At 38.5% G+C, this 60,947-nt stretch overlaps 6 protein-coding genes and 1 long non-coding RNA gene across 8 annotated transcripts; 2 read left to right on the forward strand and 5 right to left on the reverse strand.

The window, feature by feature from the left end:
* Positions 1–4,684: 4,684 nt before the first annotated feature.
* Positions 4,685–8,328, reverse strand: LOC104094817 (uncharacterized). Of its 2 annotated transcripts, XR_685990.4 has the most exons (5): positions 8,200–8,328; positions 7,972–8,096; positions 7,526–7,620; positions 6,277–6,395; positions 4,685–5,015 (listed from the first exon to the last, which is right to left on the reverse strand). It is a non-coding gene; the product is annotated as an uncharacterized lncRNA (long non-coding RNA). The 2 variants fall into 2 exon arrangements; XR_011415852.1 differs by lacking the exon at positions 7,526–7,620.
* A 3,567-nt stretch (positions 8,329–11,895) lies between these two features.
* Positions 11,896–16,149, forward strand: LOC104110966 (NADH dehydrogenase [ubiquinone] 1 beta subcomplex subunit 2). Its single transcript, XM_009620542.4, has 4 exons — positions 11,896–12,095; positions 15,206–15,251; positions 15,341–15,388; positions 15,951–16,149. The coding sequence occupies exons 1-3, from the start codon at positions 11,992–11,994 to the stop codon at positions 15,386–15,388; spliced, it is 198 nt and encodes a 65-aa protein (XP_009618837.1). The 5' UTR covers positions 11,896–11,991; the 3' UTR covers positions 15,951–16,149.
* Positions 16,150–17,411: 1,262 nt separating this feature from the next.
* On the reverse strand, positions 17,412–17,747 carry LOC104110967 (uncharacterized). The gene has a single exon (XM_009620543.3). It carries the CDS (start codon positions 17,745–17,747, stop codon positions 17,412–17,414), a length of 336 nt encoding a protein of 111 aa, XP_009618838.1.
* Positions 17,748–19,203: 1,456 nt separating this feature from the next.
* LOC104110972 (uncharacterized) lies at positions 19,204–20,068 on the reverse strand. The gene has a single exon (XM_009620547.3). It carries the CDS (start codon positions 20,001–20,003, stop codon positions 19,239–19,241), a length of 765 nt encoding a protein of 254 aa, XP_009618842.1. The 5' UTR covers positions 20,004–20,068; the 3' UTR covers positions 19,204–19,238.
* Positions 20,069–21,293: 1,225 nt separating this feature from the next.
* LOC104110973 (uncharacterized) lies at positions 21,294–22,151 on the reverse strand. Its single transcript, XM_009620548.4, has one exon. It carries the CDS (start codon positions 22,149–22,151, stop codon positions 21,294–21,296), a length of 858 nt encoding a protein of 285 aa, XP_009618843.3.
* Positions 22,152–26,992: 4,841 nt separating this feature from the next.
* On the forward strand, positions 26,993–30,515 carry LOC104110969 (ATP-dependent zinc metalloprotease FTSH, chloroplastic). Its single transcript, XM_009620545.4, has 5 exons — positions 26,993–28,538; positions 29,140–29,386; positions 29,466–29,649; positions 29,935–30,106; positions 30,194–30,515. Exons 1-5 carry the CDS (start codon positions 27,240–27,242, stop codon positions 30,413–30,415), a joined length of 2,124 nt encoding a protein of 707 aa, XP_009618840.1. The 5' UTR covers positions 26,993–27,239; the 3' UTR covers positions 30,416–30,515.
* Positions 30,496–35,869, reverse strand: LOC104110968 (serine/threonine-protein kinase BSK1-like). The gene is made up of 9 exons (XM_009620544.4): positions 35,214–35,869; positions 34,863–34,998; positions 34,169–34,302; positions 33,912–34,017; positions 33,164–33,249; positions 32,515–32,703; positions 31,983–32,147; positions 31,784–31,897; positions 30,496–30,921 (listed from the first exon to the last, which is right to left on the reverse strand). The coding sequence occupies exons 1-9, from the start codon at positions 35,523–35,525 to the stop codon at positions 30,670–30,672; spliced, it is 1,494 nt and encodes a 497-aa protein (XP_009618839.1). The 5' UTR covers positions 35,526–35,869; the 3' UTR covers positions 30,496–30,669.
* Between the last annotated feature and the right edge of the window lie 25,078 nt (positions 35,870–60,947).

The raw sequence follows: 60,947 nt of genomic DNA on the forward strand, positions 1-60,947 counted from the left end.
ATGGAGAATTAGAGGAAGAGATTTACATGGAACAACCTGAGGGTTTTGTGATAACTGGAAAAGAAAAGAAAGTGTGCAAACTTGTTAAGTTACTTTATGGACTTAAACAAGCACCCAAACAATGGCATGCCAAATTTGACCAAACAATGTTGGCAAGTGGGTTTAAAATCAACGAGTGCGACAAATGTGTTTACATTAAAAACACTCCAGATCATGAAGTCATTGTTTGTTTATATGTTGATGACATGTTGATAATGAGCAAAAACATGGCAGATATAAATTCTACTAAGCGCATGTTGGCTAGCAAATTCGATATGAAAGACTTAGGAGTTGCTGATGTGATCTTAGGAATCAGAATTCACAAGACTCCACAAGGTCTAGCATTATCACAGTCTCACTACATTGAAAAGGTACTTGACAAGTTCAAGTATTTGGATTTCAAAATTGCCAAGACTCCAATTGACGTGAGTTATGCACTTCAAAAGAATGAAGGTGAAAGTGACTCACAATTGGATTATGCAAGAGTATTGGGAAGTTTGATGTATATCATGAATTGTACACGACCAGATATAGCATGTGCTATTAGTAAACTGAGTCGGTTTACAAGTAATCCCAATCACATATATTGGATGGCAATGAAACGAGTTTTGGGGTATCTCAAACATACCCAAAATTATGCTTTGCATTATAACAAATATCCCTCCATGATCGAGGGATATAGTGATGCAAATTGGATCACTGGATCATTTGAAGTTAAATCCACGAGTGGATATGTTTTCACAATTGGGGGTAGAGCAGTGTCTTGGAAATCATCCAAACAAACGTGCATCGCCCGTTCTACAATGGAATCTGAATTCATAGCTTTAGATAAGGCCGGTGAAGAAGCTGAATGGCTCCGGAATTTCTTGGAAGATATTCCATTTTGGCCCAAACCTTTGGCACCTATTTGTATATATTGTGATAGTCAAGCGGCAATAGGCAGGGTAGGGAGCGTTATGTATAACGGAAAATCTCGTCATATACGACGGAGACACAATACTGTTAGACAACTACTCTCTAGTGGTGTTATCACAATTGACTACATAAAGTCAAGAGATAACGTGTCGGATCCACTTACAAAAGGCCTATCTAGAGAGGCAGTTAAAAGATCATCAAAGGGAATGGGGTTAAGGTCTAGGATAAGTCATCATGACGGTAACTCTACCTAGCAGACTGGAGATCCCACGAGCTAGGTTCAAAGAGATCAAACAAAGTTATGAATGACGGTTCAACATTGTCAAGTAACTCAACCCATTCTCGTGATGAAGACAATGTTCAGAAATCGAGGTAAAGCATTAAGGCTTTTTGATGAGTCAACAAAGCTTAAAGATTTTTTAATGATTTGCTAAGTCTGGCAGGATATGACCAGATAGTGTGTCTATAGGATTACACGTTTAGAAATCACCTATGTGAGTGTGAAGTGTAAGCCGCTTCAAGAGGAATGAAAGTAAAGGCCCATTCTCTAAGCACTCATGAAACCAGGCGGTGTTCATGGCTGAAAGGAACACAACCGTGAGAACCATAGATGGTTAAGGATTGATTGTGTGACTTATGTTGTCTAGGTATACAACAAAGCTCGACGGTTCAAAGATATCAAATCTACCGATTGACCGAGTATATCTGATATAAGTTCACTACGGAAAGTTCAAAGGGAAACCTACTTATCCAGATGCAATTAATTCTTGCATGTAAAACACACACGCGTCCGTACATTCCTTTATTTTATAGCCATTCCCCATTCATGTGGGGGATTGTTGGGATTTTAAGCTTGTATAGCTTAAAGAGGATGAATGAGAAATGGAGGAAAAATAAAATATTTGAGTTTCCCTTGGGAAAGGGACATTGTCCCATATCGGAGGAAGAAAAGGCTTTTGATGGGTATATATATAATTGCTCTTCTTCTAACTCTTAAAGAGTTAAGAAAAAGGCAAGCCTCGCGCCGTCGTCGCTTGCTCGGCTACGGCTACGGCTTCGGATTCGGATTCGGATTCGGATTCGGTCAAAGATCGATTGATTGATTAATTTTTTTGGACAAAATTCCTTTCAATTATTTAATTAATTAATTAAATAATTAACGAAAAATTCAATCCGGAATAACCCATGACCCGCGACCCGGTTCGGTCAGGCCCGTTTTCTTTCCCGGATTATTTTAAATATATTTTTCTCGCAATATTTTAAACACCCCTTTTCAACAGCCATGGCTGTTTCTGAAAGGTTGCAAACCTTTTCAGAAACATTGCCATCAACTCTATAAATAGAGTTTGAATCCCAGAATCTTTCCTTACGAAATTTTCTGAGCTTCTTCTTCTTCTTCTTCTTCTTCTTCTTCTTCTTCTGCACAATATTTTCCAGTGTGTTTTACGACCATTGAGTGGTTCGCAGTTCATCAGAGTTTTGGTACCAATACACTGGTGAATTAAATCGTTCTATCCTGGGAGGATATATTTCAGCACTTCGGGTACTTGAGGGGAATAATTTTCTTAAGGACACACTGTGTATTCAGTGGGCTCGATTTATTCCTATACTGTTTTTGTTTTTCAGAATCTATTTCGTTAAACAAGTATTACTAACTTTCTGTTTTGTTTTTCCAAAAAATTTAATTGTTTATTACAGCAATACAGAATAATAACACTATCTTGTTTTCTTAGTCAGATAGCATAAAAGTATCAAGTAAACATGTACCTTTCCATCTTTCTCTAATTCTCCATAATCCCTATTTTAAGAGAAAATTCAGTCTTTCTATTAGTTTTGGTTGTAGAGTTCAGAGTAGGACACAAGCCAAGCAGTTTGGATAGATTAAGATTTACTGGTGGAAACACTTTCAGTGAACAGGACCAAGCATTTTGCTAATATAATTAGACTGCAAAAATAATCCTGAGCTCCTATTTGTATCATCTCCCTGTTTTTAACTTCTCAAACCTTTCTTATAGCATTACCTTTTCTTAATAAATTTTAAAAAGTTTCGTTCTTTTATCATGGGACGCTAGGCATCGGAATTCAAAAGGTTCACTTTTTTTTGTCTCACGTAAATAGGTTCATATCACACTTAATGTTATAGAAACAGTTACAGAAATATATATCGGGAACAGAAAAGAAAAAAACAACAACAAAGTCTGACCTTCTTTTAAGTACTTGCTTATCTGCTAGCCACATAAATTGAAGCAGCAGATAAAGAAAGAGAAAAACATAAGAACTGATAGGATTATATATGTAAAGTAACAATATCTCTGAAGATTTTTCCTATTAGAAAGAATGGATCTCAAAGTTAGCCAGCAGTTCTTAACATATAGAATTATTTGTTTTTTTGGAGGAAATGCAAAATCCCTAAACATCTTACACACGAATAAAGTAACCAGCATCGCCTAATCATTTTGTTCTATGAGCTTTAGGCAATAAATTGTGGAAGCGATCACAGTATAGCATTATTGGATATTCTTTAGCAGAATCGCCAGCGAGAATGGCCTGCAATGATTAATTTACTTTAAATATCCTAACCTTTGTTTACAAAAGTAATATACTAATATAATATTTCAACTATAGGATGTGAGTAGAGTTCAATGTTATCTTGCCTAGATACACCCATAAAGAAATCCAACAGAGAGGAAATAACAGAAAAAATATAAGGGAGAGGAAGAGGGAGCAAATGACTAAATGAAATGAAATTAGAAAAGCAAAGAATCAAAGTTTATTGATGGATTCCTCTTGAGAATGAAGGAGAAGAGCACCATTTAACCGGTTCTTTACAACTGGGTCAATGGTGATAATTATGCCCCTAAGTATCAATTTCGAACCATGCGTGAGTAAATCAAACCACATGCAAGTAGAGAATCCGACAATAAATTACCAACAAAAAAGAAATCTAACATATACACACCAAAAAACCGAAAATAGTAAATACCCAACAAATTGTGACTACAAAAATGTGAAATAAATAAAGAAAGAAAATGCGAAAATCTGCTTTCCTGGGATCGAACTTTTAGCTTCATAAACAAAAATCACAATATGTAAGCCCAAAAGGTAAAGAGAAATCAGACCACCATCACATACCATCAAAGAATCTGACATTGAAAGGGTGAAGAAGAAAATAGAATTTGTACCACATCAATAGAAACACCATAAAGATCAATACTGAAGAGTAAAAAAGAAGGTGGAGAAACTCACCGGAAGAGAACTTTCACAGAAGAAAGAGCGGCTGCTATTCCAGAAGAGACTCCAATTGTTTTCTTTGTATTTTATACTAGATAATTTGTTCGCGCGATCGTAAAATACCTTTTTAAATTTCTAAATATATCATTTAGCTTTAACAGTAGAGATTGGAGATATAAATTTTTCAGCAGAATGATAAGACAACTATCATTAAACCAATTGAACATTCACTTGAAACTACAACTAAAATTGTGACTTTAAGAATTAAATAAGTCACTAACATATCATCTGAGGAAGTACATACTGAAGAATCAAATGTAGCATAAAAGATATCTTAGTGCTTTAGAAGGTTTACTAAATGCTTTGATCTCTCAACATCTTTGTAATAAAAGTGACAATTGGAGGTAATGCATTTGAAATGAATATAAGAGCAACAAAATTCACCTTTTGCCATATGAGTTTAATGTTTAGTGTATATAGAAATCATGAAAACTGCATATTCTTTTTGGGCGTGTTAACTGAAGAATAATATACAATTACTGATCAAAAAAATAATGATACATATTTGTTTGGATTATGTGATGATTATAAGCTTTTCTCGCAACATCTTCCTCACTTTAGTACTAACTTGATAATTTGAGTTTGTTTCAACGGTAATATATGCATTTTCTTTCAACAAAAGTTACAAGACTTCATTATTTCTTGTCAGACATTTTGTAAGCTGTTTATGGTCTTTGTAATATTTACTACATGACTATTTCCCATTTCTCGGGTGTCTCACAGTTTGTTGTTGCTTTGGAGGGTAATTATTTGAATGTTCAGTTGTAGCCCTGCATAAAAAAGTACTTATTTCGTTACTAAGTTGCAGTAACATCATCCAAGTAAGACTGCACTATAAATATGCTCTATGTTACGAAACATCAAGCAAAAAACCAAGAGATCCTCTATACTTTAATACTAAGTGCAGAACATTCAACTTCAAGATTAATAAGATATGGAGAAGGTAACAGGAAGAGTTCTCGATCAGCACATCTAATTTAGGGAAAACCTTGTCAGAATATTAAAGGTTTACCTTTTGTACTTGAATAATATTAATTATCAAGCATTGTACAATATCGAACAAAAAAAAGATCAAGGAATCATGAAGCTATAAGGTACTCGAGCTTTTTGATCCCTTGAAATCCTTTAAACCTTTGGATTCAACTCTCATTTTTAACATGGAAGCAATATAAGTCTGAACTCCAACCCATTAGACGGGCATCAATTAAATGATCATTTGAACTTCTAGACCTTAAACATGAAATGGAGCTACTAATAATTTTTTTCGCTCACTGCGAATAGAGCAGAGAGCTATATAAATGACAGAGGTCTAAAAGTATGTTTGAGGAAACTAACATGCAACCCATGAGATCTATGATTAGAAAGAAAGCTTACATGCTATTAAATTAATAGGCTAAAAATAGAGATATCAACACTGTCCCCGCTACTGCCAAAATAAGCTCGAAACACCAAGTGAGGAAACACACACAGAGATGAGAATAAAATCATATATAATGCAAATCCAAAAGAGATAATAAATAAATTATTGGTTATTTGATGATAGTGAAATATTTTGAGAAATAGACTGAGAAAATGTGTTTTGCTACGTTTCTATCAAGGCTTATGTACTACTGCTGAACATCATAAGAAACCTACGTATTTTCCCACTTTAAGTATCCGATCTATTATCTTTGAAACTCTATTTGGATCTTTTTGCACCCACCACCTCTCCCCTCCCCGCCACTTCATATCTTTCTTTCATTTTTTCTTTCTTCATCCATTTTTTTTTTTATAGTTAGTCACTATTTAGATTATTACCTTAAGAAGGAAAGGTGAAGAGAGTGATAATTCTTATTGATTGTGCTTTCTATCTTTTCAACAATCATACAACGTAACATAATTATCTTAGTTTTCTTTTTTTTCAATCTTTGTCTCTTGCAAATCACTCTCAAAAAAATATTGTGACATCCAAATGGTAAGGAGGAGGAGGAGGAAGAAGAAGAAGAAGAAGATATAAAAGTTTCACCCAAATCCATATGCTTAAACTCATACCTTGCCAAAATCGAATATCAATTTGAAGACGAACACTATGAAATTCAAATGGAATGGAAAATGACAAAGAGTAAAGAATTTTACCGGAGTACCCCTAGCGACTCATACTCTCTCAAAACCTGATATAAAAAGTGAAAAAGAAGAAATTTAATACATAGACACATGAGATAAAACACCATTTGAAGTGCAAAAAATTTGTACCAAATTTGAATAGCATAATGATGAATGTATCCAATTCTAACATGCATAAAACACACATTCCTACACAATTACGTAATTTAAACTATAAATACAAAAAATAAACAACCAAAAAGAAAATCTAATAAACGCAAAGTCATACCAAAGATGGAATCTAGAATATTGTTTAACATCAAAACATAAACTCATAATTAGGATAACTAAAGAGCAAGAAACTCTGTGTAGAGATCTTATGAAATATCCATTCTCAAATTTGTAATGATTGACTGGTGTAAACTAACAAAGAAATGCAGGAAGCAGCAAAATATATATATATATATACCAACCAATAAGGAAAATAAAAGGTTGTATCAATTAAACCTTACGAGACTCTCATGGGCTCATGGCCCTTTGATCATGTTGAAAAGTGATGAAAAAGTGAAACTTCTAAATCCATATCAATGAATGCAGCAATGTCAATCCAAAAAATTAATCTTTTGAAATGCGGGTATGAGAACCAAAACCTCAAAAGTCAAGCAGTAGACTTGAACAACAAAGGAACATATTAGAAGCGAATCAAAATAATGAGCAATCTAAACGGATGAATATGGAAGTAATTAAGTTATGAAATAATAAGTTTAAATGGAGGAAGGATCACAGGTAGAGGTTACTTATTTAAATTGGACGCATATTTAGAAGAGATATATCAAATTAGTTTTTTTCTTTTAAATAATAAATCAATATATCTAGAAAATAGAACAAAGGCAAAATATTTAAGAAGAAAGATAAATAGATCCTTGAAAGACTTTAAATGATGATAAATAAGTGGAGAATGTATTTCCATTTGAGTAGCACATAATGTATCTTCATTTGGGTCCAAAATTTGTATATACAAATGACATATCAACCGTAAGAAAGAGATTATCAAATTTACTGCACTTAAAGTAAAGTTTCAGGCTTAAAGTAAAACATGATCCTTATACAATCCAACCAAAAAGTATAAACCAATAAATTCAAGAAAAGTAAAAAATACAGAAATATCATTTTTTATGGAATTACCCAAAGGACAAACCTCAATGGAAGAAGTAGGGGTAGAGCCACCATCACTACCACCAGTCTACCTTGTGCTTCCGATGTTAAATTTTGTCACAAATCAACACTATTTGTCTGTCACAAAATCAACACCATTTGTCATTTATCACAAAAATTAAATAAAATAAGATCGGCAAAAGAATCAGCAAAATTAATATGCATTTGTCTACTTTCCATCTAAAAATTCATATTGATCGAATATAAGTAAGTGCTAACAGATTATGTAAAGAAACATATTAGATGTTCTCTGAGTTGATGTAAACATCGGGTGGGAATGATAAAATATGTATCATTAAAACTATTACTCGCAAGTTTATGTTAGTGTCTAAGTGAAGCAAATTCGGGCAGTAGACACAGTAATTAAGTAAAAATAGATCTTGGTGCAAAAATTAACTTAGAAGAGAAAGGGGAGAAGAAAAACATTACCAAGTAATGATAATAGTGGTTGATCTTTTACTGGAAAAAAAATACTTCTCTTCTCCTTTGTGATTGAAGCACCAAAAAAGTGAGGTCAAGTGACGAAAAGCTTGAAATTGTTGTGACAACTTCTACTGAAATCACAATCAAAAATTATTTTTCCAATTAAAAAAAATCAAGAGAGAAAAAAATAAAGAACAATCTGCAAAATATACTTTCAGTTTTTCATTTACCGACCCTTTTTGTCGCTTAAGTTACCAACTTGAATGGCAACTATTGGATTTCAATTCAGATCACCACATGTGATGCAATTTTGACATTGGCTAGGGTTGTCCAAATTGCAAAGAAAGGAAAGAGTAACAACTTAGAATAAAGGGCTTGTTAGAAATGGTTGGAAACCATTATAAGAGGAAACGTTTGGGTTTCCCAAATAATTTAACCGTTTACTTTTTACAGCACTATTTTTTTTTGGCAAGCAAAATTTTTAATTTACAAACCAAAGAGAGATATCACGAGTCAAAAAACAAAGGAATTTTTTCTTCATATACAATATTTGAAGCTTATTTATTAAAATTATCCAAATTTTGTATATTACCCCCCTAAACAAGATTTGGTTACAAATTATATACAATCTCTTAAACTAGCATCCTTCCAGCTGTGGGTTTCCTTAATTAAACTTGTGATTCAAGTAACAAAATTATTTTCAGTTACAAAATAGAGATACGCTACTATCTACAAACAATAAAAGACGCAATGGACACCGAATTTTCTGCCGTATCCATCTCTACCAAATATTTGCTATGCTTTTACAGCAAAACTCAACAAATTCAAAATAAAATTCTTATAGAAAAACACCGATTGCAGATGAATGTGGAGCGTAATTAATCAGCTTCGAAGATATAGCAGATTTTTATACAATTTGAAGATAAGAAATTATTTTTTCAAGTTTGAAATTGCTTCAACAAGTGAATTTCAATGGCAATACTTGCGATAATGCTTCAACACAGTGGTCGCTGGGATAGATTCGGGAGATATGTTGAATGTAAAAGGGAAAATATAGGAGGAAGCACAAAAAAATTGAGAGAAAAGAAAAAGGCAATCCCCGTGCATTGAGGCATGCCACGTAACTGGACTTAAGTCTCTCAAATATATATATATAGATATTATATTGATGTATGTCATAATCTACTAATAATCCAAATACTTTTATGCTTCAAAATACTACATCTCTCTTTATATATATATATATATATATATATATATATATATATATATATATATATATATATATATATTGAATATGATTTAAGAAATGTTTAAAGTGAAATAGAACCCAAGGGTGTAGTGTAGTTATCAATGAGCTTGGTTGAGAACCATGCAATCTAAGATTCAAATGTTATCCGACGCTGTCACACCTCCTTTTTACCCCCAAAAAGATATATGTATTATGGATTGTTGTGGGTTAAAGAGTTTTTCCAATTAAAGTGACAAATTTGAGTAAAGATTATTTTATTTACAGAGTCGCCACTTGGAATTGATTTTTTGGGTGTTCCAAGTCACCATTTATTTGAATCCCTAGTCAAAGGAAGGTTTGACTCTATTATTATTGGTCTACGAAAACAAAATCCGGGTAAGAAATTATGTTGACCGGAAAGAAGGTGTAAGGCATTCTCCGAGTCCCGTGGTTCTAGCACAGTCGCTTTATTGACTACATTTGGCTTATATTATTTTTGGATAACTTGTGTTTTATTGGTTCTCATATTTTACCTATGTACGCTTTTATTGCTTAATTAGATTTATAAAAATTATCTTGAAATAAGGCACGCGTACGTGTACTCATTTTTGTTTGGCATCAAGAATCATGTCACGCGTACGTGTACACAATCAATAACACATTTATTATTATTCGAAGTTGATTGGTCAAGTCATGTGAATGCGCACTTGTATTATTTTCCTAAACTAATTTGAAATTATTATAAGACCAAGAGTTTATGGATAGGAAATTATTTGAAAGTAGGAAAATATATTAATTATTTAAAGTATTAAAAAGTCATCCACACTTAGAAATATTTATAACTTACTACTCTATCTTTTAAATTAGGAGACATTTATCCATTATGGAAGAATGAGCTAATTAGTCTAGTGACAAAATTATTGGGCCTGACAGATTTATACTCAATCCAACCCATGTCTAATTCTTTTCTTTCCTATTAAATGTGGTAACTCATTTCTGGTTCACTTACTTGAACTCCAATGCATGGCCTATTAATATGACAAGATCTTCATTCTTTATTCTAAATATCAAATCTCATTAAGATGAAATCCTATTCAAATAATATGTTGACAAATCGTTTGAAACATGTAAAAAAAAAACTACAACATGATAATGTGTATAAATAAAACAACACAAAAAATTATCACATGAACCTCTATAAGAACATCACACAAAACAATGAAATAATTAACAAATGGAGGATAAGCAATGAACCTTTAAGCAAAAAATTTCCTTCAGAACTTGATTAATGCAAAAACAATTCTGAGCCGAGCATATACACCAAACCAAGGGCAAATCGGCAGATGAGCAGAAAATCTAGCGACGAACCTTCTAAAATTCGAGCCCGGACCGAAACTCGACTGTACCTCGTGAGGCTGCTGGTTTTTAGCATGAGAGAGGTGACTATCAATGAAGTTTCACAAGGTGTTTTTAGGCTTGAATATGAGGCATTTTTAGGTCTTAAACACGGTGATGAATTGCTTGAATTTTCAAAAGAAATAATGAAACGAGTAGAAATTCACTTAGCGCAGAAGAAGATTTTTTTTTTCAATTCTCTCCTCTATTTTTTCCTTCCTTCTCCCATTTTCTCCTTATTTCTCTTCTATTTATAGGAAAAACAAAATTCAAAATTTTTTCAGATTTATTTATTTATTATTTTATTATTTTTTAATTAAAAAAAATTTCCACTTCCCATTTTTCTTCTTTTTAAAAAAAATATAATTTTTCACTTTCCTTTACTTTTATTTTTTAATTTTCCACTTTTTTTACTTTAATTCTTTTAATTTTTCACTTATTTTACTTTTCTTTTTTAAATTTTCACTTTTTTTTTTTTTTTTTAAATTTCCACTTTCTTTTACTTTTTTTAAAAAACATTTCAGCTACCTTTACTTTTATTTTTTAATTTATCTTTATTTTACTTTTTATTTTTTTTAATTTTCATATTCTTTTACTTTTATTTTTTTAATTTTCCACATTCTTTTACTTTTATTTTTTTAATTTTTCACTTTCTTTTACTTTTAAAAAAAAAATTAATTTCCACCTACTTTTATTTTTAATTTTTTATTCCATACTTTTAATTTTACTATTATTTTATTCCCATCCGAAATTTTAAAAAAAGAATTGAGGTTTTTTATTTATTTATTTTATTTTAAAATAAAGATAAAAAATAAAAATAATACTAAAAATAATAATTTGACCTTTTAAATTATTTTTAATTCTTACCCTATATTAAAAAATATATAACAAAGATAAAAAAATATATATTAAATTTCTAAAAATATTTACATAGTAGAAGGTGGTAAAAATTCAAATAGTCAAAAATTAGGTGCTCACAGAGACAAAATCACTAGGTGATAAAAAACGCAAGCTAGTCCGGATACCATAATTATATGAAAAAGTTTTTCAAATAAAAAAATTATTCCAACTAACAAATCGTTAATTTTGACATACTTTTTCAAATGAAGTTTACGTCCGAACATTCGTAAATTAACTAATTTAATTCAAATAGGTATTTTTTAACATCAACCAAATATTATCCAAGTTAAGAGGGGTATCAAAAGTAATATAATCAAAAGCGATGGATTAAATTGACTTCTTAAAATATTTCAGGGACTTGTGGTTCATTTCTCTCTTTTGGAAGAGAAAACAGGCCCATAACCCGAATAGCTCTTCTAACAGTTTATTCGGAAAGCTCTAGAAGTCACCGATTCAGCCATTGCGGGAACTGAAGCATTTTCGAGAAAGGAAGAGAAGAAATGGGAGGGGGACACGGACATGGCGTAACATATAAAGGAATTACTATTCATCAACCTAAGCGTTGGCACTCTGTCACCGGAAAGGGATTGTGTGCCGTTATGTGGTAATTTCCCAAACCCTAGCCCCATTTCTCTTCTCATTTCATTTCCTCTTCTCGACTGAATTTACGAGCTATGAATTTGATATTGTAGTGTTTTTGGATCATAGATCTATGAATTGGATTAGACTGCTTGGAATTGAAATTGGGGAACCTTATGGAATGGGATAAAAATGAGTAGTAGGTTTTTACCTTAGATACATATGATTTCTCGTTGTTGAAATGAAATGTATATAAAGGATTTATTTAGCTGGTGCCAGCTAATTTGAGATTGAGGTGTAGTTAGGTTGGTTGATTGATGTTGGATTTGTTGTTAATCAATCTGATTTGTCTTTGGTATTGAGTAAGAATTGAATCTTTCTTTGTGGGGTTCATTGTTCTTCTCTGCATTGAACTATATATGTCTAAGTGTGTAGCAACATGTGTTGATGGTTGACATTTTGGGGTTTGATTGGCTAAGATATGATGCTGCTTGTTTTGCATTCATGTGCTATTGAGTGAAGAATCCTTTTTGCTCTTTAATCATCTCTTGCTTCCTTGATGTGGGTGAAATTGTAATTTAGCTCCCAAGGTTTGAGATAACGGCATATTGGGTTGCTTTTCAAAGTAAAGAAATTGTCGGTTTTATCAGGTCAAGGGGCATAACGATCTATTGTTGGATGAGCGAGTTAGAAGAAAAACTAGATTATAGCTTAAAGTTATTTGTTTTGAAGTATTACAAGTTGCTATCACAAGGACGAGCGGGGCGTGATTCGGTTATCTCAGAGTGTAGTTTACATGTTCTACTTATCAAAAAAAGAGTATAGTTTACTTTGTTAATTATAGGTTTCATGCCCCCTTTTCTTCTCCCTGATCTGATTTATGCCCTATTTTAATTCGTCGAATTGTTTATGTTCTAAAATTGAACCCTGGGATATTACATAACTCTATAAACAAAACTGTCTTCAATTATAGTGATGGTATTGCGAGAGAAGTCGCTCTACATATCCAAACTTCGCTAGTTCTGAAGAAAATTTATATTCTATCTAATTTTTTTTCTTGATCATGCATGATTAAGAAATGCAGTGCATGATGAAGTGATTACCTCTTTTTCTTATATAAAATACATGTCTAAAAGGAAAGTTTGTATTTTGAAAAGTGTTTTTTTCAGTGTTGAGGATGACATTTACTCTGAACGAAGTTCAACTGATTTATCTATTCAACTGGTTAAGACCTGTTAAATGTATTAAACTTAAGACAATTACAAGGCTCGTATAGTGAGTGCATATGTTTAGCATTATATTGTCTGTAATGTGGCACACATAAGTGTACGTAAGTAGCATTGAGCATAAGTCTTCCTCATGAAAAAATGTCTGGGAAAAAAGGATCAATTACAATACAACAATAACAATAACATCCCAAGCTAGTTAGGGTCGGCTATATGAATACTCTATCTGTTTTGCTTCATTTGGACAACCTGTATTCTGAGTGTCTATTGAATTAACACTTCTTTATGAGTTGGATATTGAAGTGATATTGTCTCTACATGGCCATGTGATGAACTTGGAATTATATTGAAGTGATATTGTTCGCTGTTCCAGCTTGTGTTCAGTGGGCTTTAAAGATGGATAGGAATTGAAGATTCCTCAAGGGGATAGCTCTGCCTATACGTAGACTGAATTTTATATGCTTACAGAAACTAGTTTTTTGCTGTAAACAAAAATATATATGAGACAGATGATATGATTGGATTTGTAAGTACTCTATATGCTTAGCGTGTTTGCTGTGCATTTGTATATCAGTACTTCCTGTGTGCTGCTTTGTAGTAATGAAATATTTATCTTACCTATCAAAAGAAAAAGATTCATCAAGAATGGACTATTTTCACACTGGCCCTCAACCTACTACAACCCTCCTTTGTCGGGGGTTGAGATTGGCAATATGGCCAAGTTCACCCCATGCGGAGTTATACCAATTGCAATAAATAAATAAAAAATAACAAATCCAGTGTAATCCCACATGTGGGGTGTGCGGAGGGTAGTGTGTACGCAGACTTTACTCCTACCTTGTGAAGGTAGAGAGGTTGTTTCTGATAGACCCTTGGCTTAAGAAACAGTGAATAAGAAGCAACCAATAATGACAACAGCATGAAATAAACAAAAACACTACGTGTGATAACAAAGATCTAGAAATAAGAAATACATGTATAGTACTAATATTGAAGGGGAGCCTTGGCGGAGGTCACGGGTTCGAGCCGTGGAAACAGCCTCTTGCAGAAATGCAGGGTAAGACTGCGTACGATAGACCCGTGTGATTAGGCCCTTCCCCGGGGGTTGCTCCTTTTTTTTTTAAGTATAGAACTAATACTATTGGTTAGAATAACATTATGTGGAATAACAAAGATCTGGTACTTATACCAATTGCAATATGATTTCAAAATTAATGTTCCTGCTGCAATATGATGAGAGGCTTATACCAATTGGATTGGGGATTAACTTGTGAAATATGGCTTTACCTGACATTATCTGAACTGCTAATTTTGAAACTTTTGAAGCACTGAAAATTTTAATTAGAGAAATAGCTGCTGATTTTAATTAGTGCTGCCTTTCCCTAAAGTTTTGCATTTTTGGTTTACGTTCATCTAGTAAGCAAGAGTGGGTTGCTCTAGTGGTGAGCACCCTCCACTTCCAACCAAGAGGTTGTGAGTTCGAGTCACCCCAAGAGCAAGGTGGGGAGTTCTTGGAGGGAGGGAGCCGAGGGTCTATCAGAAACAGCCTCTCTACCCCAGGGTAGGGGTAAGGTCTGCGTACACACTACCCTCACAGACCCCACTAGTGTGATTATACTGTATTGTTGTTGTTGTTGTTGTTCATTTGGTAAGCAATAGCCAGAAGGTATGCAGCAGGACAGATATCTTAAATGCTATATCCCTTAAGTATAAACTAATGTGCTAAAATGCTCTGTAAATATTGGTAGGAAAACTCATTACTAGTATATAGAGAACGGTGTATGAACTGTAGTCTGCTTTTTTTGTGGTATAATAATGGGAGAGCTTATATATTGGTATACTTGCTTACAAGGTTTGTATTGAATTACTTGGTATAATCCTTAACACCATAATCTTTTTGTTGTTTCAGGTTTTGGGTTCTCTACCGGGCCAAGCAAGATGGTCCTGTAGTGTTGGTGAGCCTCAATATTGTTTCATCATTTCCGACCTTTTCGTTTGGTTATATAACATTTAGGTAATTGTTAATATGATTTTTGCTGTTTAGGGCTGGAGGCATCCCTGGGATGGCCATGGCCATGGTCATGACCATTAGGTAATGTTTTTGCTACTTCTAATGTTATAATGGAATGTGATCGCGTTTTCTCACATTATGCTGGCTGGTTAGATCCATCGTAATTCTTTTGTGCTAAATGATGCTTCTCATCCAAAACCTTTTGTATAGTCAATAACATAACATTTAAAATATCAAAGAAAGTCAATAACATAACATTTGTCTTCATCTAAACGACATTAGGAAGAAGTTTGCAAAGCAGCAACTAGTTGGGAAATGGTAACTATATAAGCAGAGAGATTATTCCTTATTTTATCAAAAAATAACCATAATCATAGGGAGATACATGTCAAAATTGTTTTCTTCAGAAGAATGACTGGTACATCTGATGTGTTTGATTGCTGCCAGATCATATCACCACCAGCCAGCATATTCCCACCTTTTGCACAATCTCTACTTTATTTGCATATGATCAGATCTTCACTGCTAGTATTGAGATGTTGATTATCTTCAAGTAGGATGCTATTAACCATCAAAGTCTTGAGCTATCATCCTCTTTGTTTAACTAAGCCGTTCTGCTGAATCATGCTAATTGATTTTGCAGATGTGCTGGGGAAGCTGTGGCAGGATTATAAACCGAAACTGTGGCAGGATTATAAACCAATATGCTCAATATCGATGTATTTTCTTGGAAAACTCTAATGAATTTCTTTCAAAACAGTTGTATTTTGTGTTCAATAAATCCTATGAACTGGAGAACTTTTTATGGATGTCACTTGATTCATAAGATGCTTAGTTTAATCTACTCTTGAATCATATTTTGCATTATGATTGAACTGCTTTGCTTCTCTTGCACTGTTCAGTTCTCTTTGTTGATTTAACTTCAGAATGGTGCATCGTTGGGCGCCTTAACAGGGGTGATGGTGTATGCCTTTTGAGGGATATAGAGAATGTGCATCGAAAATTCTAAGCGTAATTTCATGGATTAGTTTAAATAGAACTAGTTGACGCTTTCTAGTATTTTATATTTGTAGCGTCAATTGACTCAATTCTAAAGAAGCCTTCTATCAAACATTAACAGTAGCAGATGATGTTAATATGAAGATTTAATTTTTATACATTACCAGTGCTCTGTACTAGTAGGTTAAAAGTTAAATTTAAGCGTGTGCGAGTATATAACTAGAATTTGTATCAAAATGGATAAGAATTAAGAACCATGTAACCTTAAAAAAAAAAAAAGTAGCACGGTGCAAAAAGCATTCCGCATTTAGGGTCCGAGGAATGGTTGCACCACAAGGGTATGATATAGATAGTCTATTTCAATGCATGCATTAGTGACTAGTTTCAAATCCGTGACTTGTAGGTCATACGTAAATATTACTGTTATTCCAAAGCTCCTCTCGCAACCTAAATTTGAATTGTCCACTAAAAAGTTAAAGCCATTTTGGGACAACATCAAAGGTTCCTAAAGTAGTGATGCTTAATAAGAAATGAACGACAGGAGAGTTAAGTTATAGTATCCTGAAGTTTAGAATTAAGAAGACACAGGAAGGCGTTTAATATATGTAAAAGGGATTGGCTATATTTTATTGAGAAACAAATAAAAGAATTGAGTGATACAATTAGCTACAAGTCTAATAAGTTACAATTAGTTTTATCTAAACTCTCAATATCAATCCAGTATTAGATTCACCATCTGCAGTCATTGCTTCAATTGAGCTCTGCAGTGATCTTATACTGGCATTTCTAATATGTGAGTATATTGAGAAGCGACACTCTAATTCTCCTTCAAGATATTCAATGCCAATTTCCACTGCTTCCAATCTTTTATTCGCACATTGCAGCGTCATTTCATCACATTTTTCCCATGAACTAAAGCTGTTCACTCTCATTAACTTTGATCCAAAATACCCTTTATTTGATTTCTTATTATTCGGACTTGGCATTGACATAAGTGACATCAATGACTCCGCAATAGACATAGTAGCAACTCTCACTTCCCTTAGCACAATCACAACTACCACTAAATTATTTTCATTGTCTTTCACTCATCTCTGGTTCGAGCCTAATGATTTTTCATTCCCTTTAAGGAATGCAAACGCTTCAAGATTTCTTTCTTCAACTTCTTTCGTTGACAATGGTAAGCTGCAAACTTGTTTTCGCCAAAGATAATTCTTCTGAATGTGGACTTGAGGTTGTAGAGATGATCTTTGATGAGCAAAATTACATCTTTTGTGGTGCTACAAACATCGAGCATTCTTAGCGATGTCTCAGAAACTTCGAGGACCCATTTTTCTTGTCCGTGATGCGCGATTTCTCGTTTGATCAGTGGTGAATGAAGCAATAAGTCATTGGCTGAGTTGTGCATGTCTCTTAGAGCATCAAAATTTGGTAGTGCCATTGTATTTCTTTTCGTGCAATTTCTTGAAATAGACTAGAAAATGGCTAGGTTTAAACTTCAAACTTTTGAATTGGGATGAGACTGGGTAGAGTAATGCTTTGCACTTGTACCCTTTTTATAGTTTATGTAGAAATGGATTAGAACGTGATTTCTAAGGGAAAAGGACAGGATTCTTTGTACGGATACTACTTGGCTTCTAATTGGCAACAGCTAAGGAGCTAAATGTATTGTCCCCAAGGAAATTTCCTCCCAAAAGGGGAAGACAAAAGAAGGAAGAAATATATAAATATGATTGATTAGTTGATAGTATATTTTTGTAAGATATTGTTGTTCAAAAATTAAGTTAGAACAGTTATTTAATAAGATGCATGCACGAGGAGGAAGAGCAACGCCAGTCTGGTGCTTAATTAAATTGTTTTTTCCCAAAAATATCTTGTACTTTGGGGTCCCGATTAATTTGAATTCGCTTTACGTAGGACTCACCAAAGAAGAAAGCATTCCTTATTAATTTTCAATTTCAGGACTCGAACCCGAAACCATTGATTAAGGATAAAGGGATCCTATCCATCCACCACTCTTAATAATTAAACAACATGATTTAGCGAACTTCAACATGGTTTTAGAGTACTTACAACTGTTTATGTTTTTGTTTTCTCTGTTAATTAAGACATGAAATCTTCCATTAAGATTATATTCTGACCATGCATAAGAAAATTCTTCCAACATGACTACATATATTTTCTCGTTGTCTTTTAGTGTAACAAATCTTGGTTCTTCTTCTTCTTCTTCTTCTTTTTTTTTTTTTCCGAACATGATGCGTTGACCACTTGACCTACCTGGAATTCGTTTCTTATGAGGACGGGTAATAAATAAAGTGATAAATAGTAAAATGATGCAAAACAATCCAAACAGCATTATTAGTATAGATATAATAACATGTCAGTTAGTGTCAAAGGAAAACACCCAAAGTATAACGTCAAAAAAGACTGAATACAACCTAAAGTTGCTCTGTCAATAGTTGGAAGAGGAAATAATACAATTCTAGACAGGCCATAACACATTAGTGAGTTAATATGAATCATCCAAGACCAATAGAAAGGCCAAATTGGTAATGACTTGGATTGCTTAAGCCTAGATCATTGTTCTACTTGGTTCAGTTACAAGTGATAAACATTATTAATTGATCTTCATGTTGTTGCACCAAGTTTTAATATACGAATTAGTAATTTTATGCGTGTGCGCTATTTTATACTGGACAAAATTACAGGCTAGTTTGAGGCGTAGTTCTTGTTGTTGCTGTTGTTGTTGTTATATAGTTTCAACTTAAAATTTGGCCACTCAATACTAACAAGTTAATGTTAAAAATCTTGAGTGGTTACTCATTCTTTCAGATCCGAATAACAAAAACATTGAGAGAGAACCAGAGAAATAATTGGTGTGAGAACAACTCTCTATGATTACAGTAGTATTAACAAACATTTAGACATATGATTAGTGGTTAAGAAGGTTGAGGAGGGAAACTCTGGTTTTTAGAAGATACCTAAATATGGTTCCTAATCCGTCCTCCAATTCTTGAATGTTCGATTCAAATGTCTCGAGTTTTTTAAGTACACTTTGCATTTGTGAATGATCTGTTTGTTTACTTTGAATAAGAAGAAGCAATTCCATGTCTATCTTCTCTACTTCTGAGATATCAGCTCCTTCACATGACACTCTCTTTGGCTTCAACAGCTTAGAGAACAAAGACAATCCACTTGCCTTTGATCTCATCTTTGGATTTGAAATGAAAGATAGAGTTGATTCCAATACTGTAAGACTAACTTCTTCAACTCCTTTGATTAAGCTAATCGATGATGCTAAGTCAGAGTCGTCTATCACTATTGTGTAATTCTTCTCTGTGTGGTTCAAAAGATCTCGGAAATATTTACGTTCCTTTATTTGTGAGAAAGCATCTTTAACGATGCTACAGGTATCGACAACATTGAGGGACACATCAGAGACTTGTTCAAGTAATTTGGCATGTTTTTCAAGGGAGAGAACTTGTTGGTTGATTGGCAAAAGGAGGACATCATCAACACATTCGTATAATTTTCTAAGACCGTCCAATCTTTGGAATATTGTAGAGTGAGAAGATGTGGAAGTTAATTCAGATGACTTCAACCTTTGCAACTGCTCCACTGCACTTGCAATAAGAGGATGAGTTGCAGTAGGCAAACTCGTGGAACGAACATGGTTTGTCGCCATTTGATTTTCCATTTGAAGCTCTTATCTTAACTTTGCTAGTGCAGATTGATGAGTTTGAAGAATGTGGATGATGAAAGGTAGGGTCTTGGAATGGTTTGGATCAAGATGTTAACAATTTATATATAGCTAGTTGAAGACAGAGATAATAATTTTACCTGTTTAGCCAAGTTGTCATGTCTCTGATCCTCTGAATGCTCCTTCTTTTGTGCAAATATTATTTTCTCATTCATGTACATTGTTTTGATAATAAAATACTTGAATATTCTTTTAACCACCAGGGTTACCACCCAGTTTCCGAGCAAAAGATTGCAGCATTATTATATGTTTCTGAGCTGATTTTTGAGATTTGAGGGAGCAATAAGAATCTTGAAAGCCTGTCATATTTATTTTATATCAATTGCACACGTTTGAGATATATGTAATCTGCTCAAATGCCAACTGCCAAGGGGCTAGATTTGTGTACGGTTCTGTGTACCAGTTCCTGAATCTATTCATTATTTGCAGTAGTAAGTTTGTGCGAATGCAAATAACAACAATAAACCCAGTGTAATCCCACAGGTGGGGTCTGGAAACTTGTGCGACTGTTTCTTGGAAATGGCATTATAACATGCTTAGGTGGAATGTGAAGTCTGATTAAATTGGTTTTTTTTTTCTTTAGGATTGTCACACTTGCAGTAGAAGGTCCTTTTGGGCTACCATTTGAAGTTTTCCTGAAAAGCTTTGCAAGACAGGCCATAACACAGAAATGAGAAGAAATGACTGTGCCATTGTTCTACTTGTGAGGAAACAAGTGGAATCCTTTCAGTTAAGTAACAAATGATAAACATTAATTAATTGATCTTCATGTTTTAGCACTACGTATTAGATACAACTAGTCAAACCTCTCTATAACAACCTCGTTTGTTCCGATATTTTTTGGCTGCTATGATGAAGTGTTGTTATAAAGGACATAAAAAATAACATAACATAATAATCGTTTCCGAGAAAAACTCGCCTTTTATAGTGAATGACTATTATATAAGGATACTGTTATAAAGAGGTTGTTATAGAGAGGTCTGACTGTAATTCTACAATAGTTTGTTTTCAAAGAGAAGGTTTGAAGATAGTAAAATATAAAATAGACTATTGATGAATATTATCTGCATATATTGAAGGATATTTTCTGACAAAATTTGTTACACTTGCTATATTACATATAACAGAATTGTACATCCAAAGCTGAAAATTGTAGAATTTCTTGTACTCTCTAGGATAAATAGTATATACAAAGTTGGAACCCCATATACTAATCATAGCGCAAATTTAGTGACTGAGAATGTTGAGAAGGGAAACTCTAGTTTTCAAGAGAAGCCTAAAAATAGCTCCCAACCCATCCTCCAGTTCTTGAATGCTTGACTCAAATACCTGCAGTTTTTTAAGTGCACTTAATATCTGTGAATTATCTATCTTCTCGTTACGTAGAAGAAGCAACTCCATGTCTAACTTCTCAACTTCAGATATTTCAACTCCTTCACATGAAACTCTCTTTGGCTTTAATAACTTTGAGACCACAGACCAACCATTCTGCTTTGATTTCATCTTTGTTTTGGAAATGAAAGATGAAGTTGACTCCAATACTGTAAGAGTAACATCTTCAAGTCCTTTAATTAGACTAACCAATGATTTAAGGTCAGATTCCTCCATTACTATTGTCTGATCATTTTCTTTCTTATGCAAATCTCTGAAACCTTTGCAAATCACTTTGTTGAGTTTCTTATTAGATGCCATGTATGCGTCGACTTCATTTGATAAGCTGAATTCTCCACCTCTCCTTCTACGTAGACATGACTCGAGTAGTTGAACACGTCCCTTCATCTGTGAGAAAGCGTCTTTAGTGATGCTACAGGTATCCAAAACCTTGAGGGAACCGTTAGAGACATGTTCCATTAATTTAACATGTTTTTCATAGGAGAGAACTTGTTGGCTAATTGGCAATTGGAGGACATCATTAACACAATCGTACAATTTTCTGAGTCCATCCAATTTTTGGCATATTGTTGAATGAGAAGAAGTGGAAGTTCCTTCAGATGACTTCAACCTTTGCAACTGCTCCTCTGCACTGACAATGAGAGGATGAGTTGCTGTAGGCAAGCTCGTGGAACGAACGAGGTTTGTCGCCATTTGATTTTCCATTTGAAGCTGTTGTCTTAACTTTTCTAGGGCAGATTGGTGAGTTTGAAGAATGTGGATGAGGAGAGGTTGTTTCTTGGTGAATGGTTTAGACCAAAATGTTAGCAGTTTATTTATATACAAACTGCAAAGGCAATAAAACAAAGAGTAATATTCTTACCTGTTTAGCCAAGTTGTCATGTCTCTCATCCTCTGAATGCTCCTCCTATTCCGCCATTGTCTCATCCATGTACTTAGTTTTTTTAATAATGTCGTACTTCAATATTTCACAACAACCATGTTTTTGAGATTTCACGGAGTGACAAGGGGAGCCTAGGTGTAATTGGTAAAATTGATGTCATGTCACCGTGAGGTTACGGGTTCGAGCTGTGGAAACAGCCTCTTGCAAAAATACAGGATAAGACTGCGTACAATAGACCCTTGTAGTCCGGCCCGTCCCTCGACCCCGCGCATAGCAAGAGCTTAGTGCACCAGAGTTATTTTTTTTTTTAGGGAGCAATAAGGATCTTGAAAGCCTGTCATATCTAAATTATATCAATTGCACACGTTTGAGATAAATGTGATCAACTCACATGTCAAGGGGCTAGATGTTTGTGCGGTTCAGTGTACCAGTCCTTTAATCCAATTCACTACTCCTATATACAACAGTAAGCTTGTGACACTGTTTCTTAGAAATGGCTTTAAAACAGGTGTAAGTGGAATAGTAAAATGATTTAATTGGAAATTTTTTTCCTTTCATATCTTCACACTTGCAGTTGAACATTGTCCCTATGCACTTATTCCAAAAACCTTATAGGCTATATTAATGCAGGAAGTGCATAAATAACTGTTTTTAGGACCCCCTATTTAAAGAATAGACTAAATTTACAAGATTTTTTTTAAATATAATTTAGCTACCTTAGAATCAACTTAAGCCATACAAATATGAAGTTAGGAGTTGGCTAGCCCAATTTCAAAAGGTTCGTCTGAAGATTGCCAAAACTAGGTGATTTTAAATAGTTTTTAAAAATTGAATGTTTTAAATAAGGACGCTACAAGCGGTGGCGAAGCCATACGATTCGTAGCTAGTGTCATTTCTACTACATTAAGACGAGAATTATTAAGAGGAATTTTCATAAACTACTCTAGTTTAGAACCTAGTAACTATAGTTTGCCTAATTATCATTCGTAGCTACTGTTCAATTATTACCAACTTGTATCAGTTGTATTCAAACGCGCAATGAATACAACATGTGTCAATTGTATTCATTCGTGCAACGAATACTACTTGTATCAATTGTATTCATTCGTGCAATTGTATTCATTCACGTAACAAATACAACATGTATCAACTGTAGCCAAGGCGAAATACAAGGGTTTATACAAAGGATACAACATGTATCGACTGTATACAGAGGTGTATACAAAGGAGTATTCATTCGCGCAACGAATATAAGCAAAGCGAAATACATAAATATAGAAAAAATAAAATGCTATTGTTGATAGTCGAACTCAAGACCTTCGCTAACTAAGCATGCGCGCTAACCAACTGAGCTACGAGCGCTTGTTGCTCTCTTGTTTCAGTTCAATATAATTAATCTCTTGTTTCATGGATCTGCTATAAAATTCAAATATAACTACGAATGGTAAATTTGTTGAAAGTATAGCTACATGTAATGACCCGGCCGGTCGTTTTGAGTATTACAACCCTGTTCTCCTATTTATTGCTCAATATATGCTTTATAATTGTTATATGACTTGCCGGGATAATTGGTTCGAGTCCGGTGAGGTTTTGAAATGAGTTGAGACACTTAGTCTCCAAGATGGAAACTTAAGTTGAAAAGGTTGACCGGATGTTGACTTATGTATAAACGACCCCGAAATAGAATTTTGATGATTTCAATAGCTCTGTATGGTGATTTTAGACTTAGGAGCGTGTCCGAAAAATTATTTAAAAGTCCGTAGTTAAATTAGGCTTGAAATGGCTAAAATAGAAATTTAAGTTTGGAAGTTTGACAGGGGAATTGACTTTTTGATATTGGGGTCGGAATCCGATTCTGGAAATTTGAATAGGTCCGTTATGTCGTTTATGACCTGTGTACAAAATTTGAGGTCAATCAGACTTGATTTGATAGGTTTCGGCATCGAATGTAGAAGTTAAAAATTCTTAATTTCATTAAGCTTGAATTGGGGTATGATTCGTGATTTTAGCGTTGTTTGATTTGATTTGAGGTTTCGACTAAGTTCGTATGATATTTTAGGACTTGGTGATGTATTTGGTTGAGGTCCTGGGGGCCTCAGGCAGTTTCAGATAGTTAATGGATCAAATTCGGACATAAGAAAAAATCTGAAAATTTCAGTCTTCTGGTGCAATCGCACCTACGGAACTTTGGTCGCAGGTGCAAGCTCGCAGGTGTGAGGAGTGAAGCGTAGATGCGGCCAGTCTTAGGGTGGTCAGAGCTCGCAGGTGCAAAGCTATTTCCTCACCTGCGTGGTCGCAGGCGCGGTGAGGGGTTCGCAGAAGCGCACCCGCAGGTGTACGAGTCGAGGACTTGGCGTGTCTTCCGCAGAAGCGGAAAATACACCACAGAAGCGGTTCCGCAGGTGCGATAGGGAGTCGCAAGTGCGAAAAGCCTCGACAGAATGTTAAAAAAGAAGGGTCCGCAATTTTGGCTTCATTTCTAACATTTCCAACACGGGTTGAGGCGATTTTTGAGCGAGAATTCATGGAAAATCTTGAGGTAAGCCACTTGTGATCATTGTTAGTCAATAATATTGGATTATCATTGAGTATTTCGACTAGATTACATGTTTTAGGTGAAATTAGAGAATTTGGGCCTAGGGATTTCAAAATAAGAATTTGAGATTTGGAGGTCGAGTTGATGTCAGAATTTGGTAAATTTGGTATGGTTAGACTCGTGGTTGAAAGAGCGTTCATATTTTATAATTTTTGTCGAGTTCCGAGACGTGGGCCCCATGGGCAATGTTTGAGTTAAATTTCAAATTTTGTTGGAAAATTAGTATTTTCATATGGAATTAATTCCAATAAACTGTATTGACTGAATCAAATTAATTATGACTAGATTCGAGACTTTCGGAGACCAATTCGCAAGGCAAGGGCATAGCGGAGTAAGAAATTATACGGTTTGAGATAAGTAACACTTCTAAACTTAGTTCTGAGGGTATGAATCCCCGAATTTGGTGTTATATAAATTGTTTGGAGGCGACACACACAATAGGTGACGAGCGTGTGGACGTGCACCATAAAAATTATGACTTGAATAAATCCTGTGAAGTTGTAAAATTAAAAAATCATGTTATTATTCTCATATTCCCCACGTGTTAGGAAATTGAGCTAAGACTCGTATTAAAGATCATGATTAGGCTATGTGCCGATATTTTGGGACCCACAGGGTCGTGTTGCTGTTGAATTTAATTATTTTAAAAATGTATATTTCATACTCAGTCATGTTCATCCATTGTGAGGATATTTATGGGATCGGGATTGCCCGCATGCAGCAGGCCATATCGGCTTTATATATATTATTATTATATAGAACGGGGTTGCCCGCTTGCAGCAGGACTTATAGGCTTTTTCATTATATGGATCGGGGCTGCCTGCCTGCAGTAGGCCATATCGGCTTTATATCACGCTTGGGCTGAATGAGCCCCTCCGGAGTTTGCACCCCCCACAGTGAGCGTAGATGATTTATATACGGGATGGACTTCCTAGGGCATGGACTTGCCTTATTTATATTTGTGATGAATTTCTCTGGACATGGATCTTGTCCGAATCATTTACATTTGGGGTAAATTACCCCAAGGCTGGATTGGCCTTATACGGTACTGAGTGACTGACTGTCAGTCGATGCATATATAAATGGGGTGGAATATCCCTAGGCTGGATTGGCCATAAACAGTACCGAGTGACCGAGTGGTTAGTGATCCTGTGTACACGAAATTTTCCACTGAGATGTGATATTCCTCATATCATGCAGTATTGATCTATCTTACTTGTACTGAGTTTAACTGTCAAACTTGAAAGCATTCCTACATTTCTATACCGTTATTTCTATACTAGACTGTACTTGTGGAGCTCGTCACTACTTACAGCCCAAAGGATAGTCTTGTTACTTATTGAGTTGGTTGTACTCATACTACACTCTGCACCTCGTGTGCAGATCTAGGTGCTTTCGGACAGGGCGACTGTTAGATTTCAGAGTGCTTCCTGGCGTCCGCTGACCTTGACTCTCTTTCTTTCAGTTATTGTACTCTTTTATACTTTCAGACAGTGTTTTTATCAGTCAGGCTTTGTATTCATTTAGATGCTCATGTACTCAGTGACACCGAGTTTTGGAAGTGTTTTGTATCTGTAATGGTGAGGTTTTCTATTTAATTCAGTATTTTATTTTCAAACTTAAAAGATATAGTGTTTTATTGGGGTTGTCGGCTTGCCTAGTATTGAGATAGACGTCATCACGACATGTGAGATTTTGGGTCGCGATACTACAAATGATAAATACAGTGTATATATTTGATGTGTCGCGTAATTTTTCCTTGTAACTAGGACATAAGGCAGATCCCTTCCCTTGGACTTGGGCCACCTTCTTATGAATGATCCAATGGGCCTGGTACAAATAACTTAGAGATGAGCATGATATGGGCCTTGCAATACATGGCCGAACTACTGCTTCCTTGTACCCCCGTATTTTTAGCCCAATTTCTTGCTATTGAGCAGTGAAGGTAAGCTTGAGGTCTCTTGCATTTCCAAATAACTGTTCTGTGAGTATTTGCGGGCTCTTTATTTTCCCACGTAGACAGCATAAATATCAAAAACTGCCTGGATAACATTTATAACACGTACAACAATCCACGCAACATCCAAATCTATGGCTTCTATTCAACACATCTCAAAGAATTAGCAAAGACCAACTTAAAGCTCTCCATATTCAACACCTCTCAAAGAATTGCATATATGATTGCCTTTTACCCCACTGTTTTAGAAAGAAAAAAATCTCCATATTCCCCAAAATTTAAGAACAAGAATTGATCAGTAGTACAACTAAGACCAAATCAAACAAACACCTTCCAAATTTAGTTATGGCCAATTCTCTGCTCTCTTCCAACTTCTTTGGTTCTCAAATCTTTGTCTCTCCTCCCACACCTAAAACCACAAAATATTTCCATTTTCACTCCAAAAGAAAGTCTTTAATCCCTCAATCAATTCTCAACAAAAAACCCAATTCAGATAATTTAAAGAATATTCCTTCAAAAGCTGCTTTAGCTGCTTTACTATTTTCTTCAATCACTCCACATGCCTTTGCTCTTGACAATACTACCCCTACAGTACCAACTCCTCAAGTGATTCAAGCTGAAGCAGCCAATCCCAGCACTTCAAATCCATTCTCTCAAAATATAATCTTGAATGCTCCAAAGCCTCAAGCACAGACCAATCCTGAACTTCCAGAAGTTTCTCAATGGAGATACAGTGAATTCTTGAATGCTGTGAAAAAGGGTAAAGTTGAAAGGGTCCGATTCAGTAAAGACGGATCTGCCCTCCAGCTTACTGCTGTTGATGGCCGTAGAGCTACTGTAATTGTGCCTAATGACCCGGATTTAATTGACATTTTGGCTATGAATGGTGTTGATATATCAGTTTCTGAAGGTGATTCTGCTGGTAATGGGTTGTTTAATTTAATTGGAAATTTATTCCCTTTTATTGCTTTTGCTGGATTGTTCTATCTTTTCCAGAGATCTCAAGGTGGGCCTGGTGGGCCAGGTGGGCTTGGTGGCCCCATGGATTTTGGTAGGTCAAAGTCAAAGTTTCAAGAAGTTCCTGAAACTGGAGTGACTTTTGCTGATGTTGCTGGTGCTGATCAAGCTAAATTGGAGTTACAAGAAGTGGTTGATTTTTTAAAGAATCCTGATAAGTATACTGCTTTAGGTGCTAAAATACCAAAAGGGTGTCTTTTGGTGGGACCACCTGGTACAGGAAAGACACTTTTGGCTAGAGCAGTTGCTGGTGAAGCTGGTGTACCATTTTTCTCATGTGCAGCATCAGAGTTTGTTGAGTTGTTTGTTGGTGTTGGAGCTTCTAGAGTGAGGGATTTGTTCGAGAAGGCGAAGTCGAAAGCGCCTTGCATTGTGTTTATTGATGAGATTGATGCTGTGGGGAGGCAGAGAGGTGCAGGAATGGGAGGTGGGAATGATGAGAGAGAGCAGACTATTAATCAACTCTTGACTGAAATGGATGGGTTTTCTGGAAATAGTGGAGTCATTGTTTTGGCTGCAACTAATAGGCCTGATGTTCTTGATTCTGCATTGTTGAGACCTGGGAGGTTCGATCGACAAGTGACTGTCGACAGGCCTGATGTTGCTGGTAGAATCAAGATTCTTCAGGTTAGTGTATTCTTCTTCTCTTGGCTTCAACTTTATGCTTGTTCTTGTCTAGTGTTGGTTTCCTCATTCATTATCCTTTGGAAGAAACTCAGAAGTAGTGATATGTAGAGATCGAAATTAACAAATTTGCAATTTCATATTTTATGGACATACTTCATATGGTAGACAATAATGTGATACGTCTGTGCCTTGAGGTAATGTGAGTGTTAATAATGTATTTTCTTGATCTATTGAAAAAACGTCGTAACTTGGTGAAAGTGTTGCTGAACAAGCTTGAGGAGTTCCAATTTGAAAATCGTGGTATTTTTTTAAATATTTTCTAGTACATAGGGGGTAGGGGAAAGGAAATGGGGGAGGGGAATACAAGGCGGGGAATCAAACTCTCACCAACAAGGTGAAAGTTCAGGTAGCCAACCAAGTAGTAACAAACTGTGCTACTAAGATTTCCCGGAAAGTGTGGTTTTTACAGTTGTTATATCAAAAACTGAGTATACTAGTGTTAAACACAAGTGCAGTCCCCAAATCTGGAAAACAGACTTCTGCTTTCTCGAAAAATGTTTTCTGTTTGTTGAACTGCTTGTCTTACCATTATGCATGACAGGTGCATTCTAGAGGAAAGGCCCTTGCAAAGGATGTGGACTTTGAGAAGATTGCCAGGAGAACACCGGGTTTCACTGGTGCAGATTTGCAAAACTTGATGAACGAAGCAGCAATCCTTGCAGCTAGGCGTGAACTAAAGGAAATAAGTAAAGATGAGATATCTGATGCTCTGGAGAGGATAATTGCCGGCCCAGAGAAGAAAAATGCTGTTGTCTCAGATGAGAAGAAGAAGCTGGTAGCTTATCATGGTATGAAAAAAAACTAAATAACACACTTAGTCAGTTAGTAGTCACTCTTTTTTATGGCGTGTTTACATTTGGATTACAGAGGCCGGCCATGCCTTGGTTGGTGCACTTATGCCCGAGTATGATCCTGTTGCCAAGATATCTATAATTCCTCGAGGCCAAGCTGGTGGTCTTACCTTCTTTGCCCCCAGCGAAGAAAGACTTGAGTCGGGCTTGTACAGCAGGAGCTACCTAGAGAATCAAATGGCGGTTGCACTTGGTGGAAGGTCAGTTTTACCTATTGTGCAATGTTCATGTTCATCCTTTTGCACCTGTTTAGATATTTATTACTCCAGTCTATCTTGAAGTTGGTTATTTGCCCCTTATAATATGACTGAAGTATCAAACTGCACACTATTTCCTCCTTGTATAGTTACTTCTAATAGATCGGAGGGCTGGGTTCTTAGGGTAGATGATCTTTTTAACTCATCCATTACTTGCTTACCTCATACACTAAATGCCCAATTCCATTTCTCAACTCCCCCCCCCCCCCCCCCCCCCCGCTCTTCCAGGGTTGCTGAGGAGGTTATTTTTGGACAAGATAACGTAACAACTGGGGCATCTAACGATTTCATGCAAGTTTCACGAGTGGCAAGGCAGATGGTTGAGAGATTAGGGTTCAGCAAAAAGATTGGACAAGTTGCCATTGGAGGAGGTGGAGGAAATCCTTTCCTAGGTCAACAGGTACATGCTTCGTGCAAGTTGTCTTTTTCGTTTCAATGCTGCACGAATTTTTAATCATGCCTTAACATTTTCGTCGTTTAATTTCAGATGTCAACCCAGAAAGACTACTCCATGGCTACAGCCGATGTGGTTGATGCTGAAGTAAGGGAATTGGTTGAAAGAGCATATGAAAGGGCAACAGAGATTATCACAACACACATTGACATCCTACACAAGCTTGCTCAGCTGTTGATAGAGAAAGAAACTGTTGATGGTGAAGAGTTCATGAGCCTTTTCATCGATGGCAAGGCCGAGCTATACATTTCATGATTTCACCAATATATCCTCACCACTCTGTTGTATTGACAAAATATACATACAAATTATTTTCATATTTTGACAAATTAGAGTGAAAAACTTGACATGCGCATTTACCAACCAAGCAAATGATTCTCTTCCTTTGTCATACATAGTTCTAAGGCAATCACACTCAAACAAATGATACAAGAACTTTAGGCTAATTTTTTGGTGACAAGAATAAATGATAGGACCAAAAGAATGATACAAGTCGGGTATTATCAAGATCAAGATCCTCTTCCACTTCGTTTTTTCTCTTCGAGAATTGCAGCTTCATTCAACATGTCAGCTGCATCTTTGTGCATGTCTAGCTTGGAGAGTGCAACTGCTTGCATGTAAAATGCAGTAGACCAATCTGGGTAGACACATTGTGCTTGCATTGCATCTCGAAGGGCGGCATCTGGTTGATCACACATGAGATAACAAAGACTTCTTCGTGCATAGACAGTTGGAGACACCATTGTTCCCACATCTACGAACTGCAATGAGAAACGAAAATAAGCAAATTGCCCTAATGTATATTCTTTAGTTCATTCATCTTATCCAGATAAATAAGCCAATAAAAGCACTCTATGTAACCTAAAATCAGCTAGATCATCATTTACTAGCTAATAACAATGACGTATAACAAGAATTCAAGAGGCCTATACTATTGCAGAAAAGATGATTGAGTAAAGCATCAAATGGAGCTGCAAATTTCTCCCTGCCAAATCTGCAGGAATCTCATTCTTCAAAAGGCAGTTTACGTCATGCTACAATATCAGCATAGAATGGAGCCTCTACATTGGATGTCCCATTTAACATGGCAGATTTTACCAGTCACTCAAATAACCAACATGTCACAACCCGGTGAGCCAAACCAGCTACAGTATCAAACTACATGTCAAGAATGCATTGAGTCTATTCCTTGGATTATTGGCCAAGGATGATTCACTGGTTATACAAATAACCGAAATGTCACCAACTTGGTGAATGAGGCTACGTACAGGCCCCATTTACATTTTGGTCTTCTGTTAAATGGTTGAATTTAGATGGCTCTAAAGGAAACTGAAATTTCAAGGAGATGCACCAGTTTGAAATTCTAAATCAGGTACATAATAGATTTGGGGAATGTCAATGAACCCACCCAAAAAGTGGCACAAAACCTGTCATTCCCACCCCAAAAGGAGACTCATGTCTCTATTCAATCAAGGGAGTACTAGTTATGGCATCCAATTGTATAAATGGTTTTCAGGAGTTAGTATGAAATACAATGAATCATATTTTAGTCTACCTTAAGTCACGACTGCATCAAAGTATTTTTATTGCCGATAACGACCTTACTAAAATGAATGCAAATACCTGAGAATAGCAATCTATGGCAGTTTTAAAGTCCTTGTCCCGAAATGCCAAGTCTCCCCGCTTTCTTGCCTCTAGCATATCCCTCATCTGTTGAGTCCACTCTTGGAAAGACAACTGCATCATTGGGCGTCCAGCATCAATATAAGGATGTCAAAGAAACAGACACTTCTGCAGAGGCAGTTTGGGTCAAAAGAATTACCTCATTTGTCCCTTCATCGTCTTTATAATGTGTCATTACCAAAATCTGATGAATAGCTGTGAGATCCATTCTCGAACAAGCATCACCCATTGCAGAAAGAGGGTGCTGTGGAGTTGGCGGAGCTTCCTCAGGCTTAGGAATACCCAACATTACATGAGATGCGACCTGCAACCAGAATACCAGAAACTCCTTTCAACCTCTAATGGAATAAGACAAAGCAATCAATAAGAGTCTAGACTAATGAAAACAGAGTCAAAGTTCCTGCCAAGAGCAGTTGCTCATAATTGCCCATGACAAAAAGAACAGAAGATGTGCATACATGCATACAGAAAGGCGAGGATGTGGGGGCATCTTAAGATAGAGGAGAAATGAGGCGGCAAGATTACATTCACGACATTTGGTAATTCTGCTTGATGAAAGCCCACAAAATTCAACGACAATATGAGTTTTTTTTCGCATATCTTTTGGAAGGGGGGAGGATAGAGAACAAGACATCAAGAAAAATAGAGTACACTATGGCGGTAGGACTAACATCAGGTTTACTTTGCAATGGACCAAGTGTTGAAACGAGGTCTTTGGTATTTGGTCGCTCCCTGGGTTCATACTGCAAGCAGCGTGAAGCCAGATCAAATACAACGGTTGCCTCTTCTGTCGAGAAATTTCCCTCCAAATGTGAATCCATTAATAGAAGAATGTTTTTGCCCCGTATCATATCTAGTGCCTGAAACATAAAGGAATGAACTGAGCACATAAATTTCAAAGTTGATATTTAAAACAGTTGCATAAAAAGGGGGAGAGAAATTATAAAACAAAAATAAAGGTAAACGCCAATAAGGAATGCTCTTCCAAGAGAAAGTGTAAGAAATATACTCAACATGAATGTTAACGTCAAACGAATTTCTTCCTCTTCAGTTAAAAAGTTAAGCAAAGGTACATAAAAAGTATGTGGATGTTTAGCTTAGTCAAAACAGTTTCAAACTCCGTTCCCAGCCTAATGTCCAAATGCCCTCCTATTGCTAGTCCAACAACAAAAGTCGTATATGGCCCCTTCAAATAATTTCCAGAGCACCAGCACATAAATGCAGTATGAAGTGTTCCCATCATCATGAGGTGGTACTCCCCGAGACTTGCAGCAAGAAGAAATGGATGTACAACTGACAAACAGACTCTTAGAAACTTACATGACCAGGAGGAATATGTTTTCCACTTAGCAGATCCAAAAGGACAGTTCCATAGCTGAAAACAACACTTTCTTGAGTAACTCTTCCTGCAAATAAACAAGAAATTATTCCTCCCCTAATATAAGTTAACAATGAAAATGATGATAAATAGAAAGTGTTAGATATCAATAGAATCACTAATGTAGCTCATAATGGCATCTTGCCTTTTTCAATTGTCATATTTAAGTTCCATCTCCCCCTTCTCCAAAAAAAAAAAGAAACGTACTGAAAGCAGAAATGTAATAGAACTATCGGAACATAATTGTATAACACCAGCATCCCAGGAGTAATACATGGTTATGTAGGATTGGAATTCCAAAATCACTCAAAGGGTCTGAGATACATGAAAATCTCTTCTTAGTGAACTGCCCTACGGGGTTATAGTCCCATCCCCACACCCACCACCTAGCTACCAATTTCCAGTATCAGACTAGTGATAGTACTTGACCATCAAGCAAAATCTTAAGTGATCATCTGTCAAAGAGAAAATGAAAACACAAACGGAATCCGCATATATAACACACATGGAATCCTCATCTCTTTTCACATTAAGTGCCAACATCACAAAATGATTGTACTGTGTGAGGAGATTTAGCCAAGCCCCAAAAGTTCCGATCCCACATAACATCAGTATCCAATACTCAGGAGGTGTATAAGCTCAAGTAAGAAAAAGTTAAAAGTCAACAGAGAAAGAAGTTAGAAACTTTACCATTTCTTAAATACTCAGGAGGTGTATAAGCAAGGTTCGTGCTATAACTTTTACCATCCCTGCTATTTTTCATCAGCCCAAAACAAGAAAGACGGGGATCGCCATTCTGCCAAATCATTTATCAAATTAACACATTGGTACAAGTAAACTCAGAAGTCCACATTACCTATTTTATTCACTGGAGGGGGGGGGGGGGGGAGACCCTAGAATGTAAAGAGGACATTCAAAGCTCAAAAAGAAGAGGTCCATCAAAACACCTCGTCGAAGAGAACTCTATATGCGTTCAAGTCATGGTATAGTGGTCGACCTTCACTGCTACAGTAATCCAATGCTTCAGCAATATATAGAGCCACTCTTAAACGCATTGCCCATTCAAGGGTTTGATTCTCCCCTGCAGAGAAGAAAGGAGCAAGTGCAGTTCACAGAAACCATGAGATGAAGGAATATATAAATTGCATCAGATTAAATAGGGACGAAACTGCATGCTAAAACAAGTACTTAACCAGGAGGTATATCACGAAACTTGTGTATCAAAAAATAACCACACATGAGACCATACATATATAAATCTCTTCAACACCCTTCTCGCATTTCCATGCTTAAAAATGGAAATGTCGTGCTCGTAGATAAAGCCCAGCAAACGTCTCAATTTTCCAAGTAACGTCTTTCATAACAAAAATTTAAGTTTTTAGTGCCCCAAACAACCACCTGCCTCTCTAATGCGCAAACGGAGATGATAACTATTATCTACTAAGAAACAAATTAGTCGATAAATCAAAAAACAAGGTTAATATCTCCCAACGCTTATCAGAGCAATGCAGTTAATGTGAACTTAAGCTTTTCTCTAACTATGAGCAATCAAATTATCTTGATTTTTTCTCTTCATTTCTACAGAAAAGCTGCAAGATTGAAGCTAAAAAACAGAAGTAACAGTAAAAGATAAAAGCATACAGTGAAACAGATGTTTAGCAAGTGTATCATTTGGCATGTACTCAGCTACAAGCAGCCTCTCATCCCCATCAGAACAGTAGCCAATCAAATTAGCCAGCCTTTTATGCCTCAATTTCCCAACACCTGATGCTTCATCCTATAGTTACAACAAACAAAAAAATCAAATAAATTCACATTAAACCAACAACAACAATTATGCCTCAATCTTAAACTAGTAGAAGTCGGCCATATCCATTCCGCTCTATTTGGTTCCATTTCAAATAGACATTAAACCCTAACTTTAGAAAATGAATAAGCAAATGACGACTCCAAAAACAAAAAAAAAAAATATATTGAAATAAAGTCCAATACCGCAAACTGTTTAGGATCAGGCCAAGCCGTTTTAGTAAATTTCTTAACAGCGATCCAACGCCGATTCTGCAAACGGCCCTTGTAAACCATATTAGGGGCCTTTTCGCCACTTTCAGAAACTATGAACTCTGAGCTGAAGTTATTCGTAGCTGCTTTGAGCTCAGAAAGTGAGAACTCCGAGAAAACCGGTACACCACCGTCACCCACGGCGGCGCCGGTCCCGTTGGAGGCGCGTGGGTGGCTCACTCCTCCATGGCGCTGATCCTTCTCTGAGCTTAGCTCTTGCTGGATTGAAGATTGACAACAACCCATTGATAACTCGTTCGGGTTGACTCAGTAACAACTCACTCACGAACTCCCGTCAATTAATAAACTCCATAACCAAATAACAAAATACTAGTGCTATGCTACCAATCTTATTACTCAAAAAAAACCCAAAAAAAAAAAGAATACAGCTTTATATGAATAAATTAATCAGATAATAGCTTGGCTTTTTGTTTTTTATTTTTAATATACAGCTAGGAAAAAGGGGGTTTGAGGCTTTGAGCTATGGAAAGGATATGAAATAGAAGTAAGCAAAGTGAAAGTGAAAACACAAAGCTGTGATTTTTCATTGACCCATTTGTCTTTCTCTTACCCCTTTTCTGTTCTGACACAGCTTTCTGTGTTTACTTTGTACCTTGTTTTGTCCTGAAAACAATTCATGAGGGTATTTTGGTCCATTTACGTACTGTGTGAGATTGTAAAAATCCCGCGGTAAAGAATCTTAAAATAGTCTATGTGCACTATTATCATATATATATATATATATATAAAGAGTGTTCGATACATGTGATGTAACTTTAAAATATGATATTTTATTTATATACGTAGTGTAATTTTACAATAAAAGGTGGTCAGTTGACCACCTTTATCAATGTTTAGTTTCGCCACGGTAGTGTGCAAATAAATTTTGGCATAAATCATTGAATCTCGATTATACTTATTGCCTAAAATAAAATACAACAATAACAACAATCAAGTATAATCTTACATGTGAGGTATAAAAAGGATAGTGTGTACCTAGGAAAGTAGGAAGCTTATGTTGCCTAAAATAAAAATAAAATAAAGAATTTTTGTTTGTCCATTTAATTTTGAGGATTCTTTACTTCACACTCTAGTTAACGTTAACATTACACTGGACACACTCTCCGCACAATCTTTTGTTGTCTAATAGGCAATAACCAGCAGATTTATTAACACATTATCATTCATTTTGTTGCCTAAAATAATACGTAAAATATAATGTTCCCTTGAAATCAAATTTAATTATTATAAAGTTAAGGAGAGGAGTTTGTTTGATTATCTTTAAAAACTATAGAACCAAAACTTAAAAATTAAAAGCAAAAAAGTTATTTGATAAACGTATGATCGTGATGAATGATGGCGACGTGGCAGCTTTAACCGTCCATTTCAATTACTATATGATACTATTAAATTTATTCTAAGTTCATTAAACTATTCCAAATCTCAATTTTGATTTAGAAGGTTAACAAAACCTTGCTCAGTTGGTAAAAGCACTTTCATTCATGACCGTTAGGTCTTGAGTTCGAGTCTTCCTTGAAGAAATGTGATAAAACACTATAAATTCTTCTAATTTTAGATTATTTTTTTTTAAAAAAAAAAAGGTGAGTAATTGTTTTCTTTTTTGACCTTTAATAGTTTTGGGATTCACACGTGACACATCAAACCATTTTTATATTCTAGGGCCTTCACGTGTGTTTCTGTTTACATTTTTGACCTTGTGACTCTTGCAAATGGAAAATTTGTCACCCACGTGGGCTTTGTCCTTCTGCAGCGTCTTTGTAGGGATCTGTGTGCAATTTGCAGTTTCCGATTTCCACGCCCCAATAGAGGCCCAATTGTTTAATTCATAAAATAATTGGGTTGAGTATTTTGGTCAGAGTATGGGTCTAAAGCCTAGCCAGTTAAATTACGCCTTACCTCAACCCAATACTGAAAACAAAGACCATAAAGTCTTTTTTCTAAGTAGGCGTTTGGACATAAATTCTATGATTTTTTTTTTAATTTGGAATTTTATTAAAATTTAATTTGAAAATGAAATTGTATTTGGTTATAATTTTTGTAACATATTTGAATGTACTTTTTTTTTTTCAAAATCATGAAAAGTGATTTATACCCCACAATTTGTAAAAAAATATCAAAACCACCCCGACTTAATTATCATACTTGAAACAAACAATCAAACATGCTGATTGTTTAATTGTACGAATAATCCCTAATAGAAGTTGTAGTGGCTCTTTCAGGTAAAAGTATAAATTGTAGATCTCAACAGTGAATATCAAAATATAGTCCAAGGCCACTGGTGGGTAATTGTAGGTGTTACCTAGATTTAATAACTGATTTGGGTCATTTTATAAATTTTAAAAATATAAGATAAATTTGTAAAACTTAAAAATACCAACTTTCCAATTGTTCAATTGAAAAACTGATTCTCAGCAGTTTTTCGAATTTGAAAATACATTTTCAAATTGGATTTGAAAAAATATAAAATTTTTATAACCAAACATTATTTTGAAATTATTTTTTTGAAAAAAAAGAAAAAATTTCTTATGTCCAGGGCTCTAAATACCGGTCCCTTTTTAGAAAAGCAACAACAATTGTTTGGGCTTTCTATCTTGACTTTAGACTCCAAATTAATTTGTTAAATCAAGGGAATATGCTTTTTGCTCACATTCATTTTTACATTATTCATAGTATTTCTGTTTTGATAGACATAACAGTTTGAGTTTTAGCAAGCTAAGTTTTCGCTCATTCAAGACACACAAGCTTGTCTTTTTTGGTACATAGAGCAATGACTGCTCGTATAAGGCGACATTGTGATCGTCTTGACCTTGATTGTGTCTTTTGATTGGTCAGACTCATGCGATACTGGCGTTATTGAGGAACGTGATATGACGACGGCAACAATAACAAAAAATAAAAATCAACATTATAAGTGAGTGTTGGGAGGGTAGCGTGTATGCAGTTTTATCCCTACTTAATTTACAAAGATAGAGAGACTATTTCTGATAGAAATGTAGATTGAAATGAGCTTTGTTGTTGTAATGATTACTTGTATCAACACTTACTAACTATTGTCCGATTTCCAGTCAACAATTGCTGAAAGATGAAAGAAAAGGGAAGGGGGAATATCAGATATGTGTCGGTAGCATGACTACAAACTTTGAACAAACCATGATACAGAATACTTTTTACATTTGATCAAATTTAGAGAAAAAAAACATTATTGGCGTTTAGAAAGTGTATTGGTATACGGTAGAAATCGGGCTCGACTATTACATGATAGATCGGGCTCAGAGCACGAGGGGTTTAAGATCGACCCCGAGTCTCATCGAACGAGAACACGAGGTCAGAATGTCTGTCCCCGAGAACGTTGAGTTCATAACCCCGGAATCGACCCTGACCCCACATAAGCTCGAGAAAACATTGTCGGTATAACCAACAGAAGGCCGAAATAACGGAAGGTCGAAATATCCGTAATCAGTCGAATATTTCGGCGAGAATCTCGGCACGTATCAATAAAGAACCGACAAATCAACAAACCAGGAGATTTTTACCTTTTATTGAATTGTACCTCAAGTAGGACTCCCCTACTATATAAAGAGAGTCTGATTACTTGTAAAACATATTGTAACACGCATCCTAAAGTAATATATTATTATTCTCTTCTAGTTCTTATCATTCTCTTGTTATTCTATTCTGATATCAATAAAAGCATTTTTGGCTCGAGGGTGGCTAACTTTCCAAGGCTAAGATTGTTCAACTTAAGCGGTTTGCATTCACTTTTCCATTACTTATTTCAATTACATTCTGATTTGTCATTTTGTATCAAATTTGATCACGTATCCTTAAAACCACTTATAAATTCAATTGTTATCCGATTTTAAAGGTAAACAGTTTGGCGCCCACCGTGGGGCTAAGGATAATAGTGATTATTTGATACAAATCTCCATAACACACACTACTTTACACTTGCTCTTTGAAGTGTCTCTAATTTCAGGATAAAACACAAAAATATCAAACTCTCAATCAGCACCCCTACATGTTGATAACGAGTCCGGTCACCACAGTGAAAATAATGACATAGCGCCCGATGAAGGAGTACCGCACGTTGATCCCATCGGAATTCTAATCGCAGATCCGATTGACGCTAATTCACATGTGGATATCAATGCAAACTTGCCTACCAACCCCGAAAATAGCGTCCGTGGTGGAGCTCGATCGGCAACTAGAAATACACAAAACGTTGAAGGGGACGGGATCAGTTTACGGGTGATCTTCGAAATGCTGCAAGCTCAACAGGCGGCGATAGCTCAGTTACAGAACCAAAGCTGTGCGCCGAGCAGGGTTGAGCCCGATCTACCTCGAGAAGTCACCCGCATGGATGAACCGGTCATACAAAGGTTAAATGAACATGAATCGGGGGCTAACCTAGAGATCATAAAAATGCTCTAGGAGCTGACAAAATGGATAGAATCAGGGGAGAAGAAAATCGAAGCTAATGACAAAAAGGTGGAAACCTACAATTTCCAAGGTAGACCAAATCCCAAGAGCGCCGCCAATATTAAAAGGCCTGGATTCCAAGAAGTTCATGCAAAAACCTTTTCCTCCAAGCGTGGCTCCGACACTGATTCCTAAGAAATTCCGCATGCCCGAGATTGCTAAGTATAACGGAACGATCGACTCATATGAGCATGTAACTTCTTACACATATGCCATCAAAGGGAATGCCTTGGAGGATGATGAGATTGAGTGTGTCCTATTGAAGAAGTTCGGAGAAACCCTCTAAAATGGGCTATAATATGGCATACACCGGGGCCATCAAGGTCGAGACTAGGAAATCAGACCTTTTCAAAGTAAAACAGAAGGATAACGAGATGCTCAACGAGTTCGTATCCCGTTTTCAAATGGAACGAATGGATCTGCCACCGGTCGCTGATGATTGGGCTGTTCAATCTTTCACTCAAGTGCTCAATGTTCTAAGCTCGGTGGCTTCACAACAATTGAAACAAAACCTGATAGAATATATGGTTGTTACTTGGGTCGACGTGCATAGCCGGTATCAATCGAAGATCAGAGTGGAAGATGATTAACTCGGGGCCCCTTCGGGTTTGTTTATCTCGTCAGAACCCTCGAAAGAGTCAAGAGAGACATCGATCATTAACCGAGACCAAACAGGGATCGGTATCAGCCATATAATGGATACCGAAGAAGCAGTGAGTCCAGGCGGAACTCCATGAGAAACAAAAGGAGAAATGACCGAGGTTAGAGTAACCGGGGACTCATGACCAAAAACAGCTTCGACAGGTCCATCGGGCCTAAAGAAGCACCGAGGCTATCGGAATACAACTTTAATGTCGATGCTGCCGCCATTGTATCAGCTATCAGACGCATCAAAGATACCAAATGGGATCGACCTCTACAATACGATCCAACCCAAAGGGATCCTAACCAGATGTGCAAATATCATGGCACTCACGGTCACAGAACGGAAGATTGTCGACGACTGAGAGAGGAAGTAGCCCGACTATTCAATAACCGGCATCTTCGAGAATTCTTGAGCGACCGAGCCAAGAATCATTTCAGGAATATGGATTCTAACAAATAGACAGAATAAGAAGAACCTTAACACGTTATTAACATGATCATCAGTGGGGTCGATATCCCTCAGGGGCCAATGTTAAAACGCACCAAAGTATCCATCACTAGGGAGAAACGAACTCGAGACTACATATTGGAAGGAACTTTATCTTTCAACAACGAGGACGCAGAAGGGATTGTACAACCACGACAAAATCAAAGCCATCGAATATATCACGGTTGTGGACAATGTAAAGGTCGTGCAAAGATTAACCGGGCGCATAGCTTCCCTAGGGCAATTCATTTCGAGGCCATCCGACAAGAGCCACCGATTCTTCGCACTATTGAAGAAGAAGAATAACTTCTCATGGACCCCGGAATACCAACGAGCTTTGGAGGAACTCAAATGGTACAAATCGAGCCCACCGCTACTTCACACACCGAAGGCAGACGAACAACTATACTTATACTTGGTAGTTTTGGAGATAGCGGTAAGTGGAGTCCTGGTCCGGGAAGACCAAGGTACGCAATTTCCAATTTACTATGTTAGCAGGACCCTGGGTGAAGCCGTAACTAGGTATCCTCAGCTAGAAAAACTAGCGCTCGCTTTGCTAAGCGACTATAGGAAACTAAAACCATACTTCCAGTGTCACCCCATATGTGTCGTAACTACTTACATGTTGAGGAACGTTATGCATAAGCCCGAGTTCTCGGGCCGATTGGCCAAATGGGCCGTGGAAATCAGTGGGTACAATATTGAATATCGACCCCGAACCGCCATTAAGTCTCAAATTTTTTCATACTTTGTAGCCGACTTTACGCCGACCCTAATACCCGAGGTCAAAAGAGAGTTATTAATCAACTCAAGGGGCTCTTCGGGAATCTGGACCCTCTTTACGGACGACGTCTCGAACGCAAAAGGGTCTGGACTTGGCGTCGTATTGAAGCCACCAACAGGCAATGTAGTTAGGCAATCTATTAGGACTGTGAAATTGACTAACAATGAGGCCGAATATGAGGCCATGATTGCAGGTATCGAACTAGCCAAAAGCTTGGGGCAGAGATAATTGAAGCTAAGTGCGACTCCCTCTTTGTGGTAAACCAAGTTAATGGGACGTTCGAGGTCAGAGAAGAACGAATGCAAAGGTACCTGGATAAATTGCAAGTAACATTACTCCGATTCAAAGAATGGACTTTGCAACACATACCTCGGGATCAAAATAGTGAGGCCGATGCCCTCGCTAAACTAGGGTCATCAATTGAGGATGACGAATTCAACTCGGGGTCAGTCGTACAACTTATGAGATCGGTAGTGGAGGAAGGCCATGCCAAGATTAATTCAACGAGCCTAACTCGGAACTGGAGAAACAATATATAGAATACCTGAAGACCGGAAAACTGCCATCGGATCCAAAGGAATCAAAGGCCCTACGTACAAAGGCAGTCCGGTTTAGCCTATCCGAAGACGGAACCCTGTTCAGAAGGGTGTTCGATGGCCCACTCGTGATATGTCTAGGACCAGGGGACATCGAATACGTTTTGAGGGAAATCCACGAAGGCACCTGTGGAAATCATCCAGGCGCCGAATCACTGGTTCGAAAAGTTATCAGAGCCGGCTATTACTGGATCGTTATGGAAAAGTACACAGAGGAGTTCGTACGAAAATGTGATGAATGTCAAAGACACGCTTCGATGATTCATCAGCCCGGAGAACTGCTGCATTCGGTCTTATCACCATGGTCGTTCATGAAGTGGGGAATGGATATTGTCGGCCCCCTTCCATGGGCGCCCGGTAAGGCTCAATTCATATTGTTTATGCCTGACTAATTTTCTAAGTGGGTGGAAGCCCAAGCATACGAAAAGGTGAGGGAGAAAGAAGTCATCGACTTCATTTGGGATCATATCATATGCCGATTCGGAATGCCGGCCGAGATCGTGTACGATAACGGGAAACAATTCATCAGCAGCAAGGTAAGCAAGTTTCTCGAAGATCATAAGATCAAAAGGATCTTATTAACACCATACCACCCTAATGGGAACGGGCAAACAGAATCGACCAACAAAACCATACTCCAAAACCCCAGAAAGAGGTTAACCAACGCCAAAGGAAGGTGGAAGGAAATCCTGCCCGAAGTCTTATGGGCATACCGAATTACTTCAAAGTTCAGTACCAGGGCCACCCCGTTCTCATTAATCTACGGCGCCGAAGCTCTGATACCAGTCGAAGTCGGAGAGCCAAGTTTCAGGTTCCGATATGGAATCGAGGAATCAAACGGCAAAGCTATGAACACGAGCCTCGATTTATTGGATGAAAGACGCGAAGCAGTCCTTGTCCGATTGATCGCCCAAAAGCAGCGGATCGAGAGATATTATAATCGAAAGACCAACCTTCGACACTTCAGTCTCGGGACCAACCTTTGAAGTTTGAACGAAGAACCAGTTATTAACTTCTTTGGAAAAATGTCTTCTTGTGGAGTTTTCAGTTAATCAAGCTCGTAAGTGAGCGTAAAAGAATAAATGGTCAGCCTTTATCAAAAAAACCATTTGATAATCCTTTAATTACCCAAACAATAGAAAAATGCTCCCTCAAGTCCATATTATTTGCTTTTAAAATACAAATGCACACCCTAGAGAAATATATCTATATCCTTAATTATAGGGGTATTTGTCAAAACATTCATATATCCATTATTAAGCTATTTAGTTAATTAACACTTCATTAGTTGAAACAATAAGGGTAGACTTTTTCTTTAAAAGGTTTAATTTGAAACAAATGCATTTTGTCAAAACGACTATGTATACGGATAAAACCGGGCTCATGGCGCACCCCAGCTTCCGATAGGGTAAACAAAGCTCGAGACATAATGACGAGGCACCGGAATCAAGGCAAGGGTCTCACCGAGTTAGAGTCCGGGGGCATGACGCTTGCTCTCGAGAATATTGGGGTCATAATTCGGGATCGGTCCACATCCCAAAAGACTTCGGAGAGCAATGTAGACTGAAATGAGCCTTAATTAATATTTGTTGTTGTAATGACTGTTTGTATCAACATTTACTAACTATTCTCCGATTTCCACAATCAACAATTGCTGAAAGATGAAAGAAAAGGAAGGGGGAATATCAAATATGTGTCGGTAGCATGACTACAAACTTTGAACAAACCATGATACATAATACTTTTACATTTGATCAAATTTAGAGAGAAAAAAACATTATTGGCGTTTAGATAGTGTATTTGAAGTTTGAACAAAGAACCAGTTATTAACTTCTTTGGAAAAATGTCTTCCTCTGAAGTTTTCAGTCAATCAAGCTCGTAAGTGAGCGTAAAAGAATAAATGGTCAGCCTTTATCAAAAGACCATTTGATAATCCTTTAATTACCCAAACAATAGAAAAATGCTCCCTCAAGTCCATATTATTTGCTTTTAAAATACAAATGCACACCCTTAGAGAAATATATCTATATCCTTAATTATAAGGGTATTTGTCAAAACAATCACATATCCATTATTAAGCTATTTAGTTAATTAACACTTCATTAGTTGAAACAATAAGGGTAGACTTTTTCTTTAAAAGGTTTAATTTGAAACAAATGCATTTTGTCGAAACGACTATGTATATGGGTAAAACGGAGCTCATGGCGTACCCCAACTTCCGATAGGGTAAACAAAGCTCGAGACATGAAGACGAGGCACCGGAATCAAGGCAAGGGTCTCACCGAGTTAGAGTCTGGGAGCATGACGCCTGCCCTCGAGAATATCGGGGTCATAATCCGGGATCGGTCCACATCCCAAAAAGACTTCAGAGAGCATTGTCAAGCAACCAAGCACGACCAACAGAAGGCCGTAATATCCGCGACCGGCCGGGTATCATGGCATGGATCTCGGCACGTATCAATGGAGAACCGGCAATCAGTTAAATAGAAGATTTTTTACCTTTTACAGAATTGTACCTAGAGTAGGATTCCCCTACTATATAAATGGGGGTTTGACTATTCATTAAATACATTGTAACACGTATTCCAAAGCAATATACTACTATTTTCACTGTCATTGAAAGCTTTTTTTTCTTGTTCATCTGTACTGGCCATTGTGAGCCCGGATCGAGGGTGAATATTTCATTAAGGTTGGAATCATCCTCCTCACGTGGTTTGAATTTACTATGTCTTTATTTGTTTAATCTAACTCAATTTATCGTTCCGTATCAAATTAATCCGCGTATTCTTAAAATCACTTATAAATTTAATTGTTATCTGTTTTTTAGGGTAAACAGTTTGGCGCCCATCGTGGGGCTAAGGATAATAGTGGCAACAAAAAAACAACAACAACCCAGTGAGTTCCCACAAGTGGAGTCTAGGGAGGGTAGATTATACGCAGACCTTACCCCTACCCCAGAGGGTAGAGAGGATGTTTCCGAAAGACCCTCGACTCAAGAAAACGAAAAGATACAAGAGAGACAAGAGAGAGACAGACTGTTAGTACCATCAAAAGAACCATATGAGCAATAACAACATCCTAAGAACCAGAAAATAGGTGAGAAATAATAACAAAAATTAGTGTATAAAACCCGATACTATGAAAAATGAAAGAATAGTGTGGACACAACAATAATCGGTAGCAGCATAGGACCCAACCTTATCAGACCAGCCTCCCCTACAGATGAACCTTATCAGCTACCTCATATCCTAACACCCTAATGCTCGACCTCCACACCTTCCTATCAAGGGCCATGTCCTCAGAAATCTGAAGTCACACCATGTCCCGCCTGATCACTTCTCCCCAATATTTCTTAGGCCGCCCTCTCCCTCTTCTCGAACCCGTAAAGGCCAACCGCTCACACCTCCTGACCGGGGCATCTGGGCTTCTCCTTCATACGTGCCCGAACTATCTAAGTCTCACTTCCCGTATTTTGTCATCCAAAGGGGCCACACCCACCTTCTCCTGAATATCTTCATTCTTAATCTTATCCATCCTGGTGTGCCCGCATATCTACCTCAACATCCTCATCTCTGTTACTTTCATCTTCTGGATATGTGAGTTCTTAACTATCCAACACTCTGCCCCATACAACATGATCGGTCTGACCACCGCTCTATAAAACTTACCTTTGAGTATCGATGGCACTTTCTTATCACACAGGACTCTAGATGCTAACCTCTATTTCATCTACTCCACCCCTATACGGTGTGTGACATCCTCGTCGATCTCTCCATCTTCCTGAATAACTGACCCAAGGAAGGATAATAGTGGCAATTTGATACAAATTTCCATAACGCACCCTATTTTACACTTATTTTTTGAAGTGTCTTTGATTTCCGGTCAAAATTCAAAATGTCTAACTCCCAATCTGCACCTCTAAATGTGGATGCTGAGTCCGGTCACCACGGTGAGAACAACAATGTGGTACCCAGTAATGAGGTTCCACCTTTCGATTACATCGGAGTGCCGGTCGCGGACCCGATCGACGTTAACTCACATGTGGCCATCAATGTGAATCTGCCTACCAATCCTGAGAACAACGTCCACGAGGGAGTTCGACCGGCAACCCAAAATACACACGACGGTGAAGGAGATGGGATCAATTTGCGAGTGATCTTGGAAATGTTACAGGCCCAACATGCAGCGATAGCCCAGCTGCAGAACCAAAGCCTCGTCCCCAGTAGAGTTGAGCCTGAGCAGTCCCAGGAAACTACTCGCAGAAATGAACCAATCACGGAGAGGCCAAGTGAAGCTGAACTCGGGACTAACCCCGAAATCATAAAAATGCTCGAGGAACTGACAAAACGGGCAGAATCAGGAGAAAAGAAAATCGAAGCTAACGACAAAAAGGTGGAAACTTACAATTCCAGCGTCGACCTAATCCCAGGAGCGCCACCGATATTGAAGGGCCTGGATTCCAAGAATTTTGTGCAGAAACCTTTCCCTCCGAGCGCAGCGCCGAAGCCAATCCCAAAGAAGTTCTGCATGCCTGAAATTCCTAAGTACAACGGAACAACCGACCCAAATGAGCATGTGACCTCCTACACATGTGCCATCAAAGGGAACGACTTGGAGGATGATGAGATTAAGTCTGTTCTGCTAAAAATGTTCGGGGAAACTTTGTCAAAGGGAGCTATGATATGGTATCACAACTTACCCCCTAATTCTATTGACTCATTTTCTATGCTTGCAGACTCCTTCTGAAAGCACACGCCGGGGCCATCAAGGTCAAGACTAGGAAGTCGAACCCATTCAAAGTAAAACAGAGAGATAATGAGATGCTCAGGGAATTCGTGTCCCGGTTTCAAATAGAACGAATGGACTTGCCTCCGGCCGCGGACGATTGGGCCGTTCAAGCCTTCACCCAGGGACTTAATAATCGAAGCTCATTGGCTTCACAGCAGTTGAAGCAAAATTTGATAGAATATCCGGCTGTAACTTGGGCCGACATACATAATTTGTATCAATAAAAAAGTAGGGTCAAAGACGATCAACTTGGGGCCCCTTCTGGATCCGTTTATCTCATTAGAGATATTGACAGATCCAAAAGAGACATTGATCGTCAGCCACAATTAAATAGGGATGGTATCAGCCATACAACGGTGATCGAAGAGGTAATGGGTCCGGACGAAACCCCATGAGAAGTGAAAGGAGAAACGATCGAGGTCAAAATAACCGGGGACTCATGAGCAAAAGCGGTTTTGACAGGCCCATCGGGCCTAAGGAAGCGCCAAAGTTATCGGAATACAACTTCAATATCGATGATGCTGCCATCGTATCTTCAATCGGACGAATCAAAGACACCAAGTGGCCTCGACCTCTACAGTCCGATCTAGCTCAAAGGGACCCCAACTTAATGTGTAAATATCATGGCACTCACGGCCGCAGAACGGAAGATTGCCGACAATTGAGAGAGGAAGTAGCCCAGTTATTCAACAAAGGACATCTCCGAGAATTCCTAAGCGATCGAGCCAAAAACCATTGTAGGAATAGGGACTCTAATAATCAGATCGAGCAGGAGAAACCTCAGCACGTCATTAACATGATCATCGGTGGGGTCGACGTCCCCCAGGGGCCGATGTTAAAGTGCACCAAAGTGTCCATCACTAGAGAAAAACAGACTCGAGATTACGTGACAGAAGGAACCTTGTCTTTCAACGATAAGGACGTTGAAGGCATCATGCAGCCACACAACAATGCACTGGTAATATCTGTACTCATAAATAAATCTCAAGTTAAACAAGTGTATTGATCCAAGTAGCTCGGCCAATATTATCAGATCGAGAGTAGAAGAGCAGCTGGGTCTGCAAGACCAGATTATGCCTGCAGTCCGAGTTCTAAATGGATTCAATATGGCATGCGAGAACACTAAATAGGAGATAACACTACCGGTGAACACCGCTAGAACCATTCAGGAAGCAAAATTCTACGTGATCGAAGGAGATATGATATATAACGCTCTGTTCAGGAGACCTTGGATTCACAACATGAGAGCAGTACTCTCGACACTGCACCAAGTGTTGAAATTCCCAATGCCAAGAGAGATTAAAATAATTTACGGAGAATAACTGGTTGCGAAGGAGATGTTCGCGGTTGACAAGGTGGTCCCGATATCCGCACTTTCTACACCAAAGGATCCGATTATGGTCGCCAAGGTAGGGACCAAATAGAAATCACTGACACCGGCCCCGACCGAACCGGAGAAGCAGGGGACGAATGAGGACGATGACTATGGAGTTCCCAGATCCTTCATAGTCCTTGACGATTCTGACGCCATCAACGACGAAGAACTGGAACAAATCATATTGATCGAGCACCTACCCGATCGTAAGGTATACCTCGGCACGGGTTTAAATCCCGAGCTCAGGAAAAAAACTTATTAAATTCCTTATGGCTAACATAGATTGTTTCACTTGGTCCCACCTCGACATGACAGAGATCCTATTGGAGATAACTACCCATAAGCTGAGCCTGAATCCGAAGTTCCACCCGGTCAAACAGAAATGAGGCCTCAGTTCGAAGTGAAGCATGCATTCATCAAAGACGAGGTATCTAAACTCCTTAAAATAGGGTCCATCCGGGAGGTTAAATAACCGGATTGGTTAGCAAACGTAGTGGTATTCCCAAAAAATAGAATAAATTAAGAATGTGTGTAGACTACAAAGACTTGAATAAGGCATGCCCCAAGGACTTTTTCCCTCTGGCCAAAATCGATCGCATGATCGATGCGACGGCCGACCATGAGATCCTCAGCTTTCTCGATGCCTATTCCGGGTACAACCAAATTCGGATGGACCCGGGCGACCAGGATAAAACGTCCTTCATCACTAATTACAATACCTACTGTTATAACATAATGCCATTCAGACTAAAAAAATGCCGGTGCCACTTACCAACGCCTAGTAAATCGAATGTTCGAAGAACAAATAGGAAAATAAATGGAGGTTTACATTGACGATATATTAGTTAAGTCCCTACGAGCAGAGGACCATTTGAAACATTTGCAGAAAACCTTCAACATGTTGAAGAAATATAATATGAAGCTAAACCTGAAGAAATACGCGTTCGGAGTCGGGTCCGGGAAATTTCTCGGATTCATGGTGTCTAACCGGGGAATCGAGATCAACCACGATAAAATCAAGGCCATAAAGGACATTACCATGGTGGACAATGTCAAGGACGTTCAAAGGTTAACCGGGCACATAGTCGCGTTAGGCCGATTCATTTCAAGGTCCTCCGATGAGAGCCATCGGTTCTTTTCGTTATTGAAGAAGAAGAATAATTTCTTGTGGACCCCGGAGTGTGGACAAGCCTTGGAAGAACTTAAATGGTACCTTTCGAGCCCGCCTTTGCTCCATACTCCGAAGGCAGATGAACAGTTGTGCATGTACCTAGTGGTATCCGAGATAGCGGTAAATGGAGTCCTAGTACGGGAAGAAGAAGGTACGTAATTTCCTATCTACTATGTTAGCAGGACCCTAGGCGAGGCCGAAACTAGGTATCCATACCTGAAAAAATTGGCGCTCGCTTTGCTAAGTGCCTCTAAGAAGTTAAAACCATATTTTCAATGCCATCACATATGTGTCGTGGCTACTTACCCGTTAAGGAACATAATGCAAAGCCTGAACTCTCAGGACGATTGGCCAAATGGGCCGTGGAAATTAGCGGGTACGATATCGAATATCGACCCCGAACTGCCATCAAATCTCAAAATTTGGCGGACTTGTGGCCGACTTCACTCTGGCCCTATTTCCTGAGGTCGAGATGGAGTTGTTGTTGAACTCATGGACCTCCTCTGGAATCTGGACCCTCTTTACAGATGGTTCCTCGAACGCAAAGGGGCCCGGGCTTGGCATCGTGTTGAATCCACCGACGGGTAATGTAGTTAGAGAATCTACTAGAACTGTAAAATTGATTAACAACAAGGCCGAGTATGAGGCCATGGTTACAGTTCTTGAACTGGATAAAATCTTGGGGGCCAAGGTGATCGAAACTAAGTGCGACTCCCTCCTCGTGGTGAACCAGGTCAATGGAACGCTCGAAGTCAAAGAAGAACGGATGCGAAGGTACCTGGATAAGCTACACGTGACGTTACATCCATTCAAGAAATGGACCTTGCAGCATGTACCCGGGGATCAAAACAGCGAGGCCAATGGTCTTGATAACTTAGGATCACCGATCGACGATGACGAATTTAACTCGGAAACGGTCGTACAACTCTGCCCTTGGATCCTAAAGAATCGAGAGCTCTGCGTACAAAGGCAGCCCGATTCAGCTTGTCCGAAAACGGTACCCTATTTAGGAGAATATTTGATGGCCCACTCGCCATATGTCTAGGACTGGGAGATACCGAGTATGTTTTGAGGGAATTCCATGTAGGCACCTGCGAAAATCATTCGAGCACTGAATCGTTGGTTCGAAAGATAATCAGAGCCGGCTATTACTAGATCGACATTGAAAAAGACGTGAAGGAGTTCGTGCAAAAATGCGACGGATGTCAGAGGCATGCTCCGATGATTCATCAGCCCGGGAAACTGCTACATTCGGTCTTGTCACCCTGGCCATTCATGAAATGGGGAATAGACATCGTCGGCCCCTGCCATGGGCACCCAGTAAGGCTCAATTTATATTATTTATCCCAGGTATTTGAGAAAGTCAGGAAGAAGGAAGTTATTGATTTCATTTAGGACCATAAAATATTCCGGTTCAGAATACCGGTCGAGATCATGTGCGACAATGGGAAGCAGTTCATCGGCAACAAAGTGAGCAAGTTTTTCGAGGATCATAAGATCAAAAGGATCCTATCAACACCTGATCACCCTAGTGGGAATGGGCAAGTAGAGTCCACGAACAAAACCATACTCCAAAGGCTCAAAAAGAGGTTGATCGACCCCAAAAGAAAATGGAAGGAAATTTTGCCTGAAGTCCTATAGGTATATCGTATGACCTCAAAATCCAGCACTGGGGCCACCCCATTTTTGTTGGTCTACGGTGCCGAAGCTCTAATACCGGTCGAAGTAGGAGAACTGAGTCTCAGGTTCTGATACACGACCGAAGAGTCAAATGATGAGGCCATGAGTACGAGCCTGTAACTGTTAGACGAGAGGTGTGGGGCCGCCCTCGTCCGGTTGGCTGCCCAAAAATAACAGATCGAGAGGTATTACAATTGAAGAGCTAACCTTTGACATTTCAATGTCGGGGACTTAGTGTTGAGGAAGGTGACACTAAATACCCGAAACCTGAATGAAGGGAATCTAGGACCGAATTGGGAAGGTCCGTATCGAATTATTAAGATCACCGACAAAAGGATCATACAAACTTGAAGCAATGAACGGTGAGCGACTATCGAACAACTAGAACGTAACCCACTTAAAATGATACTACTGCTAAGGTATTACCCCATTCATTTCTTTTCTTTACATAAATTACGGATTGGACTAACACTTGCAGGTAACGATCAATGAACGATGCAACTTTTAGGCCTGAAAGCACGCGTTGCACTCTTTTTCCCTTGAACCGATTTTGTCCCAAATAGGTTTTCCGGTAAGGTTTTTAACGAGGCAATAGTGGGTCATGCTAACTTAGAATTGAAGACCGGCTATGGACCGGAGTCAAGGATCATATCGACGGTATCCAAGCCTTCTCTATGATCAGCCTCAAATACTGGGGGCCATCACCCTCAGATAATGATTTTAGCAAGGAAAGAAACTTTGTGCTCGAACAGTATGGGTTCGGTGGATAGGATTTATTATAAGGGCCAAATGTTCTAATGAACTGTGCCCACATAGACCACTCAGGCCATAACACGAAGATTGTACACATTTGCAACCTTGTATGTTGCGCATAGAAAAGAGAGAAAGTTTCTACCTTGCAGATAATTATTTTGTCTCTTAAAAACTACTACATTTCTGTTCCTTAAAGACATCGAGCCCAAGGGACACCCCTATCCGGATCCAAGATATCATCCTCACTCGGGGACTGTTGTCCAAGGCAAGCTAGGACGACCCAGAATATCGAATTCCGGGGGCACAAAGCCTATTAGGCAGTGCCCGAACTTTAAAGGCTACGACCATCCCTATTCGGGGACTGTTGTCCTGGGCAAGACCGGATGGCTCGGGTATCGAATCCTGGGGTAATAAGCCTATTGGGAAACACCCAAACTTAAAAGGCTACGACCGTCCTAGAATGGCTCGGAGACATCCAAGATCCGTAACCAAAACATAAGGCCTTCAAAATTTTTAAACCGATTCAAAGGCTACCCTCGACAAAATTATAACCTAAAAAATTCTAAGTAAGCACTACGGGGAAAGCTTCCAGTCATGCCAAGCCCCCGCGAGTCTTAACCGATATTACATCGAAAATGGGCCTTGTTCGAACCTCCGAACAAGACCTTATTATTGTGTGCTAAGGCATTGTCACGACCCCAATGGCACCTAGTCTCTAAGACTAGGTAAGCCTAATAAATTGCGGAATAACATAATAAGAGTCTGAAACTCAAACCTCAATAGTTATAATAAATGAGAACTGCAAGTCAAAGAACTACAATATCCCAAAACCCGGTAGAAACAAGTCACAAGATTCAAATAGAAATACTAAATGTCTTTATACATCAAAGTCTACTAAAATAAAGAAAACAACATGATAAGGATAGATGGGGACTCCGAGGTCTTCGGATGATGGCAGATGTACCTTGAAGTCTCCGCACATAGGTAGCTCACTAATATCTAGGCTGGTAAGCAGTACCTGGATCTGCAAAAAAAGATGTGCAGAAGAGTAGCATGGGTACACCACAACGTTACCCAGTAAGTGCCAAGCCTAACCTCGGTAGAGTGGTGACGAGGTCAGGTCAGGCTCTACTGGAAATAATAGAAAACTAAGACAGAGGATATAATAGTATGACAAAATGACTGAGGAGTTAACAACACAACAAATAGAGGTAAACAACAGGGGCACTCCCGAGGTACCGTCTCGTAGTCCCAAAAGTAAATATGCAGTGTAGGGGGATCTCCCGAGGAACAACCTCGTACTCCCAAAAGTAAATATGAGCACAGGGGGGATCTCCCGAGGAACCGCCTCGTAGTCCTAAAAGTAAATATACAGTACAAGGGGATCTACCGAGGAACCGCCTAGTAGTCCCAAAAGTAAATATACAGTTTATGGGGTTCTCCCGAGGAACCGCCTCGTAGTCCCAAAGTAAATATGCAACAGATATCCGAAGGAAACAACGAATTTACAGCAAGAATCTCATAGTTAAAGATTTAAATCAAATCAAGGAAGCAGGTAATTCAGCTAAGCATGTTGCACATATTGCAAGTAAGAGTTATGGCACGTAGACATGTGCTACTAGGCTAAACATGATCACTACATATACTAAAGCAACTCAGTTAAAGAATTTAACAGAAGACTACTCAGCAAGAACCAATATTTCCAAATTTAGCCCGTGTACGCACTCTTCACCTCGCGTACACGGCGCTCACATATCACAAAATGTTACAACAGTATCAAATCCCAAGGGAATTTCCCCCACACAGGGTTAGACAAGCCACTTATCTCGAACCACGCTCAATCAGTCAAGTAGTATGCCTTTCCCTCGATTTTTCGACTCCGATCAGCTAGAATCTAGTCATAATTAATTCGATTCAGTCAATACAAATTATAGGAAAAAATTCCATATGAAAATATAAATTTTCCAATAAAAATCCAAAATTTAACTCAAAAATTGCCCGTGGGGCCCATGTCTCGGAACCCGACAAAAGTTATAAAATATGAATGCTCATTCAACCACGAGTCCACTCGTACCAAAATTACTCAAATCTGATACCAAAATCTCAATCAAAACCTAAAAGTTTGGTTGAAGAACTTCTTCCATTTTCCCCAAATTTTCCAACTCAAATCTTAAATTAGAAGGTGAAATTAATGATAAATTAGTGGGATATAACAAAAAATAAGTGAAGAATCATTACCCAATCGATGCCTCTAAAAATCCCTCAAAATCTCGTCCAAATCTGAGCTCTCTATCTCAAGTTTTGATAAAAATGGCAAAACCCTCGATTTGAAATGTTTATATCTGCCCAGTGAAATCCTTCTTTGGGAACGCGGCCTCACTCTCACGTTCGCGAAACATAAAAATTCCTTCAATCTAAAACCTCATTCGCGAACGCGGAAGCTCACACAGTCTGACCCTTCACAAACACGGGAACCTCATCGCGAATGCGTAGGCTAAATGCCTGGGAACCCCTCTGCCCGTTCCTCTACCCGAACGCGAGATCCCTATCCTGAACGCGTAGGCTCAATGATCCAAAGCTTTGCGAACACGGAAACCATATCGTGAACGCAAATAACAAAACCCATCTGTCCTCCAAGATGCCTTACGGAACGCAAGACCTCTCTCGAGAACGCGATGAAGGAAACCAACAACTGATGCACCAGATTTTTCTGCAATTCCAACAAGTCCAAATCTAGTCCGTTAATCACCCGAAATCCATTCGAGGCCCCCGGGACCTCAATCAAATACACCAACAAGTCCTAAAACATCATACGAACTTAGTCGAAACCTCAAATCACATCAAACAACACTAAAACCACGAATTATACCCCAATTCAAGCTTAATGAATTTAAGAATTTTGAACTTCTACATTCGGTGCCGAAATTTTGCTCACAAGTCATAATTGACATTACGGACCTACTCCAACTTTCAAAATTCGAATCCGACCTCGATATCAAAAAGTCCACTCCCGGTCAAACTTCCCAAAAATCCAACTTTCGCCATTTCAAGCCTAATTCAGTTACAGACCTCCAATTCACAATCCGTACACGCTCCTAAGTCCAAAATCATCCAACGGAACTAACGGAACCGACGAAACCCAATTCCGGAGTCGTCTTCACACAGTTCCAACTATTGTCAAATTCCTAGAACTTAAGCTTTTGTTTTAGGGACTAAGTGTCCCATTTCACTCCAAAATCAAAGACAAATCCCCCCGGCAAGTCACATAAGCATAAAATGATATAGGGGAGGAAGTAAATAGGAGATCAGGGCTAATATTCTCAAAACTACTGTCTGGGTTGTTACACGCATTCAAGATCTTTGCAATCGTAAAGAAAAAGCAAAAAGGAACAAACTTGAAAATTGTCGAAGGGAAAAAAGAGCCTTGTATATATACACAAATCTTTACAAAGGTAAAACGACCTCAACAAAAAATACAAAAGTATAAAAACGAAGAAAAATCTTCAAGGCACCTAAGAAGCGTGATCTTCGCCGGAGCCCGCCTCATCACCGGGGCCATCGGGGTCTTCTCCGTCCTCGAATCCGCCCGAACCCTCAGAGTCTTCCTTGTCCTCGGGGTATGCCAACTTCTTGGCCACGACGTCGAGCCTCTTAGCATTTTCGATCTCGGCCGATAAATTGAAGCCCTAGGCATGAACTTCCTCGAGAGCCACCCTTCGGGTCTGCCACTTTACATATTCGACAACGACTTTCAGGCGGTCCTGGGCTGCCTCGGCATCAGGTTTGTATTCGGCCACCATCTCTTCAGCATCTGCCCTGGTTATTTCCGCAACTGACTTGGCTGCTTCAAGCTCCTTGGCGAGGGTATCCCGTGTGGCAATAGCCGAGCCCAGTTGAGACTGGAGGTCTTCAATTTTTTAGGACCGGGCCTCAGCTTTCTCCCTCACCGCTCGAAGTTGGGCCTTCGCCGATGCTAGCTGCTCCCGGGCAGTCTCCTTTTTCGAAGCCAATCGGTCTATTTTACCCTTACACTCTTCGGCCATGGCCTTGACCTCGTCCATCTCGGCATGGAACTGGTCGACCCGATCGACCTTCTGCTGGACCTGCAGATTCTGACCATTACTCACCGTGTCTAACTCGTCATCACTAACTTCAAAGATTTTTATCTGTTCCACCAGGTCGGCGTATTCTTTCTGACTTGCGTACAACTCGGCTCGAAGGCTCTTGACTTCTCCTTCACGGTGCTCGCTGAGAAGCTTATACATGTCTCTCTTCTCAACAAGCTCTTTGAATTCGACCTCAAGTTGGCTCAACTCATCCCGGTACGGAGAAAGGTTTTATGGTGGAGCACCGATGCCTGCAAATATGAGAAGAGATATTAGAATCATCAAGAACTATAAAAATTAAAAGTTGGGTAACACCTTACTCGGTTCAACGCTTGTTGTGCTTCGTTGAACAGGTATGATGCATCTACCTCGTTTATTTATGCCTGGTCTTCATCGGTTACCAGGCACTGGAGGTAGCTAGATACCCCGACGGGGGCGGAAAGAACCCAGGCGTCCTCTAGGACAGTGATGACGATTGATCTCTTCCGGCCAGGATTCGTGCTCGGAGCAGGAAACCGATTGATCAACCTCGTGCTCGAGTTCGGCCCGCCGACCCCCGAGGATGGTCTTTTCCTCGGCACCTCTAAGTCACCCAATCCGGTGAAGTCCTCCAAGGTGGATGAGTCTACACCGTCAAAGAAGCATCGGAGGGGATCATCCGCTCCATGGACCCCTTTATTAGATCACTCATTCGTCATTTGGGCTTCATCGAACATCTTGAACGAAGCGATCCCAAAATATCTATAACATCGGGCGAGGCAGAGCTGGCATCTCGAGAGTTCTCGGCCCTCACTTCGGCATCAGCCTCACAAACTTGAGGGGGATTAATATTCGTCGTTTCCCCTCGGTTGCCATCCGTTCCTCGGGGACAGACGATTCGTGGGCCATAAAGAGTTCATCCTCCTCGGATCATCCCTGAGCCGGAGGTGTGAGTCCGAGTCAAGCACTCGGGAGCTGGAGGTTTCCTTTGGCTTACGAACCATCCTCCTTCTCGGTTTCTTTTTCTCCGAGCTCGGGGAACTCGGGGCCCTCCTCCTTTTCATCTCCCCTGCTGTGGCTCTGGGCTGCCCCGAAGTAGAGGGATCAGCAGGATGATCCTTGCCCCTACCAAGGGCCTGAGCTCGATGGTCTTGGGCAAGCCTGCAAAAAGAGTAGAGTTATTCAGGACATAAGTGATGAAAATGAACGTCTAGAACTGCTTATTCGGAGAGAAAGATCTTACCATGAGAACGAGCTTCCTAGTAGCCCTTCGAGAGTTCGCGCCATGAGCGTTCGGCATAAGGCATCTGCGAACAAATTCCATTGATCCACTCCTTGAGCCGAGGGATGGCATTTGGAACTCGAGCAAGGGCTACACCACAACAAATACCGGTGAAAAAAGGGAAGCTAAAACATAAAATCGACGTTCGGAAGGAGGTGTACTTATGTGATACGTTCCACTTCTCGGTAAACGGCCTCTACTCGGCGGGTATCAGGTCGGCGGTCTTTACCCGGACAAGCGTCCTTTCTAACCCCAATCTCGATCCTCGTCGATTCTTGAGAATGGGGCTTTGCTGGCCCGACGTACAAACTTATCAGTCCCCCCAGAAGATTCGGGGACTGTATAAGCGGAGCAGATGATCGATGGTGAATGTACACTAATCGATTTTATTCACAAAGAATCGGAGGAGGATTACGATCCTCCACAGTGATGGGTGAATTTGGCCGAGGCACATGTCGTACCTCCTGCTAAAGTCCAACATGCCCGTGTCTACCGGGCCCAAAGTAAAGGGATAAGTGTAAGCACTTAGATATCCCTCAACATGTGTAGTGATATCGTCATCGGGCCCGGGAATCACTACGTCCTTATCCATCCAGCCACAGTCCTTTCGAACCATAGGGAGAATGGCCTCAGTGATGGAGCACACGTACTGAGACACCGCCTCTCACCGGCCTTGAACAGAAGAAGGTTTTTCAACCTTGAAGTCATCATTGACCGAACATCCCCCGGGGACGAACATTCTCAAGGGGGGCTCGGGTGCCGATTCATCAGCGGCCGCACCCGAAGCATACTTCTCGAGGACAACCACATCAGGGGCGGTCTCCTCGGCCTCAATGGTCGGCCGCGAAGAAGAAGGAGCATCTTTTTGGGGAGTTGATTTTAGAGGTTTTGGCTATTGTTACCTGGAAATGCTTGAAAAAGGTAAGGGAAAGGTTGAAGGTTGAAAGCTCAGATATGTTGGCTTGAATAGAAAATGGGTAAAAATCTTGCAACGTACTAAGAAATCTTGAGTAACGGAGGTAAAAATGCTAGAGTATAAAAGAGGGTATTGAATTTCTAAAAGCACGAGGGTAGAGGTTTGGACGTAAGGTAAAAAATGAACAAATGAGGGGATATTTATAGGGGCCTCGCGACGCTTCGCGTCCAGCAACAGCCAACCGACGGCTGACACGTATTTGAAGTCATAATGACATGACTGACGAGACGTTTCAGGTTTTTTGTCGCTTTTGTCACGACGTATTGAGGAAGGAATCGGAGAGCTCATGTCGTTTCTCGTCAAACTTACTCTCCGAGAAACGATGGGACTATCTGTATACAGGTAAAAATGGGCTCATGGCTCACCCCAGCTTCCGATAGGGTAAACAAAGCTCGAGATATGATGACGAGGCATCGAAATCAAGGCAAGGGTCTCACCGAGTTAGAGTCCGGGGGCATGACGCCTGCCCTCGAGAATATCGGGGTCATAATCCGGGATCGGTCCACATCCCAAAAAACTTCGGAGAGCATTGTTAGGCAACCAAGCACTACCAACAGAAGGCCGTAATATCCGCGACCGGCCAGGTATCAAGGCATGGATCTCGACACGTATCAATGGAGAACCGCCAATCAGTTAAACAGAAGATTTTTTACCTTTTACAGAATTGTACCTAGAGTAGGGTTTCCCTACTATATAAAAGGGGATCTGACTATTCATTAAACATATTGTAACAAGCATTCCAAAGCAATATACTACTATTTTCACTGTCATTGAAAGCTCTTTTTTCTTGTTCATCTGTACTGGTCATTGTGAGCCCGGATCGAGGGTGAATATTTCACTAAGGTTGGAATCATCTCCCTCATGTGATTTGAATGTACTATATCTTTATTTGTTCAATCTAACTCAGTTTATCGTTTTGTATCAAATTAATCCGCAAATCTTTAAAATCACTTACAAATTTAATTGTTATCCGTTTTTTAGGGTAAACTATACCTGTTAATCGGGCTGGGCTAACCCGTTTATAACCCGGTTCAGCCCAGTTCAGCCCGGTACTGTAGCATGGGGGGCGGGCTGGGCGGGGAGCGGGTTTCAAACGAACAGTTTTTTGATATCGGTGCACCGGAACCCGCTAAGCCCGTTAACGGGTTTATAACGGGTTACAACCCGGTTCAGCCCGTTTTTTAACTTTTTTTTTTACCGTTGCCAACGGTCAAATTCAAATATTGCAAATTACCCTACTATTGCAAATGGTTTAGTTCATATTGCTGAAATTTCTCTTTTACTACATAATTTGAAGAAGAAAGAAGGATATACTTCTGTTGTTGAATCTATGCTAGATAAGTTTAAAATATATTTCTACCTAATTCCCCTATTTACCTAATTGGTGCTATTTTAAACTCTTCTATCAAAATGGTCACTTGTCGCCAATTAATCACTGCTTTATATTCTTATATGGATATTGGACCAACTGAAACTCCTGATATTGACACTTGTATTTCTGATCTACACAAACATTTAGAAACATTATATCATTATTATGCTAACATTGTTGATGCTTCTTCTGTTGTAGATGCAAATATTTCTTCTTCTGTAGCAACGCTTTGAAAATTCTAGTGTGCTTCAGAGATTGGATAAGATCAGAACGGCGAAATCAAGGGCGTGACGAGGTAGATGAAGCAGAGGACCAATAAATTGGAGATATAATGGTTTATGGTTCTGATTCAACCAATGCCGGAAACCAAGAACCTCATGTTGACATGGATGAACTTACAAAAATGATGCAAAGCATGTGATGTACTATTTTTTTTTTTTAATTGTTGTAAACTTTTAATTTGCAAGTTCAAAAATAATAAAATCAAAAAAGAACATGCAACTTAATTTGAAGTATTATATATTATTCAATAAAAATATCAAATGAAAGTCTTAGGAGCTTGATCCTTACATATTGCCTATTGGTCTTATTAAATAATTTTTTGTAGCCACTTACTTTCAAATTTCAATTTTAAAATTATAAAATTCAAATTTTAAATTTAAAACTTTAAACTTTAAAGTTTAATTCTAAGCCTTAAAAGTTTGCAAACACTTAAGTATCAATAAAATTGAATAAGAAAAATAAAATTTACTTTAAAAAAAAAAAATTGCACGGCCCGCTAACAGCCCTCTAAGCCCTAACCCAGATGGACCAAAAAAATCCGAAAAAATACAACCCGCTAACTCAGCTCACTAACAACTCGCAACATTAAACGGACGGACTGATTTTTTTTGTGTCTAGCATGTCGCAGCCCGCCTGTTAAACACCCATAGGGTAAACCGACTAATATTTGGAACCGAAGAAAAAAATCAACGTAGTGCTCACCGACATGATTGTCTCGATCGGTCCTGTTCACTAACGACAGATCTAAAATATCTTATATAATGAACATATTCATGATATAATCAGAAAAGTTCATTTTCTCTTTCATGAAATATCTTCTAAAAGACATTCATAGTGTTTTTCGAGACACAAACACATGAATTCATGTTCCCTTTTTTTGTACCCAACGAAA

This window comes from Nicotiana tomentosiformis, chromosome 4 (genome assembly GCF_000390325.3).
Source record: "Nicotiana tomentosiformis chromosome 4, ASM39032v3, whole genome shotgun sequence".
NCBI classification, from domain to species: domain Eukaryota; kingdom Viridiplantae; phylum Streptophyta; class Magnoliopsida; order Solanales; family Solanaceae; genus Nicotiana; species Nicotiana tomentosiformis.

Coding starts and splice junctions, on each gene's coding strand:
- LOC104110966 (XM_009620542.4), top strand. CDS start 11,992: ATGGGAGGGGGACACGGACATGGCGTAACATATAAAGGAATTACTATT. Junction 12,096..15,205: donor GGATTGTGTGCCGTTATGTG/GTAATTTCCCAA, acceptor TTGTTGTTTCAG/GTTTTGGGTTCTCTACCGGG. Junction 15,252..15,340: donor AAGATGGTCCTGTAGTGTTG/GTGAGCCTCAAT, acceptor TTTGCTGTTTAG/GGCTGGAGGCATCCCTGGGA.
- LOC104110967 (XM_009620543.3), bottom strand. CDS start 17,747: ATGGCACTACCAAATTTTGATGCTCTAAGAGACATGCACAACTCAGCC.
- LOC104110972 (XM_009620547.3), bottom strand. CDS start 20,003: ATGGAAAATCAAATGGCGACAAACCATGTTCGTTCCACGAGTTTGCCT.
- LOC104110973 (XM_009620548.4), bottom strand. CDS start 22,151: ATGGCGACAAACCTCGTTCGTTCCACGAGCTTGCCTACAGCAACTCAT.
- LOC104110969 (XM_009620545.4), top strand. CDS start 27,240: ATGGCCAATTCTCTGCTCTCTTCCAACTTCTTTGGTTCTCAAATCTTT. Junction 29,387..29,465: donor GAAGCTGGTAGCTTATCATG/GTATGAAAAAAA, acceptor TTTGGATTACAG/AGGCCGGCCATGCCTTGGTT. Junction 30,107..30,193: donor ATCCTTTCCTAGGTCAACAG/GTACATGCTTCG, acceptor GTTTAATTTCAG/ATGTCAACCCAGAAAGACTA.
- LOC104110968 (XM_009620544.4), bottom strand. CDS start 35,525: ATGGGTTGTTGTCAATCTTCAATCCAGCAAGAGCTAAGCTCAGAGAAG. Junction 33,250..33,911: donor TCCTGAGTATTTAAGAAATG/GTAAAGTTTCTA, acceptor GTTTATTTGCAG/GAAGAGTTACTCAAGAAAGT. Junction 32,704..33,163: donor AACATATTCCTCCTGGTCAT/GTAAGTTTCTAA, acceptor TTTATGTTTCAG/GCACTAGATATGATACGGGG.